At 33.0% G+C, this 72,089-nt stretch overlaps 2 protein-coding genes, 1 non-coding gene and 1 pseudogene across 3 annotated transcripts; 2 read left to right on the plus strand and 2 right to left on the minus strand.

Annotated features, from left to right (window-relative positions):
- Positions 1 to 7,352: 7,352 nt before the first annotated feature.
- On the minus strand, positions 7,353 to 21,535 carry LOC110671462 (N-(5'-phosphoribosyl)anthranilate isomerase 1, chloroplastic-like; annotated as a pseudogene).
- Positions 21,536 to 24,048: 2,513 nt separating this feature from the next.
- On the plus strand, positions 24,049 to 27,262 carry LOC110671455 (inositol-3-phosphate synthase 1). The gene is made up of 10 exons (XM_021833928.2): positions 24,049 to 24,372; positions 24,539 to 24,607; positions 24,768 to 24,903; positions 25,013 to 25,260; positions 25,392 to 25,618; positions 25,729 to 25,844; positions 26,048 to 26,224; positions 26,319 to 26,507; positions 26,594 to 26,656; positions 26,779 to 27,262. Exons 1-10 carry the CDS (start codon positions 24,185 to 24,187, stop codon positions 26,896 to 26,898), a joined length of 1,533 nt encoding a protein of 510 aa, XP_021689620.2. The 5' UTR covers positions 24,049 to 24,184; the 3' UTR covers positions 26,899 to 27,262.
- A 3,877-nt stretch (positions 27,263 to 31,139) lies between these two features.
- On the minus strand, positions 31,140 to 33,872 carry LOC110671450 (uncharacterized). The gene is made up of 2 exons (XM_021833924.2): positions 31,776 to 33,872; positions 31,140 to 31,449 (listed from the first exon to the last, which is right to left on the minus strand). The coding sequence occupies exons 1-2, from the start codon at positions 32,356 to 32,358 to the stop codon at positions 31,436 to 31,438; spliced, it is 597 nt and encodes a 198-aa protein (XP_021689616.2). The 5' UTR covers positions 32,359 to 33,872; the 3' UTR covers positions 31,140 to 31,435.
- Positions 33,873 to 49,032: 15,160 nt separating this feature from the next.
- On the plus strand, positions 49,033 to 49,138 carry LOC131169966 (small nucleolar RNA R71). The gene has a single exon (XR_009140911.1). It is a non-coding gene; the product is annotated as a small nucleolar RNA R71 (small nucleolar RNA).
- Positions 49,139 to 72,089: the final 22,951 nt, after the last annotated feature.

The following is a 72,089-nucleotide window of genomic DNA, read 5'->3' on the forward strand; positions in this document are numbered from 1 at the left end:
ATGCTGACCTAAGTCTAGGCCCATTAACAGTCCCAGATTTGGGTCCTTACATCCATCACCCTAATCACAACCTTTGAAAGATGATAATTATCCCACTTGGAGTCATGCAATTATGACAGATGTTGAAGCAAAGAATAATGTTAGATTCATCAATGGAGACGTTAAGTAACCACCTACAACATCATAACATACACTCATTGGAGTAGTAATAGTATGGTCTTGTCTTGGCTTCTCAATGCCACAACTAGCCAACAGTGTTATTTTTGTGAAAATGCCCATGATGTTAGGACAAATCTTCAAGATTGAGTTTCACAACAAAATGCACCATGCATTTTTGAAATTCAAAGATCCAAAACTAGTCACCAACAATGAAATGATTTTATTGTACTAAAACTAGTCACCAACAATGAAATGATTTTATTATACTATTCTTAAAGGACTATGAGGGAATTAACAATTTATAATTCTTATCCAACGCGTACCTGTGATTCTGTCTAAGAAGTAAATTCGCTTCAATAATGGGATAGAATAATTTAATATTTGATGGGGTTCAATAACTCTTATGCTTCGAATCAAAGCCAAATTCTACTTATAAATCCTCTACCCATTGTTACAAAAGCTTATTCACTATTGTTGCTAAAGGAACGACAATGTAATATTCAACCACTCCATCTATCTTCACATCTTGATCAATCAGCCATGGCTTTCATAAATTCTAGCATTAGCGGTATTTTTTTATCTAATCAATAATAATGTGTGGAGATAGCAAACCATTTATCAGTGTAATTTTTATGTAAGAGATAGGCATTTCAAATCTCCTTTTTGGTAAAAACCAAGAAATCCGAACAACAATCTTAGTTTTCAATTACAACATAATCAATATACCAAGCTAAGACAAGATTAATTGGAGCGACAAAAATGTAAGGCATAATATAATACAAGGTTCTATTAGTACACATGTTCTAGCAACAATTGAACAATGCACATCAAGTTCAGAACAGGGCTTACCTTTCACTCCATAACAAATTTAACAAATCTTAGCCTTAATCCAACTATGTAACTCTAGTCCTTCACTGTTTAGTCAACTTTGTAAGTATTACTTCTTATTCTTCTTCCCATCTGAATTGGGTTATTGATTCTAGATGCACTAACCACATGACTCCAACTTTAGATTTATTGAATCATGTTCGCACACATATAGGATTTCCTATTAAGTTACCCAGTGGTAATCATGTTCCTATCTCTCATATTGGTTCCCTCATTTTTGCCCCTTCTTTGAGTTTAGATCAAAACCTTTGTGTTCCATCCTTTAAATTCAACCTTATGTTAGTTAGAAAAATCACTAAAGCACTACATTTCTCTGTTCAATTTTTTCCTAAAATTTGTTTTTTAGAACCTATGGACGAGGAAGGTGATTGGCTTCCATAGATTACAAAATGGTCTTTATTAGCTTTGATACCAACCCAAATGCACTTGTAGCTATTTCAGTGATATTTATTGGTAATTACTAAATGATTTTAAAATCTGTTAGTAAATAGAGACAGAAAAATTTGGTGTCTAAATTACCAGTGAATTTCAAAATCCATTGGTAATTTTTAAGATATCAAAAAAATTAGGTGTTCAATTTACCAAGGATTTCAAATCCATTGGCAATTTAAAAGACATAAAAAAAATGATTTTTAAATTACCAATATATTTTAAATCCATTGGTAATTTGTGAGACATAAAAAAATTGGGTGTTTAAATTACCCACAAATTTGAAATCCCTTGCTATATTACCAACGGATTTGAAATCTGTTGATAATTTGAAAGACATAAAAAAAATTGTGTTTAAATTACCAATAGAAATCTGTGGGTAAATTTCAAAGGGAAATTTTCCTTTTTTTTTGTCAATTACCAATGAATTGCCAACGGATTTCAAAATCCATTAGTAATTTACCAATAAATATGAAAATTAGTTGGTAATTCCTGGAGGGAAAACAAACCCCGCTTTTTTTTTTTTGAAAAAAATTACTAAATTTATTGCTAAATTACGTGTATATATATATCTACAAACATTATCTTCCCTTTCCTCATTCCATTCATTCAATCATTTTCTTCTCTCTTATTTCAATTTTCTTCTCTTTTCTCTCATTTTCTTTTTCTCTTCTCTCATCATTTTCTTTCCTTTTCTCTTATTTTTCTTCTCTCATCATTTCTTCTATTTTCTCTTATTTTCTTCTCTTTTCTTTGATTTTCTACAATTTCATTTTTTTTTCTCCCTTTTAATTTTTATGATATAATTTCCATTTTCATTAATATAATTTTCCTTCATTTCATTTTCTTATCTTTTCTTTTTTCCTTTTTCAAATACCACTTTTTCCTCTCATTATATTGTATTTCTATTAATTATTCATGATAAAATAAAAACATATTTGTAATAATAAAATATTTCTAAAGAAAAAATTAATCTAAAAAATATTAATAAAATTTATTATTTAAATTGAAAATAATTTTTCTTTTTTTTTTAAATTGCAAACGAATTTTAAATTATTTGGTGAATTTACCAAAGGATTGAAATATTTGAATTTTTTTTTAATTTTTTCTATCGATTTACTAATAGATTTCAAAATCTATTGGTAATTCGTTGATAAATACCAATGGACTTTAATTCGATGGTAAAAGAAAAAAAAAATACCAACAAGGCTTATTTCACCAGACTACGCCTGTTGATAATCCATTGATAATTTCAATGACTAACAGATTTTATAGGATTACCAACGGAAAAATCAATTGGCAATTTGTAAAATCCTTTTAGTGACTTCTCTTTTGGTTAAACATTAAAGGACAAATATTCTTAAGGGGGGTAGGAGAATGTAGTACCCCTTACCCAAGTTAGCTAAAATCTGCACCCTAAGACAAAATATTCCTCCAAGTCTCAAGTGAAGAAGAAGTCGACTTCTCTTTTGGTTAAACATTAAAGGACAAATGTTCTTAAGGGGGGTAGGAGAATGTAGTACCCCTTACCCAAGTTAGCTAAAATCTGCACCCTGAGACAAAATATTGCTCCAAGTCTCAAGTGAAGAAAAGTCTAAGGGAAGTGTGTTTAGGAGAGAGAATAAGTAAAAAAGGAGATTTAATTACAAAAAATCTATCCTGACAACTTCGACCACTAAAGGTTGCAAGTTCGACCGCGAAAGTTGCTCAAACCTAGGTATTAAAACCCGAAAGTTAGGATCTCTTTATAGCCCCTCCCTCACTCTCTCTTTATCTCTCCCTATTTTCTTCCCTCTTCCTTTAGTTTCTCACTCCTTACAACTCAAAACATCTTACCTTAGCTCCCTAATGAAGGAGGTAAGGGTCAAAAACCCTTACCTCTAAGCCTCTAAAAAGGATAAAAACTCCCTTTTCTCTCCCCTCTCTAGTGGATTGGAGAAGAAATTAGCGAATTCATTCCTTTGAAACCCTAGCTAAGTGACATAAGCCCTAATCTCATTCTTTTAGTTTTGTTTAAAGTTTTAAGGTTAGTATTTTATATATGGAAGTGGTTTAGGGTTAATGTAAAAATAATGAAATCTAAAGTTTAAGTTAGAGATCTAGGTTGTTTAAAGTCTAAAATGATGAAGTAGACCTAGAATGAGAACTTTAGGGCTTGATATTAAGATTTAAGGGTTTAAACCCTAAGTTGTGAATTATGAATGAATTATGGGAAACCACAGGTTTGGTAGCCCAAACATGGTTCTTCAGCTACTAAAACATATGAACAGTCAGGTAAATAATGCATGGCCTCTTCAGCAGTTAAAATCCCAAACTTTGGCCATTGAACATGCTTTACTTGAGAATCTTAACTTTAATTCAATCTATTTAAGTCTAAATTAATAACCTTCAAATCCCTTTCCTTGTAAACATGGAGATAAGGTCTAGAGGACCTAAAGTCAAGGAGTCTAAAGACCAATTAGTAGTAGGTGAGATAGTAGAGTCTAATAACCTAAGGAGTGGAACTTACTTAATTTGTTTTAACTAAATATTCAAATTGTTTTATTATGTTTCATGCATATTTATTCATACGACATTTATATAATTATATTATTATTATAATTGCACAATTATTTTATTATGTTAGCATGTATTGCATAATCATGAAGATGTTACATATTTGTTGTGATGTGCCAGTAGTTTATGAATAACCCACTGGTTCTTAATAGGAAAGTAAATGAAATGTAAATAAATGGCATGCATGCAAATAAGCTCATGATCCTGGCGTAGTGATGCCAGGTAAGGCAATTATATGCCTCTGGCATTAATATAATATTATGAATGGTAAGAGAAAGTCCTGAGAAGCTTTATAGAGGGTCAAGCACATTGGATATGATATGATATGATATGACATGGGATGGGGGAACCACTAGTGACATGAACTACGTTAATGTGATTTGTTTCTGCTATGTAAAACCATGCGACTATTGCATTGTCATATGCTTGTTTTAATTTATTTAAATAGGTTTTATCCCTTAAGTAGACTTTTACTCACTAAGCTCAAAGCTTACTCCCCTTTTTCTGTGTCCTTTTAAGGACAAGAGCTAGATATGTAGTTAGCATACCTAAGTTATGAGTCCTAGAGGTTGTTATCTCATTATTTTTTAATAGGTATTAATATAAATTTAGGGAACTCTCTTTTATGACATGTAATTAATGTAAACGTTTACTATACTTGCTAACCCACTTTTTATGATATAAATAAATTATTTTCTTGATTTTATTATTTAAAATATTTTACAACATATATGAGCCCTATGAATGTTGAAGATAGTGAGGTTCAAGCTTGCTATTGGTTCTAGTGACTCCTTGCCTACCTATTTTCTTAGCGGTAATAATGGTCCTAGATTTGTGTCATTATAAGTAAATTCATTAGATTAGAAATAAACATATAAGCCTAAAGGTTGATACATGAAAAATGGGGGCAGTTAAAGGCCTAGCCAACTCAATCTTACAAAAGAATGGCCCAAATGCCTAAAACAATAAAAACCCTAGAGTTAGGGAAGAAGGCAAAAAGAGGGTAGCACCAACAAGAACTCTTGCCATCTTTTCCAGTAGCACCAATAACATTCTTCGGTACTGAAAAGATAGTAGCATTAACAGGAAAAGATAGATTAGCTTTCTGCTCTTTGAAATCTAGTCTTGAATTAAGAATTCCCACTGTAGTCTTAACCTCAGAAGCCCTATAACCCATATCTCGAACCAGCAATCTTTAAAGGGTGGCACACGCATAACTTATGGTGTCTTTCTCTTTTATAGCTTTAGGGGTGAGCTACTAATCGATCAACATGAAGACCCCAGAGGTACCATGCATAAACTATTATAGCACCCTCCACGAAGCCAAACACAAAGTTCGACAACCCAGTTGACTGTTACTTGAGTCAATAAAAACAAAGCAAGTCTATAAATGAACCTTCTCCAAAAAACACTGGACTTACATCTCAAAAACAACACAAGGAAAAAACTATTTATATCAATCCCGAAGGTGAAAAAGGAGAAACTCACACTTTGGTCTAGAGAGAAGTCATCCCTTGTCTTGATGGGGTAAGAAAAGGCCACAAGATAACAAAGCAAAAACAGAAGGGAGTTCTTGAGAAGTCACAAAACTAAGAGAAAAGTTTCTCTCTAGAAGATAGAGAGAGAACATAGCCTTTCAAATAACAACTTGAGATAAAACAAATTAAATTATATACTTTTAATGGCAAAATACATCATCACACACTTGTACTTTTTGGTTTTTACCTATCACGCACCTGTACTATTTCTTGGACCCAATACACACCTAAACTAAAAAAACATTACACTTAAACATAAAATAACACTAGTACTAGAATTTATGATTCACGTGCACTGACGAGTAAAATGACTGCCAAATGGCCAAAGGAAAATTAGAGGTGGCACTGTCTTCGAGAAACTCAACTTTTTTCCTCCCTCAAATGTTATTTTTCACATATGAGAAAAAGAGAGCTCATCTATTTCCTTCTGATTTGGAATCTATTCCTCAAATTGAAATCCAAACACCAGAAATATAATATCTAGGAGTTTAAGCTAAAAATAAGATTTTTATATTATAGGAGAAAGGAGGTGATATATGAGACAATGTCAACTGCAAGAATATTCTCTAGGCTATCAAGAAGGAATTCTGTTGCAATGAAAATGTTGTGCATGACAAAGAACTTAGGGAGGTAATTTAGTAGAAGACTTGCTCTGATGTTTTAATCAATCACATCAAGAGTTAAAATCTTGTAAATAAATGACAAAGCAACCCCAATATATTAGAGCATCAGTTTCATCTAATTGGATCACACCTAGAAATGGTTGGAGAAACACAATAAGATTAATGGTATTCCATGAATGCTACCATGAGAAGATCTATTTCTGCAATGCCTTTAAAGACTAAATCAAAGAGTGTTCTAACTGATCATCACCAAAAATATAATGACCTCCCCATGTTACATTTCTTCTCATGACCGCTAATGCTGTATCTACCTCTGCATTAATCATGGATGCTAAAGTAGCCTTGTTAGAATAGGAAGAGTCATAGTCTTCAGGTTCTTCCTCAATTGCTTTAATTTCTTATTGCACCTTCAAGCAACCCATATCTGTATAAGATTCTTTGTACACAAACCAATTTCTCACAGTGTCTACAAGTTTGCTAAATAGAAGAGGCACAATAACTTGGCTGCAGCACACCCTTCATAGTTGATAAGAACAATCAATACATGTTTATTAGCCATAAGCAAGGAAACAAGTGCAAAACACATCCAAAATGGCCCAAGAAGATGGAATAAGTTTGTCCTGATGCTGCACTATGATATACGTAAGCATGCATATCAAAATGAAACTCTAGCAGCATAAATTATTAAAAAAGCACGTCCAACATTATCATTCTCATGTACTTAGAAAGGGGGAAAATTATATAATGATTATTTCAAACTTAGAATGTAGTTGAAGGATCATTCTTCACTCCGTCTTTGACATTATCATTTCATCTTTAAGACTTACTTCTAGTGTTGGACAGTAGGGTAACTGCTTAAAGCACAAGATATCAGAGGATGCAAAACAACTTCATTTTTAACATGTGAAAAGTAATGAAACCATCTGACCCTATTGAAATAATGGCAGATCATATTATGCACACCTCTGTTAAATTGAACTACATTCCTTAAAGTGCTAGTAGTTTCTTTTTTTAGTATGAGCGAAAGCCTATGCTACAACCACATTTTTACCCTCAGATAGAAGAAAATTATAAATGAATACATAGTAACAATATAATGTATTGGCCAGGTGGGTTTGTAGTCATGCATTAACAGATCAATTTCCTTGCTCATAACCAATTAATAGCACACATAATGGACTGCATTTATGAAGGAAGATATTTATGATTAGTCCTTCTTGATGCCATCTGAGCCCTAAATGCCACTATTGACATCAACACCATGAGGTTTCAAGGTAGACAATGCTTCACAAATATTATTAGGGTTGATGCCTCCTACCAACAACCACCCATGCTTGCTTCTAGTTGGTGGTAACTTAAACTGGGCCCAGTTAAATCCCTTGCCATTGCTAATTATTGTATTATACACAAGAATCTAGTAAACCATTAAACAATCTTCATCTGAAATTTGATTTAGAAGGCCTGCATCTGCATTTACATTTAGAACATATACTATTTGTTATTCTTTAGCTAAATCTAAAAAAGCTATCGTGAACCATTTCCATGAAGCTAAACAAATTTAAGATCACAAGTGTCTGCTACTCTCAATATTCTGTCTGCATCATCATCCACAAACACCTTAATAGGTTTTGCTCCATGCGACTTTGCATCTTTTGAAATTTCCTTTCCTACTGAAATTGGAATGGAGCATTTTGAGTTGGGTTAAAGAATCACCCAAAAAAAAATTAGCACCAGCTTATGCTCTCAAATCAGCAAGGGATCTTGTCCAAATCTCTAACGTTATTATTGGAGTTTTTTATTATAAGATTTTGCTCGGTAATTAATATTACCATATGGACTAAAATCAATTCCTTTAATGTGGCACGATATTAATTGATATTTACTTTAATTATTACAAATCTTAAGTATACAAGGATTACTTTAATTAAAGTAAATCATAATTCTAATTATATAAGAATACTTGATGGATGTATCAGATTAAATCTTGGATATATATATATATATATATATATATATAAGCTGGTCCTCTCTCTACCCATAAGGTCACACACATTCTCTTTCATAAAGTTAGAGATATTATGGTCATATCGAGAAAGTCTTCTATCACTAAAGTTTTGTGTGTGAATCAAGAAGGGTCAAAAGGGAGAAATCATTTTATCGAATCAAAGGGTCTCTCTCAATTATTACCATGGCTTAATTAAAACTCTATATTAGGTATGCTTTCTAGATCTGTGAGAATTTATTTTTTCAAGATCCATTATTAGGGCGATAGTTGAATCTTACGTTTATGATTCACATTATGTTTATGATTCTTATGATTTATTAAAGAATTTTTACATGTGATATCAGAGCCCTAGGTTTTGAACAATTAAATTTTTCCATTAAATTTATGATAATGAACATAATATTTAAGATCTTACTTGTTATTAGATATGGGAAGAATTAAAGTGTAGATCGTGAAAGTTTTATGATTAATGTTAATAATTAAAATAATTATAATAATATTATTAAAATGTGACCCAATTAAGTTTTGGGCATGAGGATTATTAACAAGACAAAAAATCGTGCTAGAAAAATATTTAAGTTTGAGATCATATTTTCTCAAAAAAAAAAAGAAATTAAAAGAAACAATATATATATATATATATATATATATATATATATATATATATATATATATATATATATATCAAAGTGACTTAATTGTTTTGGCCATGAATTTCAAACTATGTGAAAACATGTTTATGATGGAATTAATTAATTAATTACTAAATTAAAGTTTTAGCCCAAATTTAATTAGGTGATGAAAGTTCAACATGATGAAGAAAACTTATTGGAAAGAATAATTCTTTTGCAAACATGTTCTCCCAAAAGTAAGAAAAGCGAAAAAAAAAATTATGTTTTCCACCGAATCTAATTAAGATTTGTAATTAAACCTAATGAATGAACAAATATTAGGTTTATTAAAATACATAATTTATATGCATGCCTTATGATATTTGTTTTAGTTTGTTAGTTACCAAAGTGGCCAAACTAAAATAAAATAAAATTAATAGTTTGTTAGTCGCTAAATTGGCCGAACTATGAATGATGTTTGCATGCATATAAAAATTATCAATTATCCATACTAATAGATGCTTATGATGAAAAATGGATTAATTGATATCCACTAATAATCAGAACTTAAGGATTTTACCCAAAGGTAAATCAATTATTCTATGATAGTGAGAATTATGAGGACAATAATATTTTATCAAATATATATTGGATGTCCAAAGACAACATGTATATTTGATGTACGTTAATTATTATTCAATCAAGTTTAAAGGCATTTAATTTAAGATAGTATATTATAGTAGCTACCCAAAGAAGAACTATAGTATACTCTAATTGTTAAAGTTATCTGAATCTATTTTGAGCATATAAATATAATATTGCAGCTCTTTCTCTTCATTCGCAAGCTTAATCTGTTATTGTTTTAATGGGTTGAAGTTCTTTGAATGGTGTGAGCAAGTCAAGTTCCATTTAGGTGTCTTGGACCTTGACTTTGCATTATTGGAAGGCTAACTCACTACTATTATGGATACAAGTAGTGAGGAAGAGAAGTTATACCATAAGCATTAAGAATTGGCAAACAAATTGAGTCTTATGTTCTTGCGAATGACTATTGCTAATAACATTAAAACTATAATTCCACAAATTGAAAATGCAAAAGAATACCTTAAACTTATGAAAGATATGTTATATTCTAAAGCTAAGTCACTCATTAGTACTCTAATGACATAACTCACGACCGTGAAGGATGATGGATCAAAGAGTATGCAAGAGCACATTATTGAAATAAGTGATATTGCAGTAAAACTAGAAACTTTAAGGATGACGGCTGATGATTCCTTCTTAATGTAGTTCATTATGAACTCATTACCTCTTGAATATAGGCTATTTCAAATTAACTATAACACTATTGAGGATAAGTGAAATGGTAATGAATTAGCCAATAAGCTAGTTTAGGAGGAAATAAGCCTAAAAAATCAAGGGACTTATTCCGCCAACATTATGGGTCAAGAAGCTAATAAAGGACGTAAAGTTAAAGCCTACAAGTTTACGAAGAAAAAGCAAGGATCTTCAAATATTACTCAAGCCGAGTAAAATGAATAAATGGTAGATGAGTGTCGCTTCTGTACGAAAGTTAGACACTATCAGAAAGATTGCCTGAAAAATAAAGCTTGATTTGAAAAGAAAGGTAATCTTTATGCTTATGTATGTTTCAAATCAAACTTATTTGAAGTTCCTAATAATACTTGGTGGCTTGATTTTGGTGCTACTATTTATGTCTCCAATGTGATAAAAGGATTTCTTGTCGTCTAAACCGAAAACTCAACTAAGACTTCCTATTTATTGGAAACTATATGAAGGCTCCAATTGAAGGCATAGAGACTTAGTGTTGGTCTAAGATAATGACTATCAACTATACCTATTAAAAACCTTCTATGTGCTTTCAATTTCTAGGAATGTCATATCTAAAACCTTCTATGTTAGATATTATTGATCTTGATGTGTGTGGATTGCATTAAGAGAAAGCAAACCAAACACAATAAGAAAGAAGCCACAAGAAGCAATAAGCTTCTTGAAATTATACACACTGATATATGTAGGCCTTTTAATATCCTATCTTTTAGTGGAGAAAAGTACTTTATTACCTTTATTGATGATTTTTCACGTTATGAACAAATTTATTTGCTTAATGAAAAATCTCAATCAATAAATGCACTTGAAGTGCATATAAATGAGGTTGAGAGGTAATTAGATAGAAAAGTAAAAATAGTAAGGTCAAATAGAGGTGGTGAATACTATAGGAAACACACTGAAATGGGATAATGTCTCAGTCCATTTGTAAAGTTCTTAGAAAGTTATGGCATATGTGCACAATATACTATGCTAAGTACTCCTCAATAAAATGAGGTGGCAGAAAGGCGAAATCGGACTTTAATGGATATGGTTAGGAGTTTGAAAAGTAACTCTTCTTTACCTATATCTTTGTGGATATATGCACTTAAAACAGCTATATACTTATTAAACAGGTTTTCTAGTAAGGCTGTCTCAAAAATACCTTGTGAATTGTGGACTGGAAGGAAACCTAGTTTAAGACACCTGCATGTTTGGAGTTACCGAGTGAAAGCAAGAATTTATAATCTACATGAAAAGATATTAGATTCTCGAATGACAAGTAGATACTTTACTGGTCATCCAGAGAAATCTAAAGGGTATAGGTTTTATATTCCAAACCATAGTCTAAAAATTATGAAAACTAGTAATGTTAAATTCCTTGAAAAATGATGAAGTTAGTGGAAGTGTTGAAAGACAGGATGTGGATATACAGGAAATTAAAGTTGATTTTCTTATGCCTATTAATGTTTCTATATTCACCCCTACTCCAGATGTTATTCTAACAGTTGTTGAATGTTTACACAACATGATGATGAAACACATCGTTGAGAAGCTAACCTATGAAGAACTAACAAATGTGAACCACAAAAAAAAGTCCATTAAGAAGATCTCAAAGAGAAAAGAGATTAGCAATTGCTAATCATTATGTGGTTTACTTGGGATAGTTAGATTTTGATATAAGAAATCAATAAAGATTCAGTTTCATTTTCATAAGCCATAGGAAAGCACTAAGTCTAACAAGTGGTTAGAGGCCATGAAAGATGAGTTAAAATCCATGGAACAGAATAAAGTATAGGATTTCATCGAATTGCCTAAAGGATTTAAACGAGTTGGGTGTAAATGGGTTTTTAAGACCAAGCGCGACTTGAATGGTAAAGTTGAATGATATAAAATAAGACTTATTACCAAAGGTTATACTCAAAATATGGTGTTAACTATAAGGAAATTTTCTCACCAGTTTTAAAAAATTATACTCATAAAGAATTATTATGACATTGGTAACTCATTATGATTTAGAGTTACACCAATTTGATGTGAAAACAACATTTCTAAATGTAGAACTTAAAGAGGAAGTTTATATAGACTAACCTAATTGTTTAAAAAGGCCATATGGTGTGTAAACTTAAGAAATCAATATACAAACTTAAGTACTCTTTCCACCAGTGGTATATCAAGCTCAATGATACCATAGAGTCTTTTGGTTTAAAGAAAAAGTCATTGATTGATATATATATATATATATATATATATATATATATATATATATATATATATATATATATATGTTAAGATCAGTGGGAGTATGTTTATTTTCTTAATTCTGTATGTTAATGATATCTTACATGCTGCAAATGATTTGGGCATATTATATGATACTAAAGATTTTCTCTCAAAGAATTTTGAAATAAAAAATATAGAAGAGGCATCCTTTGTGATTAAAATAGAAATTTTCCATGATAGATCACAAGAACTATTAGGATTATCTCAGAAAGTCTATATTGATAGAATTCTAGAGAGATCTAATATGCATAAATATTCAGCAGGAATTGTTTCTATAAAGAAATGGAACAAATTTAGTCCCAATCAAAGTCCAAAGAATCATATGGAATGTAAAGAAATAGAATCAATTTCTTATGCTTCAGTTGTGGGCAATTTGATGTATGTTTAAACCTGTGCAATTCTTTATCCTGGAATTGATCACTAGAAAGCTACAAAGAAGGTTTTATAGTACCTGTAATGAACTAAAGATTTCATGCTCACTTATAGGATATCTAATCATTTAGAAGTAGTTGGATATTCATATTCAGATTTTATTGGATGTGTTGACTATAAAAGTCTATTTTGGCTACTTATTCCTATTAACTAAAGAAATAGTATTATGGAAAAATGCCAAAAATAGTCTGTCATTGTTTCATCCATTATGAAAGCAAAATTTATAGCATGTTTTCAAGTTATAATTCATACATTATGGATGCAGAATTTTATCTCAGGAATAGTATTTTCTCCATAAATGACAAATATGCCAAAGGTACCAAGCATATGGAATTAAAATATTTTGTCATTAAGGAGAAAGTTAAAAAATGAAGAGTGTTTATTAAGCATAATAGTATTGATCTCATGATAGCAGATCCGTTAATTAAGGGTTCACAACCTAAGACATTTAAAAAATATTTTCTTATAATGGGTCCTGGTTGTATTAATGTATAATGTATTGGTTTTGACACTCTGAGCTCATTGATGTATTTCTGATATAAATTAAAGCATTTTTTGTTTCTCATTATTGTATACCCATAATATTTTGAGTGAATGATAATAGAAAAAGTCTTTTAAGATATTATTGTGGACCATGATGTGATAAACATATATCTATTATGAATCCACTATGGTAAATTACTAATGTTATGGTATGTGAAAGCAATTATGTGATTGAACAATATACAACCGCCATAACCGACATTTAATAATTTATTATAGAAAGGTAATTATGAAGTATATTATGAAAAAAGATTTGTTTATTTCATGCGCGCCTAATGTTTATGTTATTAAAGTTTATATCACTTAATTATCATACAAAGTGAGAGAATATAAGATTTTGCCTGGTAATTAATATTACCATATGGGCTAAAATTAATTCCTTTAATGTGGTCCGATATTAATTGATATTTACTTTAATTAATACAAATGTTAATTATACAAGGATTACTCTAATTAAAGTAAATCCTATTACTAATTGTATAAGGATACTTGATGGACGTATCAGATTAATTAAGTCTTGAATATATATATATATATAAGCTAATCCTCTCTCTACCCATAAGTCACACACATTCTCTTTCATAAAGTTAGAGATATTATGGTATCTCAAGAAAGTCTTTCATCACTAAAGTTTTGTGTGTGAATCAAGAAGGGTCAAGAGGGAGAAATCAATTTATTGAATCAAAGAATCTCTCTCAATTATCATCATGACTCAATTAAAACTCCACATCAATTATGCTTTTTAAATCTGAAAAAATTTATTTGTTCAAGATTCATTATTAGGATGATAGTTGAATTTTATGTTTATAATTTATATTTTATTTATGATTATTATGATTTATCAAAAAATTTTTACATATGGTATTAGATCCTGTAGGAGCATGGCTCCTTGGATGCCAAATTTGGTTGATGGCGTTGGTCCGCGAACATGGAAGCAAAGAATCATGCATGCAAGAAGAATGAGTGCCTCTCAGACAACTCTATAGTAGTTCACTTGCTCATTCTCCTGTGACAGCACACTCCCTGCTAATTGTACAAATTTATATTAAGTGTAGCTTTTTTTTAGATTTAGGTAGGGGTGTGCAAACGTCGGTTCGGTTTTGAACCGAACCGAACCGATAAAATTGAAAATCAAAAATTAAAAATTTTAAAAATCGAACCGAACTGATTGATAAGAGAAAATTGAACCGAATCGAACCAATAAATATCGGTTCGGTTCGGTTCGGTTTTAAACCGATCAAACCGAAATTTATAAAATTTCATATTTTTAACATTAAATCTAAATAATAAAAACATAAAAACAAAAAAAATTAGAAATCAAAACTCAAAAATCTTAAGGTTCGGTTTGGTTTTCTTTGATTTCGGTTCGGTTCGATTCGGTTCGATTCAATTTGATTCGATTTTTTTTATTTCCTATATATATTAATAATTTCGGTTCGGTTCGATTTTTTTTATTTTTTTATGAAAATAACCGAACCAAATCGATTAATTTGAAATTATCAAAATTATAAACCGAACCGAACTGATTAAATTTTAAAACCGAATTGATTGAACTGAATTAATCGGTTCGATTCAATTTTTCAATTTAAACCAAAAACTGCACACCACTAGATTTAGGTGGGTATTACGTGTAAAAAATAATACAGGCGTATAATAGGTAAAACACGAAAAGTATAAAAGTGTAATTATATATTTGACTTATTTTTAAATCTTTATTATGCGTATAAAAGAAGTGTAAAGGGCAACAAAGCACTGCAAAAAAATCAAATATTCTGGACTCTTTATTATTATTTTTTTGAAATAGAATATTCTGGACTCCTATGGGGTGGAAAATAAAAATGAAGGAAAAAAATGAATGATGAAGCAAAAGAAAGAAAAAAAAAATCAAGAATATACGAAACAAAAGTGAGAAAGTACATTTCTAGGAAAGTGAAAACTGCAGAAACTATCACGTGATAATGGTCCTTTTACATTGTTCTTTTAACAACGGTGTGGAGGTGGACCCTGCCAAAATGAAAAGTGATGTTAGCATGGACCACTAGAATTTTCTTTCCATGCGAAGAATTTAGAAAAGAAGCAAAAGCCTAGTGAAATACTCTTTAGGTCTGCTGTTGCCCCTTACTTCCACAGGAAACAAGGATGGTTGTGGGTGGTGTGGGGCTCACAGAGCAGACATGGGCCCCAGAGAGGCTGCTTTTTTTAATTTCTTTTGTACGCATGTATGTATTATATTTAACTTTATAATATGCAATAGCTCTTGGCTCATATCAACCACAAATCAATTCTGTGGCCATTTAGTGCTCAAGGAGGGTGTTATTGTCCTTGGGAATTGGGATCATCACATGGCTCTGGTCGTTTTTCAGTGCATGAAATCGTAGCTACTAGCTAGCCTTCAATTTCAGGTTCTCTATAAAATAATCAATGCCCCCTTCAGATCACGTACCATGATTTGCATTCTCATATTTTTTTATCCTTTGTTTTGTTCATAGTGGGTTAATTTAATTTTACACCCGCATAAATTTTTTATTTCTAATTTCTCCTAAATAATTTATACTTAGCCGATTCTAAATTCGAATAAAAGATGAGAGTTACAGTAGGTGACAATCAGCATAAAAATTTCGTCACATCTCATGATATGAATTCAAATAATATAAATATTGAGGCGTCCTCTATTTACGACACGCTACATTGGAGCCCTGGTATAATGAGAAATATACAAAGGTGTAGGGCATTCAACTAAAGCGACACACCATACCGGTGCCCAGGTATGGTGTTAAATGAGTAATGATTCCCACATCAAGGACGGGTGTGGGTAAAGAAGTTAGTCCATATGACAGATAGTAGAATAGATAATAGAACAGAACACAAAATAGACATAGAGAGCAATAGAAGATATCATAAAAGGAGATCAATTAGGATGTAACAGGATAGTAAGAGAATCAGAGTTGGTACTTGGAATGTTGGATCACTTACAGGAAAATTAATGGAGCTTGTGGATACCTTGGAAAGGAGAAGGGTGAATATTGCTTGCATTCATGAGACTAAATGAGTATGAGAGAAAAGCAAGGAAGTTGGTAACTCAGGGTATAAACTGTGGTTTACCGAAAAGGATAGGAACAAGAACGGAATGGGCATAATCATAGATAAGACATTGAAAGATGTTATAATAGTTGTGAAAAGAGTAGGAGATAGAATTATACTAGTAAAGCTAGTATTAGAAGAAGAAACAATAAATGTAATTAGTGCTTATACTCTACAAATAAGACTAAATAGTGAGAGTAAACAAAGGTTTTGGAAAGATATGGATAATCTAATACAAAGCATACCGAATGAAGAGAATGTTTTCATTGGTGGAGATTTGAATGGATATATAGGAAGTGATAAGCAATGTTATAAGAATGTTCATGGAGGTTTTGGTTTTGGTAGCCAAAATGAGGAGAGAAAAAACATCATGGATTTTGCTATGGTATACGACCTAATACTAGCAAATACCTACTTTATAAAAAGAGAATCACATTTAGTAACTTTCAAAAGTGGGTAATATAGAAGCCAAATTGACTTCCTGTTAACCAGGAAGTCAAAAAAAGCTCTATGCAAGGATTGTAAGGTCATTGCGGGAGAGACTTTAATAAGTTAGTATCGGTTGGTGGTCTTGGATGTCAAGTTTAAGAACAATTCGAGTAAGATTAGAAGAAATAGTGTAACTCAAACAAAGTGGTGGGAATTCAAAGGAGTAAAGCAAGTGAAATTCAAAAATGAGCTTCTCGAGTCTGAAGCATGGAAGCTGGATGTGGATGCTAATAGTATATGGATACATATGGCATCAAATATTAGAGAAGCAGCCAGAAAAGTACTTGGAGAGTCTAGAGGACATGGAGAGTCTAGAGGACATGGACCACCCTCAAAAAAGAGATGGTGGTGGAATGAGGAAGTACAAAATGTAGTAAAGAAAAAGAGAGAATGGTATAAGAAATTACCTAAGTGTGATAATAATGAGACATATGAACAGTACAAGATAGCAAAGAAAGAGACAAAAAAGACAGTTAGTCAAGCAAGAGCACAAGCCTTTGAAAAGTTATATGAGAAACTTAGAACTAAAGAAGGGGAGAAAGATATTTATAGATTAGTAAGGAGGAGAAAAAAGAAATGTCAAGATCTCAATTAAGTTAGGTGCATTAAGGATAAAGAAGAAAAAGTGTTGGTGAAAGATGGAGAAATTATTTTGATGATCTCTTTAATGATAGTCAAAGTGCTAATGGCAGGAATATAGACTACATAGCAATAGAAAAGAAATTGAATTATACTAGAAGGATTAAATCTTTAGAAATAAAGGAAGCACTTAAAAGAATGATAGTAGGTAAAGCCTGCAGATCTGATGGAATATCAATTGAAGTGTAGAAGTGTTTGGGAGATGTAGAAGCGACATGGTTAATTAAATTATTTAATAAAATTCTAAAGTCAAAGAAAATGCATGATGAATGGAGGAGAAGTATTTTAGTACCTATTTTTAAAAATAAAGGAGATATACAGAGTTGCTCAGACTATAGCGGAATTAAACTCATGAGCCATACTATGAAGTTATGGGAGAGAGTTGTGGAATATAGACTACGTCATGACACTTCTATCTCTCCCAATCAATTTGGCTTCATGCCCGGTCGTTCAACTATGGAAGTGATCTTTCTCATTAGAAGCTTGATGGAGAAATATAGAGATGTGAAGAAAGAAAGTAGGTAAAGCCTGTGGACCTGATGGAATACCAATTGAAGTGTGGAAGTGTTTGGGAGATGTGGGAGTGATATGGTTAATTAAATTGTTTAATAAAATTCTAAACTCAAAGAAAATACATGATGAATGGAGGAGGAGTATTTTAGTACCTATTTTTAAAAATAAAGGAGATATACAGAGTTGCTCAAACTATAGCAGAATTAAACTCATTAGCCATACTATGAAGTTGTGGGAGAGAGTTGTGGAACATAGACTACGTCATGACACTTCTATCTCTCCCAATCAATTTGGCTTCATGCCCGGTCGTTCAACTATGAAAGTGATCTTTCTCATTAGAAGCTTGATAGAGAAATATAGAGATGTGAAGAAAGATCTACACATGGTTTTTATCGATTTGGAGAAGGCTTATGATAGTGTTCCAGGAGATATCTTATGGAGAGTGTTAGAACAAAAGATGGTATCTATTAGATACATACAAGTGTTGAAGAATATGTATGAAGGAGCAACTACTATTGTGCATACAGTAGGAGGGGACACAAGAGATTTTCCTATCTCAGTTGAATTATACCAAGGTTCAGCTGTAAGCCCTTACCTTTTTATATTAATTTTAGATGAATTGACGAAACATATACAAGAGAGTATTCCTTAGTACTTGAAGTTTGCGGATGATATATTTTTGATAGATGAGATACGAGAAGGAGTCAATAGAAAGCTAAAGCTTTGGAGAAGCACTCTAGAGTCAAAGGACTTTAAGTTAAGTAGAACGAAAACAGAATACATGCATTGCAAGTTTTGTGAAAGCCGAACTGGTGATAGGGAAGGAGTTAGTTTGGATGAAGTAGTATTGCCCCAAAGTAATCACTTTAAATATTTCGGCTCAATCCTTTAAGTAGATAGAGGATGTGAGAAGGATTTTAGTTATAGGATTAAAGCCGGATGGTTGAAGTGGAGACGTGCCACGAGAGTTTATGTGATCGCAAAATTCCTAATAAATTGAAAGGAAAATTTTACCGTACAGTCATACGACCGGCTATGTTATATGGTAGTGAGTGTTGGGCACTGAAGGAGTCGTATGTGTCTAAGATAATAGTTACAGAAATGAGAATGTTAAGGTGGATGAGTGACCATACTATACTAGATAAAGTCCGTAATGAGAGTATTAGAGAAAATGTATGAGTAGTGTTAATTGAGGATAAGTTGACAGAAGGGTGATTGAGGTGGTTTGGTCATGTGATGCGTAGACATACAGAGGCTCCAATTAGACAAGTAGAGCACATTAGGTTAGAAGATAGAAAGAAAAATAGAGGTAGACCTAAACTGACTTGGATAAGAGTAATACAATATAATTTAGAAGCATTACACATTTTCAAGTACTTAACCCAAAATCATTTAGAGTGGAGAAAGAGAATCCATATAGCCGACTCTAAATTTTTGGGATAAAGACTTAGTTAAGTTGAGTTTAGTTTATAAACTTCTTTATTTCTGAATGCAAGTTCACCAAATTAGAAAAAGAACTAAATTTATTACATGGTCTTTAAAAAAAAAAACTAAGTTTAATACATTGTATAATAATAATAATGATACAGGATGCAAAAATTAACCTCATTTTTATAAAAAAAAATCTAATGATATTCTCAATTTTAAAAAGTCTCATCTCATTCTGAATTTTTATAAATTAATAATTTTAAAAATATTAAATTCATAAATTAATTCCTAATTTTTATAAAAAAGCTGAATGACACATTCAACTAATTTAATTTCTCTTTTAATTTATTACTAATTATGATAATAAAGTTTACTCAATTTAGAAGAAGCACATTTTTTTTTATTTTAATGGAAAAGTAGGACATTTTTAAATATCAAGGTAACATTAGATTTTTCGAATAAAATGAATAATTAAATTATGCTTCCTCCAGCAGCAGCAATAATAATAATAATAATAATAATAATAATAATAATAATAATAATGGAGTTCGTACATTTTTCTATTTAAATAATAATAATAATAATAATAATAATAATAATATATGTCTTTGTAGTAGGAATTCAGTTTTTATATTTCATTGATAGAAATTGTCAGTTATATATATAGAAATAGTGAATCAGAAAAAAAACTATTTTTAAATATAAAAAATGCATTTCACATAAGTATATACATAAAAAAATATATGCGTTATATCAAAAAATTTTTAAATTATCTATAGATTTTAAAGTCAATATATACATGCATCAAATATAATATATTAAAAATATTATTTTTAAATAAAATAAACCATAATTAATAAAAAATTATTTTTTCTATAATTTTCTAATTTGTGATAATTATAAACTTAACCTTATAAAAAATGAATTAAAAATTATAAAAACAAAAATTAACAAAATACATAAATTAGTCTTAAACTTTATATAAAAGTCTAATGACACTTTCAACTTTAAAAAGTCTCATTTCACCATAATTTAATAAATTTAAAAACATCTAATACATAAATTAACCCTTAATATTTATTAAAAAAATTCTAGTGATGGTCTCACTTACTTCATCAAATTTGATACTCATTAAAATTGCCAGTTCACTTAATTCCACGTTTTAAGAGTTAAGGAGTGAGGTGAAATGTTTTTAAAGATTACAATGCCATTATATTTTTTAGGTAAAAATTAGAGGTTAAAAATATGCTTTTGGATTTAAATACTACATTTATATTCATATCCTTCTTATATACATTTTAATTAATTTGTATAAATTTTAATATAAATTTTAATTTAATAATTATTAAAATTATTTTTATATGAAATTAAAATTATATTAGATATATAATTTTTTTAATACTTTAAACTTTTGTATTAAGTTGTATGAGTAATTATCATTTGAGATCACTCAACTGTAAGAATTATTTCATAAAAATTATTCAATTTTTTTTTATTTGAAATTTATTCAGATTTAATTTGAAAAACATCAAAGTCAATATGATCAGAAATTGCAGGTTTTTAAATTAACCAACTGACGTAGCCTCATTTTATAAATAAATTACTTAACTTTCTTTTTCTTGGTTCGCCAAAAACTGAAAACTTATAAAAAGAACCGAATTTCTTTTCTATAAAAAAAAGAAATTAAAATTTAAGAGATACTCAAAATAAAACAAAAATGCACACTAAAAAATATAAAACATATTCAAGTATCAAAACCCATCAATTGAAACTTTAAATGCAAAAATTCAATATCCTAAATCAATAAATAAATATTCAACAAATACAAAATCAAATATTAACAATTAAAACCTAGAATTCAACAAAAATTAGTGAACTTGGAAACCCAAAATTGATGCCATATCCACGAAAGTGAAGGAACTGTCCTGCTTCCAAACCAATTTTTGCCCACCTCTGCCACCACCATGTCCATCTCCGCAACCCCGTCATTTACTCGTTAAGGAATTTGACCCAGTTTTTGGTTTTCAATCAACATTTAGGATTTTCACTTCTCTTCGAGAAGTTTATCGCTAGTCAACGCCTACCTCAGTTTCCATTATTACTACGGCAATAACCCAAGCCAATGGCCACCACTCTCCTTATAAGCCTCCTTCTTTCTCTTTGAGTTTCACCAAATTTAACTATGCACTCACTGTCGGTCTTCTAAAGTTGATGTCACCATGTCTAATAAACCTTGATCTAGTCTGATGCTTTTTGAGATGATGGTAAGTTCCAAAGATGGAATTATTGTGTTAATGAGTGTACACAAGCAAATATGTTATCCCATAACAAATTTTTCATTGTGAAATTGTCGAATCAATGGACCAAGAAGCAACGTTCATCAGGACCATTGTGGTGAAGATTGTCTAATTGCAATGATGTCGAAGTCTGTATTGAGACTTAGAGGTTAATATACTGCAAGGATCTAAGGAGAAAGCTAATGAAAGATTAGCGTTGTGTGGGAGGGCGCGGATAAAGTGGTGGTGGGTGGTCAATGACGGAGTATTTTAACTAAAGGGAGCTCAATTAAAGTATATAATTTATTAATAAATTATTTATATAGGTGTTAATTGAATGAATTGACCAATTAACGATGATAATTGTTTTATAATTATAAAATAAAAATATTTAATAAATATAATAATAAAAATAAACACTTTATTTCTTTTTTAAAGTTAATTCGCTAAAAATTAAATAAAATTACTATCAATTTAAAAATAAAATGAATGATTAATATTGTGAATTATTAAAATTAAAATATATTGATGGCCTAATATTAAAAAATCTATCCAATTTATCTAAAATATATTTCTTTAAAAAATTATGAAAAATAAATTCAATTAAAATTATAAATTCAATTAAAATTATAAATTAAATAAAATAAAAAAATTATGAAAAACAAATTCAATTAAAATTATAAATTAAATAAAATAAATAACACGGTTTAACTTCTAATATTATGAAAGAGATTTTTTTTCTAACTTGAGTATGAAGACATTTTAGCAATAAAAAAAATTCAAAATAGTAATGAGATTACAAAAAGAAAGCTATTAATGTGTTAAATTAATAAAAAAAATATGAGAAAATTATGTTAGACTTTTCTTTAATGATATTATCGAATAATTTAAATTTTAAAGAATAAAAATTGGTAATTGTAGATTTATTAGATGAAAAAATAATAAAATAAAATTGATGAAAAATATAAAGTCAAGAAATAATAACGATTTGAATTTTTTTTAATACGATGACTTGTATTTTATTGTATCATTATTTTAATAAAAAATTTATAATTTTTTTTATATAAAATTATTATTAAACTCATTTAAAACTCTCAAGTTCCTATACTCATTAAAAATTAATATAAAAATTAAAAATTTTTTTTTAAAAAAATTACTATTAAATCCTTGAAAATTTTTAAAATTTCAAGGGGCTCAATGTCTCCCCTTATCTCCACATGGCTCTGTTTGTGTGGGTGGTGATGACGTAAAAGAGAAAAAGAGAAAGAAGAAGACTATTTCAGCGGCATTGAATATAACAAAAGGAAAAGAATAAATTAGACGAGAATAATTAAGTAATTTTCTTTATAAATTGATGTCGAATAATAATAGAACTAACAATTATTGTTAGGGGCCAATATAAAAATTAATTTATATTTATATACATATATTTATAAATTTTTTATAGATATATGTTTTTTTCTTCATCAAGTCACCGAGCATAGTATTCAATCTGTTAATTTTGCAAGTGATGCTCAGCAAGTTAGCTTGAAAATTTGTAATATTAACCGATATTGATGTTAATATTCTTCAAATTGAAATTAATGATTTAAAAAAAAATAAATTTAGTTATTTTTATAAAATAACTTATAAAAGTTAGTGTCCAAATTATTAGAATGTAATAGCCAATGGGAGCACACAATGCGAAAGCAACAAAACAAAATAAATATGGCAGTGCAATTCAATAGTTAAAAAAAAAATAAAATAAAATAAAACAAAATAAAATAAAACGGTGGCAGTTGAGAAAACTTTATTTTCACGCTTTCAAATAGGGCGATCATCACGCTATTCTTCAGAATAAAAATTATGGTCCCACCGCAAACAGTTACTCGGTCAATCCATCCACTATCTTCAAAATTTCACCGGTCACCGTCATTAGCAATTTCCAGTACCTTCTTTGATTTTGGACCCCACCACATATCTAAAAAAGTTAAAAATAAATAATTAAAATTTTAAAAAATATTATATGGCATCACTCTCAGGATCATGCCACGCGTAAAGTGCCACCACTTGTCGTTCATTAAGTTCGCACGTGTCTTCAGCACATGCGATTCTATGGACTATCCCTACACAATGTTTGCATGGCCAAGCTTCCCCCAATAATGCTGACTACGGAGGGTCACATCCATTCACTATCTGCCACGTGTCTTGCAAGGGCCACATTTCTTTTATTTATACACCGCTTGGGTGGCACTCGTGAGAGCACCGAGCGCAAGGGTTGAGATTGTTAGCCAATTTTCTCTTCTTCTCCTTCATTTTCTCGCTTGCAATCTCAGACTCTTGTTTGGTTCATTTTTTTTCTCTCATTTTTGTTCAATAGAAAATGTTTATTGAGAAGTTTAAGGTAGAGAGCCCTAATGTTAAGTATACAGAGGATGAGATTCGCTCTGTGTACAACTATGAAACCACTGAGCTTGTTCATGAGAACAGGAATGGTACTTATCAATGGATTGTGAAGCCCAAAACTGTTAAATACGAATTCAAGACAGATACCCACGTCCCTAAACTAGGGTTTGCGCCCTTCCCCACTTTCTTTTTTTTTTTTCTTTTTTTTTCTTTTTTTTTTTTTTAATTTGCTTGTTTGCCTAACTATGAATCTGTGTGTATATCGATGGATCCGATGATTATTTTTGCGGGTCATTCTTAAAATTCCATAATGTGCTAATTTGTTTCATAGGGTAATGCTTGTGGGGTGGGGAGGAAACAACGGTTCTACCCTCACCGGTGCGGTTATAGCCAACAAACAGTGAGTTCTTTTTTATTTTCATTTATGTTTATTTATTTATTTTTATCTACAGATTGTTTTAATTAAACTCATAAAAATTGGGATTTTGATTTTTATGGAAACTTGTTTGTATTCGAATTTTTAATTAATTGAACGATGTGGGTCATGGTTCTACTTTCAGAGGAATCTCTTGGGCAACCAAGGACAAGGTTCAACAGGCAAATTACTTTGGTTCCCTCACCCAAGCATCATCAATCCGAGTTGGGTCTTTCAATGGAGAGGAGATATATGCTCCGTTCAAGAGCCTCCTCCCCATGGTATTTTATCTACTACTTTTTATCATGATTGAAAGAGGAAAAAAAAAGTTCTAATTTTGAACTAAGCAGCTTTTTGCAGTGAAGTCTGTTAAATATAATTTTTATACAGGTGAACCCAGATGACATTGTGTTTGGTGGTTGGGACATAAGTGACATGAACTTGGCAGATGCCATGGCCAGGGCCAAGGTCTTCGATATTGATCTCCAGAAGCAACTGAGGCCCTACATGGAATCTATGGTTCCACTCTCTGGAATCTATGACCCTGATTTCATTGCTGCCAATCAAGGCTCACGTGCCAACAACGTGATCAAAGGGACTAAGAAAGAGCAGGTCCAGCAAATTGTTAATGACATTAGGTGATAATTACCTTTCAGCTGTGTTTTAAGTATATATGTCTTCAAGTATTAAAGACCCTTTTGTTCCTTTTTACGGAAAAAAAGTAACTAATATGATGCTTTGTAATATGTGGTGTAATAATTATATCCAGGGAGTTTAAGGAGAAAAACAAGGTGAACAAGGTGGTTGTGCTGTGGACTGCCAACACTGAGAGGTACAGTAATGTTGTTGTGGGCCTAAATGACACCATGGAGAACCTCTTGGCTGCTTTGGAGAAAAATGAAGCTGAAATATCTCCATCAACCTTGTATGCTCTGGCTTGTGTTTTTGAAGAAGTTCCTTTCATTAATGGAAGCCCACAGAACACTTTTGTTCCAGGTATTCAATTCGTTTCTTTACTTTGTTTGAAGCTGCAATTACCTTTCCTTTCACAGCCAAATGGAATTTTTTTTAGGTCAATAATTCTGAGTGTTTGATGATATCTGCAGGCCTTATTGATTTGGCCATTAAGAGAAACAGTTTGATTGGTGGAGATGACTTCAAGAGTGGTCAGACCAAGATGAAATCTGTGCTTGTTGATTTCCTTGTTGGTGCCGGTATTAAGGTATAAAATTTCCAAACTGTACCAATTTGGATATGATTTTTGGTTAAGCATAATCAATTTTATCATTACGTTTCTTGTGGATTTGCAAGACAATTTCGTTAAATGGCCTGATTTGTCGTTTTAAACAGTTTCTGGTTTTGTTAATACTATGCTGTCAATAATTGAGATGATATTGATGGGTACTTGTAATGGTGGTGATGCAGCCAACATCAATAGTGAGTTACAATCACCTGGGAAACAATGACGGGATGAACCTCTCCGCACCTCAAACTTTCCGTTCCAAGGAAATCTCCAAAAGCAATGTTGTTGATGACATGGTCGCTAGCAATGGCATCCTATATGAACCTGGGGAACACCCTGACCATGTTGTGGTCATCAAGGTAAATTTACCCTCTTCATTCTCTGTATATGTCTCTGATTTTTATTTTAATTAAGGTTGAATAATAATTGTGTGATTTTGTTTGGGCCTTGTAGTATGTGCCATATGTGGGAGATAGCAAGAGGGCTATGGATGAGTACACTTCAGAGATTTTCATGGGTGGCAAAAACACCATAGTCCTGCACAACACCTGCGAGGACTCCCTCTTGGCTGCACCCATCATCCTGGATTTGGTCCTTCTTGCTGAGCTCAGCACCAGGATCCAGCTTAAAGCTGAAGGGGAGGTGTGTTTTCAATTTCTTTATTGCTGTCCTCACTTCATAAATTCTTTTCTATTTAACTTACTATTTTTTAATTTACTTTTCTGCAGGGTAAGTTCCACTCCTTCCACCCCGTGGCTACCATTCTCAGTTACCTCACCAAGGCTCCTCTTGTAAGTTCCACCCCTGGATTGTTCTTTTGTATCTGATAGTTGATATATTGTGTGCTTAGTTGCGTTTAATTATTAGGACTTCTCTCACTAATTGGCATAAAATGGTTTGGTGGTGAAAACAGGTTCCACCAGGCACACCAGTGGTGAATGCACTGTCAAAGCAGCGCGCAATGCTTGAGAACATATTGAGAGCTTGTGTTGGCTTGGCTCCTGAGAATAATATGATCTTGGAATACAAGTGAAGCAATACTAGGGGAAGAAAATAGCGGAAGAAGATTAGTCCAGGAACTAAAAGAACCATTTCCCGTGTCTCTTTCACTGATTTTGTGGCTAATTTCCTTCATAAATGTAATATTTGTGTGATTGTATGGATTTTTTTGCATTTCTTTTTAGATTTAAACGGTGCTAATGTACCCGTTTGCTTTGGCTTACTTCATTGGCCAGGCACCTTGTTTTGTCTTGGAAGTAGATTGTATGTATGATCAAGTAGTTGATAAAAATCTGTCATTGCTTCTCCCCTGCTTTCGCATATTCACCACCTCTTCCTCCTTGGATACTTTTACCTTTGCAAGGATTATGAATTATGATATGTCCTTTTTCAATTCAGGGATGGTTCCATTCAATTATTGATTCTTTAGTTAATGCTTTATTATTCATCCATCGGCTAATGCATTATTTGATGCGCTTTGTCAATTGCCATGAAAAGGGGAAAACAGAAATATTTGAATGGTCCCAGCTCTCCATTGCTCCAGTACCATACATGTGTAATGCATATTAATGCTGGGACATGGGCATAATTCGAAAGGGCCACATCCAAGGACCTAAGGAAATTGTAACATGATCATGAATCAATTCCAGGACGGTTAATTGCTGTTGGTGCATGTGTATGTGTTGGTGGTCCTGTCCCTGGGCACTTAGCCTTGTAAATTAATCCTCCAGGCTCCAATACTTTGTTAACGATACAACTATATGTGGAATGTTTATTGGAAGAGCAAATTGTGGCGTCTTGTGGAATCTGTGGAGAAAATAATTTTAACATGTTTAAAGTGGTACAAAGTTAACGTAGGTCGAATTTGATAGCTCGTGGGCTTTTTAGTTGCTAGTTTGAAAGGAACAGTGGATTTTTTTTTTTTAATCTGCAAAGCCAAATGGGCAAACGAGTACAGAACAAATGGAAAGGTTAAAGGCCCATAATCCAGTCTCTTACAAATATTTCCAAATCAAGAAATCACCTTCAAAGAAACCTTGGAAACCAAAACATTGGAAAACAAAACCACCAAAAAGCCCATTGCGGCACCGCTGGACATCCAAAGCCGGAACCAGAGCAACAACTAGAGAGAAGATACTAGAAGCGTTAACAGCGATAAAGCACCTACATGCATCCAAACATCGACACAAAAGCCTTCATGCTTGTGAAAACGTAACAGAAAATAGAAATTGTGAGATAATGCGGATCCCATTTCATTGATCAATAACTGTTTATATACAGGTGGGAAGAGTATCTTGAAATTTCTACAAGCTTCTAAAAGAAAGAAAAAATGAAAATAGCTTAGCACTTGCTATCGATTGCCAGCTATGTCCAACAATTCTAAAAAACTTTCAATAGATGCAGGAATTTTTTTCCCTGCTTTGTATTTTTTTCTTTTTTAAACCTGTTTCTGTAACTTGCTGTTGCACATCGTTTTGGACGCTGCTTTCTTTCTTCCCTTTACTAGTACTGGTCAAAATGCTCCGTTTACATAATTCTTCATCCCCCCCGCAAGATGGAGACGGGTCAAAATCATGAAGTCCCATCTTGGCTAACAAAATTGCAAAAGCAGAGGCGCCTAAAGCTTTGGTAAACAAATCAGCAAGCTGTAAACGAGAAGGAATGTGTATGGTTTGAATGAAGCCTTGCTTAGCTTGCTCTCTTACCACATGACAATCAATGTCAAGGTGTTTAGTGCGTTCATGGAAAATTGGGTTTGCAGCTATATGTTGAGCTGCCTTATTATCACAGTGAAGCAAAATTGGAAGAAATGGTTGAATGCGAAATTCGTGGAGTATATAAGTAATCCACTAAAGTTCACAAACCGTTGAAGCCATGCTACGGTATTCAGCCTCAGCAGTAGAACGACTAACAGTATTCTGTTTCTTTGCCTTCCATGAAATGAGAGATGGACCAAGAAAAATACAGAACCCAGTGAGAGATTTGCGAGACATGGAGCACGATGCCCAGTCGGCATCACAGAAAGCTTGTAGCTTGAAATCATTGTTAGTTGGAAAAAAAATTCCTTTTGCTGGACATCCTTTGAGGTAGCGAAGGACATGGAGTGCTGTGTTCCAGTGGGACTCTCGTGGATGCTGCATGAATTGGCTCAATTGTTGAGTAGAATATGTAATATCAGGTCGTGTAAGACTGAGATACAATAATCGCCCAACCAAGCGCCTGTATTTTTCAGGATCTGGAAGTAATGGGCTATCTTCATTGTTCAATTTGAGTCCCTTTGGGAATGGAAATGGTGTGGACTTTGCCTCTGTAAATCCAGCATCCTTGATGATATCTAGCACATACTTTCGTTGATTCAAAAACATGCCTTGTTCAGATCGAGCCACTTCAATTCCTAAAAAATATTTGACATAGCCCAAGTCTTTGATAGTGAATTGCTGATCCAGGAATTTCTTAACAGCAATGATGTCAGCTTCACTTGTCCCAGTAATAAGAACATCATCAACGTACACAATTAGAGCAAGAAAATTTGTTGCAGACCCTTTGGTGAATAAACAATGATCAAAAGCAGATTGAGTGAAGCCATATAACTTCAAGTGATGGGTCAACTCCTTGTTCCATTGCCTACCTGCCTGTTTCAGACCATATAAGCTCTTCACCAATTTACAGACTTCACCTGGTTTTGCCTTAGAGTACCCTTGAGGTGGAAGCATAGACAAATCTTCATCAACATAACCATGTAAGTAGGCATTATTAATATCAAGCTGATGGATAGGCCATTTAGAAGCAGTGGCAATAGCTAGAACTATCCTCACTGTTACTAACTTGGCAACTGGGGAAAAAATTTCATGATAATCCACACCAGGAAGCTGATTGAAACCTTTGGCTACTAATCTAGCCTTGTATCTGTCTATGGTTCCATCAGGTCTATACTTAATACGGTATAGCCACTTGGAGGCTATGGCTTTTTTCCCTTCAGGCAACTTGGTGAGGTACCGACTATTGTTTAATTCAAGAGCATCTAATTCAGATTGCATTGCCCTTTCCCAATTACTATCCTCTTTGGCCTGTTGATAAGATTTAGGTTCCACAGAAGCAGATACATGTGCTACAAAACTAATGTAATCATGATGAAATGTAGGTGGTGACAGAAAAGAAGGTATAGTAGGGAAAGCAAATATACCTGCAGAGTGAATGTTGTCTTCGGTATGACTACTAGGAGCTGCAATAGGAAAATCAATAGAAGCAACAAAATCAGTTAGCCATTTTGGTTTAGAAGTGATTCGTGTGCTTTTCCTTGTGATAGGTATCAAAGTTTGTGGTAATGAAGTCTATGAAAATGAAGGTTGTGGTGACTGAGGAGTGGAAGAAGCAGTTGGTAACATGTGGGATTGTGGTGTAGATGAAGTGAGTGAGTTATGTAAACTGGAAGTAGAGGAATTACTAGGAGCAGAAGTAGGACTAGTGTGAGGTGTTGTGAAAATTGACAAAAAATTGAATTGAGAGTCTAGAAAGGTAAAGGAATTGTGCTGTCACCAGATTTGTGAAGTTGTGACTTTTGAAATGGAAAATAATGCTCATGAAAAACATCTCTTGATATGCAAATGCATTTGTCAACTAAGTTGTACAATTTGTAGGCTTTAAATCCAGGTGCATATCCAATGAAAATACATTTAAAAGTTCTTGGTGAAAACTTATCCTTGTTGGGTGTAAGATTTGTAGCAAAACACATGCAGCCAAATACTTTTAATTTGTTGTAATCTGGTTTTTGACCAAAAAGTACTTCATGTGGTGTTTGCCAATTTAACACAGCACTAGGAAGCCTATTAATAATGTGAGTAGCAGTTAAAATAGACTCACCCCAGAAATGTTTGGGAAGGTTGGATTGAAACATTAAAGCCCTTGCTACCAGCAAGAGGTGCTTATGTTTCCTTTCCACCACCCCATGCTGTTGTGGGGAATAAGGACATGATCTTTGGTGCAAAATACCCTTTGATTTAAAAAGGTTTTGACAAGTATTGTTGACAAATTCAGTGCCATTATCCGATCTTATAAATTTGACACATTTTCCAAATTGTGTAGAAATCATATTCAAGAAATCACATAGAGTGCTGGAGACCTTGGTTTTGTCATGTAGTAAAAATGTCCTTGTTGCCCTAGAGAAATCATCTACAATTGTCAAAAAATACTTTGCTCCAGTAATTGCTGGTAGAGAATATGGTCCCCACAGATCAAGATGAATTAAATCAAAAATAGTAGTGGAAGAAATAGTACTTTTTGGGAAAGAAAGTCTTTGTTGCTTTGCAAGAGGACAAACTTCACAAATTTGGTCACTAATATCCTTTACATTGATAGCTGAAATATGTGAAAGTTTGTTTTTAGATGGATGACCTAATCTGAGATGCCATATGCTACTGTTTACAGTATCAGAATGTTGACAAGCTTTGACAGAATGAGTACATATAGGTTTTGGTATAAAACTAGGTGGAACAGAGGTTTTATTATGGCTAAATGATGCCTTATTCAACTTGTATAATCCACCTTGCAACTTCCCAGTAGCCAATACCTCATTAGACACTTGGTCCTGCAAGATACAACAATCGTGAAAGAATTTAACTATAATTTTTGAAGTTTGGGTTAACTTGCTTACAGACAAGAGGTTGTATTTGAATTTTGGTATATGTAAAACATCAAGTAAATGCAATTTAGGGTGCAGATTAACAGTTCCAACATGCAGGACTGGTGTGCAATTTCCATCAGGGAAAGTAACAGTACTGTTGTGAGTTAATTTGGTTGGATTCAAAAAAAATTATAGATCATGACACATATGTGGTGTAGCACCTGTATCTACAATCTATGTGCCTTTATCTTTCTCAAGTAAGCCTTTAGAATAGTAACTAGAGGAAATACCTGCAAAATCACTGAATGTGATGCAAACTGCTTCATTCACAGTAGAAGACTGACCTTGTGACTTCATATACTTTTGTATCTCCTGCTGAACCCTATTGGACCAACTTGCATTCCAGTCATCAAGATGAATCAGTTTGTCAGACTCTTTGTCTAAAGGAGTCTCTGCAGATTGAATAGCAGCTGCAACATTCCTTTTTCCCTTATTCTTCTTCTGTTTATACTCATGAAACCAGTCAGGATATCCATTGAGTTTAAAGCAGGTTTCTCTATTATGTCCACTAGAGTTGCAATAGGAACACATTCTGTCATCCTTTTTACCAGTAAACCTTTTCTTGCCTTGAGATTGCCCTCCCCCTGCTTCATATGAGATTCTTGGTGCATTTGCAATTAGTGCAGTATTAAGATCATCAGTTGCTACATGATGCACCTCCTTTTGCTTCTCAATACTCAAAATCATTGAATATGCCTTATTCACATTAGGAACGGGATCCATAATCAGTATTTGATTTCGACTATGATCATATCCCTCATTTAACCCCATTAAATATTGCATCAATTTATCTGCCTCATCAATGTTACTCATATTTTTTGCAGCACCACAATTACAAGAGGGTAAAGGTTTCAAACAGTTCAACTCATCCCACAATTTCTTAAGCTTTGTAAAATATGCCACAATAGGTAAGTTTGATTGGGTTAGGGTACTTATCTCTCTGTTGAGCTGGTAGAGTAATGGACCATTACTTTCCCCAAACCGTTGCTTGACTTCATCCCACAACTCTTTGGCAGATTTCACATACAAGAAAGCTTCAACAAACTCTTTTGATAATGAATTCAGTAACTAAGACATCACCATGCTATCCACCCTTTGCCATTTTTCAAAATTGGCAGATTCAAAATCTGGCATCTCATACTTGCCATTGATAAATCCAATTTTGTCTTTGGCCTTCAAAGCAATAACCATGGATCTACTCCATGTTAGGTAGTTGGATCCAGTCAATGGCGCACTAACACCATCCCTGGATGATCAGAGTTTTGCAAGCTGAACATTCCTTCTTCTGCCTTATTACTAGCATTGAGAACAGAATCATGAGCAATTTCTTCAGCCATTGTAGTGACTTTTGACTAAGAGACAATCAGGATTAGAGAGAAACTGAGCTAATAGATCTCAGATCTGAATAAAGAAAAAAAACAGTTATGGTAACAAAGACAAAAGCTCTGATACCATGTGAAAACGTAACAGAAAATAGAAATTGTGAGAAAATGCGGATCCCATTTCATTGATCAATAACTGTTTATATATAGGTGGGAGGAGTATCTTGAAATTTCTACAAGCTTCTAAAAGAAAGAAAAAATAAAAATAGCTTAGCACTTGCTACCGATTGCCTGCAATGTCCAGCTATTCTAACAAACTTTCAACAGACGCGGGAAATTTTTTTTCCCTGCTTCGTATTTTTTTCTTTTTTAAACCTGTTTCTGTAACTTTCTGTTGCACATCGTTTTCCACTCTGCTTTCTTCCTTCCCTTTACTAGTACTGGTCAAAATGCTCCGTTTAAATAATTCTTCAATGCTCCAAACATGTTATGGATCAGACCATCCAATATGCTGCTAGACCTCTAAGCCAAGAGCAAACCAGCTAATTGGCATCCACTAGAAGGGAAAGTAGGCAGAACTCAATAGAGGTCCAAGGTGTTTCAGTCTTCAATAGGCCTGGGTTAGCTAATGCATACAAACCGACAGACTCCTTAGTGCACTGCACCCTCCCACCACACCAGACACGTCCAACTAGCCATCTTTCTTTCATCCATCAAAGGTTATCAATTTGCTATCACTAGATTCTTCAAACCTACAAACAACACAACCCAAAACTTATTTTTACACCCACAACTTGGCTGGGAGATAGCTGCCTCCACCAGGCTAGGGAAAACAAAACCAGCCTTTTACCCTACTCCAAAGGGCGGGGGAAGCAAACGGAAAACAAGTCTCGGCTTCCTTGAGGAAAAAAAAAAAAACTAGAACTGCTATAGTACAAGAAAATTCTTCTCTTACGATACAATCCAGTGGAAATTTATGGACCACTGAAATTGAGTAACTATAATATAGCTGCGGATTAGAATATAACATTTTGCATTTATAAAAAAATATTTAGGCTCGATTTGTTTGCACATTAAAATTGAAATTAATATTAAAATTGGAAACAAAATGGTGTTGCAGAATCTAAATCAGAATTTTATTTTCAATGTGTTTGGTTTGTATAAATTAGAATAAATTTATTTAGTTATTTTATATTTGTATGAAAATAATATAAAATTATTTTTTTAATATATTTTTCATATTTTTGCTTTTGTAATTTTAATTATTTATAATATTTTTATATTTTCTGATTAATTTATTTATAATTATAAATTTAAATTTAATTAAAAACACTAAAAAATAAAATTTTTGATATTTTTAATTATAACTAATTCTATATTATTTTTAATTTTAAACAATAATATTAAATATATATTTTTTTAATTTTTAATGTAAATAACTAAAATTATTTATAAACTTATGATTATAATTTTTAATTTTAATTATTTATATGAAATAGAAAATAATAGTTTTAATTCTTATTTATAATTATTTTTCATCTTAATTTTATTTTTTATTTTAAATTAATGATACGAAATATAAAAATATTATTTTCTTTTTTTATTATAATTATTTTATTTTTAATTAATTATATAAAAGTATAATAATATTATTTTAATTAATAAGTATGAAAACATAAAAAATTAAAACATCTCCATAAGTGAAATTGAGTATTTTAAATTTTAACAAAATAATTATTTCTGTTTTTATATTTTTTAATTTCTTAATTAAAAATAAAAATGAGAATAAAAATAAATAAATTTCCAAATACTTAAGGTATCTAAAAAATTATGGGTCAATTCTTATATATTTTAACATTGTATCTGAAGTTTCATTTTGTTAATTTGAATAATTATTTAATATATATCTTTATTAAAAAATATAATATAAATATTTATTAAAAATATTTATAAATATAAAATAAAGAATTTAATTATAATTTAAATATATTTATATATAAAAAAATAAAATAAAATGACAAAATTTTGAAAATATTTGCAAATTAAAAAAAATGACTTTAATCATATGTACTTATCTGCTCACAAATTAAGTGGGCCTTACCGCATGGAGCCCACCTATTTCAAGAGTTTAATAGGCCTACGTAGTAATCCACTTTCTGTTTGAAGTGTGGGGTCCATAATTCTTTGATTTAACATTAGGCTTGTTTATTTCCACTTTTTGATTCCGCTTAAGTAGTTTGTGCTTAGCCGGTCCCAAGACCGAATAAAGAAGGAGGGTTACGGTAGGTGATAACCAGCGTCAAAATTTCGTCACACCTCATGATATGGATTCTTACGATATAAACGTTGGGTTGTCCTCTACTTACGACGCGCTGCATTGGAGCTCAGGTGTAGTGAGAAATATGCAAAGGTATAGAGCATTCACTGAAAGTGACGCGCTATGCCAGCGCTCGAGTGTGGTGTTAAATGAGCAAGGGTTCCCACATCATGGACTGGTATAAGTAAAGAAGTTAGTCCATAGAACAGATAGTGGAACAGAACATAAGATAGACATAGAAAATGATAGAAGATATCATAGAAAGAGATCAATTAGGAAAGAATAGGATAGGAGAAGAATCAGGGTTGGTGCTCAGAATGTTGGATCACTTACAGGAAAATTGATGGAGCTTGTGGATACCTTGGAAAGGAGAAGGGTGAATATTGCTTGTATTCAAGAGACTAAATGGGTAGGAGAGAAAAGCAAGAAAGTGGACAATTCAGGATACAAACTTCGGAAAGGAGAGGAATAAGAACGGAGTGGGCATGATTATAGACAGGATATTGAAAGATGTCGTAATAGCTGTGAAAAGAGTGGTAGATAGAATTATACTAGTAAAGCTAATACTAGAAGGAGAAATAATAAATGTAGTTAGTGCTTATGCCCCACAAATAGAATTAGATAGTGAGAGTAAACAAAAGTTTTGGAAAGATATGGATGATCCAATGCAAAGCATACAGAATGAAGAGAATGTTCTCATTGGTGAAGATTTGAATGGACATGTAGGAAGTAATAGGCAAGGTTATGATAATATTCATGGAGGTCTTGGTTTTGGTAGTCAAAATAAGAAGGGGAAAAACATCCTGGATTTTGCCATGGCATACGACCTAATACTAGCAAACACCTCGTATTTAGTAACTTTTAAAAGTGGACAACATAGAAGCCAAATTGACTTTCTCTTAACCAGGAAGACAAATAGAGCTCTATGCAAGGATTGAATGGTTATTCTGGGAGAGGCTTTAATAAGTCAACATCGGTTAGTGGTCTTAGATGTCAAATTTAGGAACAATTCAAGTAGGCTAGAAGAAATATTGTAGCTCGAACAAAGTGATGGGAGTTCAAAGGAGTAAAGCAAGTGAAGTTCAAAAATAAGCTTCTCGAGTCCGAAGCATGGAAGCTGGATGTGGAGGCTAATGGTATGTGGATACAGATGGCATCAAAGATTAGAGAAGTAGCTAGAAAAGTACTTGGAGAGTCTAAAAGACATGAATCACCCTCAAAAGAAAGATAGTTGTGGAATGAGGAAGTAAAAAAGGCAGTGAAGAGAAAGAGGAAATGCTATAAGAAATTACCTAAGTGTGATAATAATGAGGCTAATGAACAGTGCAAGATAGTAAAGATAGAGGCAAAAAAGGTGGTTAGTCAAGCAAAAACGCAGACCTTTGAAAAGTTATATGAGAAACTTGAAACTAAAGAAGGTGAGAAAGATATTTATAGACTAGCAAGGAGGAGAGAAAAGAAATGTCAAGATCTCAATCAAGTCAGGTGCATTAAGGATAAAGAAGGAAAAGTGTTGGTGAAAGATGAGGACATTAAAGAAAGATGGAAAAATTATTTTGATGATCTCTGTAATAATAGTCAAAGTGGTAATAGCGTAAATATAGACTACATAACAATAGAAAAGAATGTGAATTACACTAGAAGGATTAGATCTTTAGAAGTAAAGGAAACATTTTAGAGAATGAAAGTGGATAAAGCCTGGGGATCCGATAGAATACCAATTGAAATGTGAAAGTGTTTAGGAGATGTGGGAGTAGCATGATTAACTAAATTGTTTAATAAGATTCTAAACTCAAAGAAAATGCCTAATGAATAGAGGAGGAATATTTTAGTACCTATTTTTAAAAATAAGGGCGACATACAGAGTTGCTCAAACTATAGAGGAATCAAACTCATGAGCCATACTATGAAGTTAGAAGAGAGAGTTGTGAAACATTGACTATGTCACGACACTTCTATCTCTCTATATCAATTTGGCTTCATGCCCAGTTGTTCAACTATGGAGGTGATCATTCTTATTGGAAGCTTGTTGGAGAAATATAAAGATGTGAAGAAAGATCTACATATGGTTTTTATCGATTTGGAGAAGGCTTATGATAGTGTTCCAAGAGATGACTTATGAAAAGTGTCAAAACAAAAGAGGATATCTATTAGGTATATACAAGTGTTGAAAGATATGCATGAAAGAGCAACTACTATTATCCGCACAGTGGGAGGGGACACAAGAGGTTTTCCTATCTCAGTTAGATTACACCAAAGTTCAGCTGTGAGCCCTTTCCTTTTTACATTAGTTCTAGATGAATTGACGAAACATATATAAGAGAGTATCCATTGGTGCATGATATTTACGGATGATATAGTTCTAATAGATGAGATACGAGAAGAAGTCAATAGAAAGCTAGAGCTTTGGAGAAGTACACTAAGTTAAAGGGCTTTAAGTTAAGTAGAACGAAGATAGAATACATGCATTACAAGTTCAGTGAAGGCCGAACTGGTGATAGGGAAGGAGTTAGTTTGAATGGAGTGATATTGCCCCAAAGTAATCACTTTAAATATCTTGGCTCAATCCTTCAAGTAGATGGGGGATGTGAGAATGATGTTAGTCATAAGATTAAAGCCGGATAATTAAAGTAGAGACGTACCACGAGAGTTGATGTTAGCTGTGAAATAGCTTCCACAAGTGCACGGGTCACAGTAGTATAATTTTAAAAATAATATCGTTCCCACAGGGAATTATGCTTAAATTGAAAATAATAGAATAAGCTAATTAGAATGCTGAAATTTAAAGATATTGGTAATAAAATTTAAAATTAAAATTGGTATTCGAGAAATTTTAGTCAAATCAAACAATTAATTAAACTAATTAAACTAGATGACTAAAATTTAAATTGAAATCACTAATTATAAATTTGGGAGCAATTAAATCTAATTTCAATAAAAATTAAAGTGATTATAGAGATAATGTTTTCAATATTGTTTGCATGTGGTTTATCTCCAATTTAGCCAAACACATGAGAATTGCAATTTTGAGGAAAATTAATTCTTAGTTCTTTGAAACCTTTTTCAAACATTTCAAAGTTGGTATTCATCAAATCAAACTCTGTTTTCACGGTATTTCAAACCTGAAAAAAAACCCAATTAAAGCTCTAATTGATTTTGAAAGTCCCCTTAATCCTCTTAGCTTATCTCTAACACTAAGAAAACTAAGTCTATTGCAAGATTATCTATCCCAAACATTCACTTTTTAGTCCATCTGTCAAGGATTAAAACTTAACTTAATGAGGGCCCATTCATCAAGCAAGGCAACAAGCTCACAAGCAATAAATCAAAATACATCAAATCTCATTTAAATGACTAAATCAATTCAAAAAACCATAATACAAAGCAATATTTATAAATCCATCTCTAGAATCTCAAAGATCTACTCACAAATCATGGTTTCAAGACAAACCCAAGTATAGAAATAAAGAAATAATGAAAATCTAAGCTAAGGGACAGAAAAACCCAGTAAAATTATGAAGAATCTGCTGCTGGAGTGTTGCAGAAAACGTCCTCTGCTGCTGCTGTAAAACGATCTTATGTGCTCCTCTTCCTCTCTCTCTCTCTCTCTTGCAAAAATCTCTTTCTTTTTCTCCTTGTAGAAAGAAAGAGAAAAAGAAGTTTTTATATGGTTCAGAGGTCTTCCCTAGAATGGGTAAAAAGGCAGAAGATTCTGAAGAAAGTGATGTATTAAATCAGAGGGACGAAAGTGCCATATCAGCCATTTTCATTAAAACGACACAAGCTGAATTGGTTGTGTTGTGCCTTGTGTCGCAAGTTGTGTAACTTTCTGCTGGAGAAAAACTTCATATCTGACAACGACACAACTTGTGACACAAGCTGTGTCATAGGTTGTGCAACTTTTTGTTTCTTTAACTCAACTTCAAAATTTTGTAATTCAACTCTAATTTCTTCCAAACGGCTGCTCTGATCAAAATACACCAAAATTCTCCAAATTTAACCTACAAAACAAATTAATTCCAAAAATTAAACTAAGAAGTGTAAAAAGGCAAAATTGACTAAATATATGCTAATATCTATAGTAATAGCTATAAACAAGAGTAAATTACGTGCAAAAATTATACCTAAATGATGATATAAAATGCATACATCAAATTCCCCCATACTCAAACTCTTGCTTGTCCCCAAGCAAAATTTCATTAAAACTCATTTGGAAGGGAATAGAATAAGTATTTGAAAACACAAAAATCACTAATCCAAATCACCAACTTACCTCTAGCCACCAACATTCCAAATTCCCACCAGCAAAGCACAAAAAATGAAGCAATCACTCTCAACAATTACAGAATAGCTAAGAATTAACCAATCAACCCAAGCAACAAATACCAACCAGCTATAAGAGTCAATTGTGCCTAAACAAACCTAAATAAAATAGATAGCCAATGTGTCTCAAATAGATGGTGAGTAATGTATGGAGGATTATATTGGCAAACCCATATGCAAGCATAAAAGATCTAACTCCACTAATGTAACAAGCATTTTTCAAAGAATCATTAGGTCTTTTTAAGGGTTGTAATAGGGTCAAATAGGGTAAAATTGCAGTTAACAAAGAAAGGGAATAAGGAAAACAAAATATGAGAATACTACTAATCATGAAACTTAAAATGCATCCAATATTCTCTCTCTCTCTCTCTTTTTTTTTTTTTAACTCAAGAGAAAAGAAATTCATAATGAATCTCAAGTGCTATCACAATGATTATATAAAGGGACTACTTTTTATACTCTTTTGATTTTGTACTTGTCCCTATTTCATGTCACACCCAAAATTACCTTTGGGATATTTTGGTGACTTTCTTTTTTTTTTTTTTTTTTTTTTAGCTTTTCACAATTACTCTAGCACTTTTCAAGATGTTTCAATCCTCCAAGTTTTTTTTTTTAATGTGCACTTAATTGCTAAAATATTATTCTCATAAATAGGTGGTAGTGTTTAGGTTTTATGGCTAGGTAAATGATTTGGGTTCTAAAGAAATTAGGGAATTAAGGTTCAAGGGGTTTTGCAAGGGTTGAGATGAAATTAAGGTAGGTTAAGGCTAAATATGAGGTTTAAAATATGAAGGAATGCCTAAATCATATTCTTATTAAATGCAAGTTAAAAATTTCGCTTTGAAAGATCTAAGATGTTTGTTCTAGGAATGGTGAGACGACAATGACCATTTTCTTCCTTAAAGGCATATTCAGACACTTAAAAACTCAAAATAACTAATCAAAATCTGCATACCTAGATGAATATATTAATTTTCAGCTATTAAGAGAAAGAATAATGCTTAAGACTTTGTACCCAGTTGGAAACTTTCATTCCACTAACCATCTAGAGGCAAGTTAGATTGCTTGAATAAGCAACTTCTGGGATTCAAAGACTGGTTTAAAAATCCAAAAATTTTAAATGAATAAATGAAATGCCTTAATGTATAAATGTATAATGAACCTATATGTAACTAAGTATGCATAACTAAGTATATGGGGCTATATGCAGTGTATATATGTGAATATGTACAAGTATGAATTAATGAATGAGTATGTCACTATATGCAAATGGAAAAGAAAAACATTTTTTACAAAAAATTTACCCTCTCCCCCATACTCAGATTGGACATTATCCTCAATGTTAAAAGAATGCAAGGAATGGGATAATTTGCCTATAAATTCAATGGGCTCACTCAAACACTGTGCAAAAAGTATGTGGCTAATTTGTGCATAAATAATGGATATGTAAACCTAAAGTGGATAAGGGGTACCCTATTTCATAAGTGGTAGCGCAACTTGTGCTGAAAATAACACAAGCTGAAATAAGAATTGTTACCTCATTGAAGGTGCAGCCAATTTAATTAAATAAAATTTGGACAGCTCCTGCACTCATTGCAAAAGAAACAGTGGAATGGAATCCATTAAAGAAATTAAACTCAAAAAGTTGAAATAGGGATTAAGCTCAAAAAATATAACCATGAGATATCCACTCATCAAGTGAAATTCCGAAGTAGCATATCAAAAGCAAGTGAGCAAAGTACTAAAATTCAAAAGAAAAATGTACTTATGAGTAACTAAAAAAAATATTGAATAAGCAAATGTTTCAAATAAAAGAAAAGCAACACAAGAAAAATATTAACTAAACAAGTCGCTAATAACACTAATTAATTAAGCAACTAAAATAAAGACATGAAATATGTAAACTGAAACTAAAAGCTGGTCAGTCACGAATGATAACTCCTTTGCCCTTGCCATCTGGTGGAGGTGGTGGTGCTTTTGGTGGTTGCTGTGGAGAAATGATCCTCAAAATGAGTGCCTGGTTAGTTTCTATCTGCTCTAGCTTAGCTCGCATGGCTTTCAACTCATCTTGCATTTCAGCACTCCTATCCAAATATATATCAGCTAAATCCCTTAATATCTGAAAAGAGACATCTGTTATCTGGCGAAAGGAGTAGATCTCATCACTGAGATTCTCCATGAATGTCAGGAGGGTTGCCATGGAGGGTCCAAAAACTGTTGATGAAGTAGGTTGTGCAGCTGGTGGAGCTTGACATGGAGCTTGTGTAGAGGGTTGCTTAGTAGGTTGCTCAGATGGTGAAGAGGAGCTCATTGTAGTAGGGGAGCCTAGGGGTGTTACTGCTAGTGCTGGAATCTCATAAAGCTGTGTAGCCTCATTTTTAACTCATAAATTTTGGTTGGCCAAATGAGGTCCATCCAAATACAGCAAGCCAGTTGTGATGGCAGCACACCTATGAACTTGAGGGTCAAAAACAAAATAGTGTGCAATGGGTGTGACCAAACCTCCAAGCACAATCTTACCAGTACCCCTAGTAGCTTGGTGTAGCACATGGCGGAAAAAATAATAACCAGGTGAAACCTTTTTACCAGTTTTGGCACACCACATAAAAAATAGGTCATACTGAGACATTATGCCAACACTTGCTCCCCTTCCTAAAATTGTATTTGCAATTAACCTTTGAAGCAACTGCAAAGAGTGACTCTCAATTTTAGAGGCCTTACTGTGCTCAGGTTTGAAAACACCTGCTAAGGGTGCTATTTACTGCCAGAATTCATGCCCATTATATTCCTTTCTACTAGCAGGCATTTTAATTAAACCATCAGTGGGGAACCCAAATATAATGAAAGTCATCCATGGACAGTACCCTATATTGACCCAAGCATCTAAAGTTCATTGTCAAGTTATGATCCAATTCTTATTTATGCTCATTAGTGGACAGGGAAGCCATAAATTCCTGCACTGAAGTGGGGTAAACCAATTCCTGTTTATGAACAAATCTCACTCAACCCAAAGCATCCAACAGATTCTGCATTTCACCATATATATTCAAAGACTTAAGTGTAAACACATCCAAATACCGAGTCTGAACAATTTCTCTAGTTTCAATTCTTTTCTTATTTTTCTTCATTTTGGCAGTAGGCAACACCCATTGTCTGACAGTAGGTACAAATGAAGGAATAGTGGGGTTACCTGAAGATTTCCCTAGGCATTTTATCGCTGATCTCGGAATTCTAATGCGAGCACCAGGTACGACAGAAGTAGGTGGCTAGACTAGTTAAGGCTGGGTGGGCTATTTGGGTTTCTTTCTCTTTGTGCCGCTTGTGGTTTTGTGTGGTTTAATACTTTTGGCTTTCTTCTTTTTGTATGTAGCAATAGGAGCATCACCAGAATGGGCTACCGGCGAGTTAGTATCCATGGGGTGGATGGGTGGAGGTTGCGGCATAGGGTGTGAGGAATGGGGAGGAGAGTTTTCGAAGGAAAGAGAGGAATTGGTCATGGCAAAAATGGAAGAGAGGGAGTAGAATAAAAAACGAGGAAGGAGTAGAAAAAGAAGAATGTGGTCATGGATCGTGGGTTATGACGAGGATTGTGGCGTGAGGGAAGGAAAGAGAGCGGCGTGGGTTGTGTCGGGGGTTATGGCGAGAGAAAGAAGGAGGTAGTGGGGATTATGGGTGTCGGGTATGGGTTCGAGTTAGGGATTATAAGTGAGAGGTTTTGGATATGGGTTATGGGCTTTGGGCTTTGTTAATTAGGTGTGGGCTTTTTGGTAAAAAGGAAATGATAATGGGCTTTTGGGCATGGGTTGGTTAAATGGGCTGCGGGCCATGGGTTTGGTTTAGTTAGTTAGTGGGTTTTTTTTTGAAATAAAAATGGGTTAGTGGGCTTTTGGGCATGGGTTTGGTCGCGAGCCCATTCTGGTGAATTGGGTTGTCAACTTACAAAACCAAATAAACGACACAAGTTAGAACACAGGGATGTAAGTTGTGTCGAAAGTTATGCAACTTTCTGTCGAAATTGCGCCCAGTGAACACAAGCTACGACACAAGCCAAAATTGATTGTGCCACAGGTTGTGGAACTTTTTGTCCAAATTGCGCCAAGTGAATACAAGTTACGACACAACCAAAATTGATTGTGCCGCAGGTTGTGGAACTTTCTGCCCAAATTTGACAAAATTACACAGCACCTGAAAAATTGAAACAAATTAGATTTTAAGTGATCAGACCTTCATAACATGAATTCTAATTGCTCAACCTGCTGTGTTCGTCAAACACTCATTAAAAATTTTAAAAGCACCAATTCACACATCCACATTCAAATAATTTTCTTTTTAAACCAAGATGACAAAGTTTAGAAAAACTTCCTCTTAAAATTAACAAAAAGAGCAATGAGTCCTGCAAAATTTACCAGCAAATATTCAACTATAGAAAGATGAAAAGTACAAGGGAACAAATTTAAAACTAAAATTTAAAGTGGAAATTTAAAACTAGAACTAAAACAGAATGACTAATACTCATTTGCTTGCAATGAATTGTATTCCATCTGCACAAAAAAATTAGAACAATGTTAAACTCTGAATAAAGAGTATAGAAAAATTTAAAATAAATATATGAAAGAAATAAAGAATAAAAAAAAAACTGTAGGTTATGTTCAGAAATGCTAAGTTTAGGTCTTTAGCTTGACCTTACTCAACGAAAATTTTATGGAGAATGAGAGAGATAGCAGGTTGTTAATTTCTCAATTGGCTCACCAACTGAATAATGCCTCAACCTTTGCCCATTTACCTTGAAATTACCAGATTTTTTACCAAAAATTTCCACAGCACCATAAGGGAAAATTTTCACAACTTTAAATGGTCCTGACCACCTTGATTTTAATTTTCTTGGAAAAAATTTCAACCTTGAACTGAATAAGAGCACCAAATCTCCTTCTTTAAAGTCTTTTTTCTTGATATGCTTATCATGCCATTTTTTAGTTCTTTCTTTATAGATCCTAGCATTTTCATAAGCATCAAGTCTCAATTCTTCTAACTCATCAAGTTGCAAAAATCTTTTTTGTCCAGCAGCTTGTAAATCAAAATTGATTGCTCTTATGGCCCAATAAGCTTTATGTTCTAACTCTACGGGCAAATGGCATAATTTCCCAAAAACGAACCTATAAGGTGTAGTTCCTAAGGGGGTTTTTAAAGGCTGTTTTATATGCCTAAAGAGTGTCATCTAGCTTAAGGGACCAATCTTTTCTAGACTTACTAACAGTTTTCTCCAAGATTTGCTTAAGTTCTCTATTTGTGATTTATACTTGGCTATTTGTTTGAGGGTGATATGGTGTGGCAATCCTATGCTTTACCTCATACTTTCTCATTAATTTTTCAAATTGGTGATTGCAAAAATGGCTACCACCATCACTAATTATGGCACGTGGGGCACCAAATCTGGTCAAAACAAATTTTTTCATAAATTTCATCACAACTTTTGCATCATTGGTAGGTGTAGCAATAGCTTCTACCCATTTAGATACGTAGTGCACCCCTACCAAGATATATTTATTCCCATATGAGGATGAAAATGGCCCCATGAAATCAATTCCCCACACATCAAACAATTCAATTTTTAATATGGACTGTTGGGGCATCTCATCTCTCTTGGAAATATTGCCTACCCTTTGACACCTATCACACTTGCTTACAAAGTCTCTCACATGTTTAAATATATTAGGCCAATAGAAACCTGATGTCAAGACTTTTCAACAATTTTTGAGACACTACAATGACCACCATATTCAGAGGAATGGCAATGGTAAATAACATCATTTATTTCTTCTTTTGGTATACATCTCCTAATTATTCTATCATTACATCTTCTAAATAAAAGAGGCTATTCCCAAGAATAAAATTTAACATCATGTAAAAATCTTTTCTTTTATTGTCAAGATAAATCAGGTGGCGAGACACCACAAGACACATAATTCACAATATCAGCGAACCATGGAAGTGCAGATTTCAACACATACAGCTGCTCATTCATAAAAAACTCATCAATTGGTACAATTTCATCATCTTTATTTTCAGTTTTTATCCTAGAAAGGTGATCAGCTACGACATTCTCAACACCTTTTTTATTTCTTATTTCTAAATCAAAGTCTTAAAGTAACAAAATCCATCTAATCAACCTAGATTTAGCTTCTTTCTTGCTCATTAAATACTTTATTGCTGCATGATCAGTGAAAACAATTACCTTTAAGTTGACCAAACAAGAATGGAACTTATTGAGTGCAAATACTATTGCAAGGAACTTCTTTTCAGTTGTAGCATAATTAACTTGAGCTTCATCAAGGGTTCGGCTTGCATAGTAAATGGCATAAGGTTTTCTATCTTTTTGCTGGCCAAGGACAGCTCCAACAGAAACTCGCTTGCATCACACATGATTTCGAATGGCAAAGTCCAATCCGGGGCTTGCATAATATGAGTTTTTGTTAATGCCGTCTTTAACATGCAAAAAGAAACCATACAATCTTGATTAAAATCAAATTTAGCATCATGATTCAAAAGGTTTGTTAAGGGTTTAGCAATTTTAGAAAAATCCTGAATAAATCGCTGGTAAAATCCAGCATGTCCAAGAAAACTCTGCACTCCTTTGACAGTGGTTGGAGGGGGCATTTTTTCAATAATTTCTATTTTGGCTCTATCTACTTCTATTCTCCCGTTTGAGATCAAATGCCCTAAAACGATCCCCTCTTGGACCATAAAGTGGCATTTCTCCCAATTTAACACTAGATCATTATCAGCACACCTCTGCAAGATTTTAGACAAATTAGTTAAGCATGAATCAAAGTTAGTTCCATATACTGAAAAGTCATCCATGAAGACCTCCATAATTTCTTTAATAAAATAAAAAAAAATGGCCATCATGCACCTTTGAAAGGTGGCAGGCGCATTACACAATCTAAATGGTATCTTCGATAGGCAAAGGTGCCATAGGGACAGGTAAAGGTAGTTTTTTCTTGGTCATCATGATGGATTGGAATTTGAAAGAAATCAAAATATCCATCTAAGTAACAAAAGTAAGAATGCTTGGCTAATCTCTCTAACATTTGATCCATAAAAGGAAGGGGAAAATTGTCTTTTCTTGTAGCATTGTTCAACTTCCTATAGTCTATGCACATTCTCCAGCCTGTAACAGTTCTATAGGTATCAATTCATTATTCTCATTTTTAACAACTGTCACCCCACCTTTTTTTGGTACAACATGTACAGAATAACCCACTCACTGTAAGAAATGGGGTAAATAATTCCAGCAGCTAGTAATTTCAGGATTTTCTTTTCCACAACATCCTTCATTGTAGGATTCAATCTTCTTTGGTGTTCAATAGAAGGTTTGGCTATAGGGCTATAGGAAAATCCTATGCATACAGACTGTTAGACTAATTCCCTTTATATCATCAATTGCATAACCCAAAACTCCCCTATATTCTTTTAAAACTCTCAACAATTTGTCAATCTCAATATCAGTTAAAGATGCATTAATTATAACAGGATATGTTTCATTGGGTCCAAGAAAAGCATACCTGAGGTTGGAAAGAAGAGGTTTAAGATCTGCCTTTGGGGCATCCTCTACCTTTAATGATGGTGATTTAATCTCCAAAGTTTGCACTTCTTCAAGCTGAAAAATTGTGGCTTCAGGATGTAGTGGAGAGCTCTCCAAGTGTTGTGCAAAAGCAGCTATATGAGGATTGTCATCATTAATGCTCCCACCATGGACTAAGCAATTTTCAAGAGGGTCTTGTGGATAGCTTTTTCTGAAATGTTCTTGAACAATCTCATCTATGATGTCTACCCGCAAACAAGACTCAACTTCTTCATGTTTCCTTTTCATGGCTGGATTGATGTTGAGTATCATTTGATCATCTCGCACTCTAAGTGTCAATTTCTCACCCTTTACATCAATTAAGGCACCAATTGTTGCCAAAAAGGGTCTTCCCAAAAAGATAGGAATTTTTGTGTCTTCTTCCATATCTAAAATGACAAAATCCACTAGAATATAGAATTTTCCAACCTTGATAGGTACATTTTCTAGAATGCCTTCTCGATATTTAATTGAACGGTCAGCCAATTAAAGATACATGTTGGTGGGCTTTAACTCTCCCATATTCAACTTCTCATATATTGAAAGAGGCATTAGGCTGACGCTAGCTCTAAGGTCATATAAGGCATTTACCACACAATTATCACCTATATGACAAGGAATGGAAAACACACCCAGATCTTTGAGTTTGGGAGGTAATTTCTTCTGAATTATAGTGCTGCATTACTCTCCCAAGTTGAAGGTATCATAATCCTCTAGCCTTCTCTCGTTAGTAAGAATCTTCTTTAAAAACTTGGCATAACTTGGCATTTGGGATAGTGCCTCAGTGAATGGCACATTGATATACAACTTCTTTATCACTTCAAGGAATTTACCAAGTTGTTTGTCTAGTTTATGCTTGATGAATCTTTGAGGGTAGGGAAGGGTGGGCTTATAAGGCTCAGGTGGGATGTATGGTTTCTCTCCCTCATTTTGCTCACTTTTGCTTTATTCTTCTTTTTCATTTCTTGCTCTCAACTGAATTTTCTTCTTTTGTGCTCTCTTTTTCTTCTTTCTTGTTTTCACACTCTTGACCAACTTTCTTACCACTTCTCAAGGTCACAACCTTACATTGTTCATGAGGGTTTTGTGGTTGGCTAGGTAGTTTGCCATAGGATTTGCTTCCCGATGAGCTTGCTTATTGAGCTAATTGAGTCTCCAACATACGGTTGTGGGCTCGTATTTGATCCATGGTTTATCTCATGTGTTGCATTTCTTCCTCCAATTTGCTTTTCATTTTGCTTTGTTCAACAAAAAATTTCTCCATCATGCTTTCCAAGGTTGGCTTTGGTTCATGAGGTGGAAGGGGTTGTTGTGCTCTTGATTGATATCAAGGTTGTGGCTGCCTTGTGGGCTGAAATTGAGGCTAAAAATGAGGCCTATTCCGTTGCATATACTACTGGTTATGAGCATAGTTTGAGCTTAGATCTTGTTGAGCAAAAGTTGCTTGTGGTCTCCATATTGAGTTGTTGACATTAGAGTAAGAATTTTCCATAGGTTTTTATTGATAACGTCCTGCATAAGCAGCTTGTTCTTGCAAATAATCATCACCATAAGAAGAGTAATCAACTCCACAACTTTGGGTTCCATCTATGTAGGCAACTTGTTGCATAGTTGTAGGAGTTGAGGTTGTTGCCTTTGTGCAAAAATCACTAAGTAGCTGAGTCAACTGATTAAATCTTGCATTCATGTAGCTAACTGAGTCAAGTTCATAAATCCCAGCCTTCTTTGGCTTAAGTGCTCTAGGATTTCCCCACAAATGGGTATTATGAGCAATTTTCTCTAATAGATCATAGCATTCTTCACTTGTCATTCTCATGAAATCTCCTCCTGCTTGTGAATCAATTGTATTTCTTATGGCTGGAGTAACTCTGGTGTAGAAATTCTGAACAATCATCCATTTGGGTATTTCATGATGAGGACATTGCCTTTCAAGCTCCTTAAATCTCATCCAAGATTCATATAAAGTTTCATCATCCCTTGGTTTAAAAGCCACCATCAAATTCCTTAAATGAGTAGTCTTCCCCGGTGGGAAAAACTAAGATAGAAAAGCTTAAGATAGCTGCTTCCAAATAGCTATAGCAGCTTGTGGAAGTGAGTCATACCACTTTAATGCTGAATCCTGAAGAGAGAATGGGAATAAGGTCAATTTAATCACTTCATCTGAAACTCCAGGCTATCTTTGAGTACTACATATCATCAAAAATTTCTTCAAATGAGAATGAGGATTTTCAAGTGGACTACCTCCAAATTGTGAATTCTAAACCATTTGAATGAGACCAATCTTTAACTCAAATTGATTAGCTCCAATGATAGGTTTGTTATCTCTCACATCTGCACATTTAGGAAAAGCATAATCTAACTTGGATCTTCTCTGAGGATCATTTTGATTAACAACTTCATTATGCCTATTTTGCTCATTTCCTCTATTATTTTCACCAATAGCTCTATTTTGATTCTCCATATTTTCAATTTTCTCCTCTTGGTCAAACCTTTTTCCTCTTGGTCAAACCTTTGCTGTTCTTCTTTTTCTGTTTCCTTTCTCCTCTTAGATTCCTTTTTGTTGGCTCAACAGAATTTTTCAATATCAGGGTTGAACAATAATTGAGTATCACTTGTGCTTTTCAATCGTCTCATAAACAAGAAAAGTACCTGAAAAACACAAGGAACAACAATTAAAATAAAAGAAAATAAAAATTCTAATTAGCTTTAAACAATTAAAATCCAACTTAAAAACAAACAATTCTCCAATAATGGCTCCAAAAACTTGATGTTAGCTGTGAAATAGCTTCCTCAAGTGCACGGTTACAGTAGTATAGTTTTAAAAATAATATCATTCTCACAGAGAATTGTGATTAAATTGGAAATAAAAGGATAAACTAATTAGAATGCTGAAATTTAAAGATATTGGTAATGAAATTTAAAATTAAAATTGGTATTTGAGAAATTTTAGTAAAATCAAACAATTAATTAAACTAATTAAACTATATGACTAAAATTCAAATTGAAATCACTAATTATAAATTTGGGAGGAATTAAATCTAACTTCAATAAAAATTAAAGTGATTCTAGAGATAAGGTTTTCAATATTGTTTGCATGTGGTTTATCCCCAATTTAGCCAAACACATGAGAATTGCAATTTTGAGGGAAATCAATTCTTAGTTCTTTGAAACCTTTTTCAAGCATTTCAAAGTTGGTATTCATCAAATCAAACCCTATTTTCATGGTATTTCAAACCTAACAAAAAACTTAATTAAAGCTCTAATTGATTTTGAAAGTCCCCTTAATCCTCTTAGCTTATCTCTAACACCAAGAAAACTAGGTTTATTACAAGATTATCTATCCCAAACATTCACTTTTCAATCCATCTGTCAAGAATTAAAACTTAACTTAATAAGGGCCCATTCATCAAGCAAGGCAACAAGCTCACAAGCAATAAATCAAAATGCAGTAAATCTCATTTAAATGACTAATTCAGTTCAAAAAATCACAATACAAAGCAATATTTACAAACTCATCTCTAGAATCTCAAAGATCTACTCACAAATGATGGTTTCAAGACAAACCCAAGTATAGAAATGAAGAAATAATGAAAATCTAAGCTAAGGGATAGAAAAACCAAGTAAAATGATGAAGAATCTGCTGCTGAAGTGTTGTAGAAAACGTCCTCTGCTGCTGCTGCAAAACGATCTTACGTGCTCCTCCTCCTCCTCTCTCTCTCTCTTATAAAAATCTCCTTCTTTTTTTCCTTGTAGAAAGAAAGAGAAAAAGAAGTTTTTATATGGTTCAGAGGTTTGCCCTAGAATGGGTAAAAAAGCAGAAGATTCTGGAGAAAGTGATGTATTAAATCAGAGGGACAAAAGTGACACATCAGCCATTTTCATCAAAATGACACAAGCTGAATCGGTTGTATTGCGCATTGTGTCGCAAGTTGTGTAACTTTCTGCCCGAGAAAAACTTCATATCTGACAACGACACAACCTGTGACACAAGCTGTGTCATAGGTTGTGCAACTTTCTGTTTCTTTAACTCAACTTCAAAATTTTACAATTCAACTCTAATTTCTTCCAAATGGCTGCTCTGATCAAAATATATTAAAATTCTCCAAATTTAACCTACAAAACAAATAAATTCCAAAAATTAAACTAAGAAGTGTAAAAAGGCAAAATTGACTAAATATATGCTAATATCTATAGTAATAGCTATAAACAAGGGTAAATTATGTGCAAAAATTATACCTAAATGATGATATAAAATGCATGCATCAAGAGTTTTATGTGATTATAAGATTCCTAATAAGTTGAAAGAAAATTTTACCGTACAGCTTTACGACTAATCATGTTATATGGTAGTGAGTATTAGGCAATGAAGGAGCTGTATGTGTCTAAGATGAGAGTTGCGAAGATGAAAATGTTAAGGTGGATGAGTGGCCATACTAGACTAGGTAAAGTCCGTAATGAGAGTATTAGAGAAAAGGCAGGAGTAGTGCCAATTAAGGATAAGTTGAGAGAAGAGAGATTGATGTTGTTTGGTCATATGATGCGTAGACATATGGAGGCTCCAGTTAGGTAAGTAGAGCACATTGGGTTAGAGGATAGAAAGAAAAGAAGGGATAGACCTAAACTGACTTTGGAGGAGAGTAGTATAACATTACCTAGAAGCATTACATATTTCCTAGGATTTAACCCAAAATTATTTAGAATAGAGAAAGAAAATCCATATAGCCGAACCTAATAAATTTTTGAAATAAAGTCTTAGTTGAGTTGAGTTATTTATTTCCACTTTTTATTGTTTTGGGCTAAAGGTTTGTATCGACCTAATGGGCTTTTATGTACTTAGATTTAATCATTATGAATAACACATAAACACATGAGTTTCATTTATTTTTTATGTGAATTTCATTACATGCGTTACATGAGTATTTTCCTTTTAATAAACACAATCGAAAAATACATATTAATCAATTAAAAAAACATAATTACTATAAAATAAGCTCACACGATATAAAATCATTATTTTCCCATTATATATATATATATATATATATATATATATATATATATATATATAATTAAGAGAAAAATATTTATATTGAAAACGTATCAACTTTGTTTTATAATAATAAAAAAATAATACTTTCATCTTATAAATAAAATTATTATTTATCAATAATTATTAAAATTATTTAATTAATTCAGTTAAAATAAAATTTCAATTGTACACTATATTACGTATTAGTTATGTGAATATAGCTGAGTTCAAGACCAACTAATATTAAAGATATTATATTTATTTTTTACTTATTATAATAACTAGGTTTTTTCAAAGCATGTATATATATATATATATATATATATATATATATATATATATATATATATATATATATATATATATATATATATATATATAATTAAGAGAAAAATATTTATATTGAAAACATATCAACTTTGTTTTATAATAATAAAAAGAATAATACTTTCATCTTATAAATAAAATTATTATTTATCAATAATTATTAAAATTATTTAATTAATTCAGTTAAAATAAAATTGTAACACCCCTAATTTTTAAATTTATTATTTTTGGGTAAATATTGATATTTTATTTTAGTTAAATTTTGGGAAATTATTTGAGATTTTTCGAGTTTTAGAAATCGAGTTCGATTTTCCGAAAATATAAAACTTTGATGATTTTTAAAAATTAATTTAAAGACCACGTAGCAAAACTAAAAATATATTTGGAGTCTACGAATTTTTCTAAGTTTTCTAGAATTTTTTCAGAATTTTTGGGCTTCATTTTCGGTCCCAAGGTAGAGTAAAAATTCAAAATTTTGTATCCTAAATCAAACCGGCCGAATCGAACCGGACCTGATCAGACCGGCCTAATCGGGCCGGCTCCTTCTCCTTCTTCTTTTTCTTCTCGCGTCGCGTTGCCTCTCTCTCTTTCTCTCCCGTTTTCTCTCTCCTCTCACCTCCCCTCGCCGGTGGTAGCCTCCCACCTCGCGGCATGCCACCCGACCTCTTCCCATCACTGCCACCGCTTTGAACGCAGGAAACGTCGCGTGCGACACGACATGCAGCATGCCGCTTTGTCTTTCGGGCCAAAATTCGGCCAATCTAGCCACCAATTGGGCCGGGTCTTGTATCTAAACCCATCTACACCTCGAGAACTTTCCATAGACACCAAGAACACCAAAATCCATCGAGCGGTTTGTCCAATTTTTGTTCGAAAAATTTTAGCCCATTTTGACTTTTGGGCTAGATTTATCACAAACCGTGAACTCCACGAGAAAACCGAGAGTACCAGAGTGCTCCACTCGTCGAGAGCTTTGCGGCAATATAAATTTCAAATTTTTTCTACACCTTTTTTCGGTGGGTCCCACGAAACTTCGTAGTGTTTTTTCGAGCATTAAATGAGCTTAGAAAATTTCCGTAAAAATTTTATACTAATCCCTGTGTTATGGGCTTCGTGTAGGTATCTTCAATTCGCGGGAATTCGACAGTTGTCTGGGTCTGTGAAATTCTGGCCAGATCTCTCAGTTATCGGAAAAGTCTTGGAATTTGATCGGGATTTTGGCTACCCCATCGTTATCAGACGTTCCGAGCGCATCCTCGAAGTTGGAATCTGCATAGGTAAACCCGAACCTTGCTTTTTCATAATTTTCTAGTGCTTAAATGGGATTAAAAATCCATAAAATATTCGTGATAGCTCAGAAAACTATGATTCTTTTTGCATTAGCCTATTAATATTTCTAAGGACCATGGGCCAAAGTTTTAGAATTTTTAGAGTTCATTTGGGTAGTTTTTGCAAAAAGAGTCAATTATAAGGACTAAACTGTAATTTTACATATTGTGATTGATGACTGTTTGGATGGGCCCAGGAGGGGCTGTATGACATGATTGAGTTATGGATATATGGGTTGTGAATATAGAAGTGTGTTTTAAGCTTTTTTGCAGGTTGGGTAGGTCCTAGGTATAGGGGAGACTCTACCGGATTTTGGGCACGACTTATGACGTATTTGGTCTTTTTCTTAGTTTGTATTGAGTTAAATTTATTAAATGATTGTAATAAAATTATCAAGTGAGCCAGGACAGCCTTCTTCCTCCACCCAGCCACTACAATGACTTCGATTGAGTATGTGAGTAAAATATTAATTTTAATTGTAATTTCACTATTATTATATGTTCAAGCATGCCCATGCATCACTTATATGTATATATCTATGTAGTTAAACTCTAAGCACATTTTATATTGCATTCACAACTGTTAAAGTGCCATGGATATTGTTGTGGTAATTTGGAGCAGTGTGCATGCGTTAGCGTGCGTGTGATGTGGTGTTGGCTATAGATAGGACGGGTAGACACGGCTTGAGATCTTCACCGGGACCCAGTCCTTCAGGGTAGACACGGCTTGAGTTCTTCGCTAGGACCCCGATTTGGTTATTAAGTGGAAGTCCGAGCTAAGTTCTTCGTTGGCACAGGTTGGATTAAGAGAGCTGTATATGGGATCAGCTCCCATATATGTATTGTTTGACATTATCGGGTGTGTGAGTGCTCCAAATTACCTTTTTGCTGTTATGATGTGAAAATATTGCTGATGTTGCATTTCACTCTACAGGGTGCATTAGTTTTAGATAGTTATAGAGATTATGGTTAAAATTGATATTTTACTCTCTGAGTCGAACGCTCATTCCTGTTCAATATTTTTCCAGGCCACAGGAGGATATTTTTGAGGTTAACCTGCTTTTCTCCCTCGCAGGTCGTTTATTAATGTTTGTATAAACCTGTTAACTCTAGAATTTCCGCATGTGTTAGAAGTATTTATTTGATTTGGGTCTATAATATAAATTGTTATTTTGGACCTGTAAACTTATTATTTTATGCATGTTGATGGACTGGATGAGGGAGCTGAGCTCCCATTTATTTTTATGACATTTGAGTATGTGGAGGGTGAGCTGAGCTCCCCAATTGATTACATATTGTGTTTATAGCTCGAGTGAGTTAAAAACTCTCTGTTGAAAGGTCCATTTTATGGCTGGACTCTGTCCTGTTGAATTCTTGAAATTGGGCCCAAATGGGCCTTAGAGTTGGGTTAAGGAATAGTTAGGCTTACTACGGGCCTCGGGGGCTTTAGGCTGGCCCAGGTCCTAGTGCCGGTCCGGCCTATAGGTTTGGTCGTGACAAATGTGGTATCAGAGCTTAGGCTCCAGATTCATAGGGAATAATTGTCTAAAGTGTTGGGAAGAGTCTACTAGGAGTCACATGTGAAAAATAGGGTCCACATTCGTCTTGTATTGTCATCTTTGCTTGTAGTTTCTGCTTCATATAATTGTGTGTAATATGAGTCTATAGAGCTATGTAACTTGCTGTTTTGAATATTGTGGGCTAATGCTGCTGAATTTCAGGAAAATACGTAGAAGCAGGAGAGCTGCCACTGCACCAGAACCAGATGTGCCTGAGGAGGTGTCAGCACAGGATGAGGCGCCTGCCCCGAGGAGGCGGGGTAGGAGGCCTAGAGTTGCTCAAGTAGAAGAGCACCGCCACCGATTCGAGATCAGTCTTTTATGGCACAGGGTCCCATGGACCCAATGGCAGCTACTCTAACTGGTTTGCAGAGAACCATCGATATGATGGCACAGTATATGGTCCACCCTCCCTAGCAGTAGCAGTCTACTGCATCAAGAGAGGAACCTTACAAACAGATAATCAATTTCAAGAAGTTGGTGCCTGGTACTTATGATGTGTTAGATGATGCATATCGGTTTTTGGATTCCTACAGACAAGCAGGAATAGAATTGCAGTTGATTGATAGAAGACTTATAGAGTGTATGTAGCATGTCATGGGGCCTATGCCTAGACAATGGATGAATGACTACATATTACCTCAGATGGAGGGTTTGTCGTGGACTCAGTTTGTGGAATTGTTCATCAACCAGTTTGTACCAGAAAATTTCAGAGATCAAAAGCAATGGGCCTTTAAGGCCTTAAGGCAGAATGGCAGGTCTATAGATGAGTATGCTACAGAATTTCTGAAACTGAGCAGGTATGCCCCTACAGCAGTAGCTACAGAAACTATAAAGGTGAAGAGATTCCTAAAGGGGCTTGAAAGGAGATATGAAAACCTGGCCATGATGTCTGATCAGTCTTTTGATGTGGTAGTTGATTGAGCCAGACAGATTGAGATTAGCTATGCGGTGGATGACAGTGGAAGGGCAAAAAAAAATAGAGCAGAGGGTTCTTCAGCTGTTCCCCACATGGGTACTACAGATAGTGGTGGCCAAACTAATTACAGAGGAAGAAGCAGGAATAAGAGGAGTGGATTTAGACACAAATCTCGAGGATCTGCACTGGTACGGATCCAGCGGTGGTCACGATTCGAGATACTGATAATGCAGGTGCAGTTGGGGTCCTCCTTGGCACCTTGCGCACAGTGTGGAAGGGGACATTCAGGACCTTGTCTGATAGGTTCAGGAGTATGCTTCAGGTGTGGCCAACCAGGTCACTTTGCTAAGGAATGCCCCATGTTTAGCGAGCCACAGATGGGGTCACAGGGTTCTATTACAAATGTTCCTCGTCAGTTGTGTCCTGGTGCTTCCAGCATGGCAGGCAGTAAGTTCAGTGGCCAATAGGGTCGAGGACGAGGGGGACGTGGATTTGGAGGCAGATCAGGAGGTGGAAGTCAGTATCAGGGTTCTGCCACCTAAGGTAGGGGTCAAGCTGGGGTTTTCACCCTGACCCACCAGGATGCTCAGGCTTCCAATGCAGTTGTGGCAGGTATTCTTCTAGTTTATTCCTATGAGGCTTATGTTTTAATAGATCCGAGTGCTACGCACTCATTTGTCTCCCCTGTGTTTGCCATGAGATTGGGTAGAAACCCTACAACTTTAGAATGCCCTTTGTCTGTAGCTACCCCACTTAGTGACAACATAGATGTAGATATGGTTTTTCCGGGTAGCCCAGTAGTAGTAGATGGAAAGATCCTCCCAGCAGACTTGGTTCCTTTACCAGTAATGGATTTCGATGTAATTCTGGGAATGGATTGGTTGGCAACTCATTATGGCACTTTAGACTGCAGGAATAAAAAGGTGTATTTCCACATACCTGGTGTGGAAGAGTTTAGCTTTGATGGTGACAGGAGCGTGGCTCCATATAATTTGGTGTTAGCAATTAGTGCTAGAAAAATGTTTAGGTGTGGATGTCAAGGGTATTTGGCATTGGTGAGAGATAGATCTGTAGAAGGTATCAACATGGAAAATTTTCCTGTTGTTAGAGAATTCATGGATGTCTTCTCTGAGGAGCTTCCAGGGTTGCCACCAGAAAGGGAAATAGAGTTCTGCATTGATGTTGTTCGTGGTACAAACCCCATATCAATGCCGCCTTACAGAATGGCACCAGCAGAATTGAAAGAGCTAAAGGAGCAACTATAGGAGCTTTTGGACAAGGGTTTTATACGTCCGAGCACTTCACCCTGGGGTGCTCCTATTCTATTCGTGAGAAAGAAAGATGGGTCCTTGAGGTTGTGTATTGATTATAGATAGCTGAATAGGGTGACAGTGAAAAACAAGTACCCACTTCTTCGAATCGATGATCTGTTTGATCAGCTCCAAGAAGCTAGATTCTTTTCCAAGATAGACCTGTGATCAGGCTACCATCAGTTGAGAATCAGGAATGAAGATGTGTCCAAAACAGCATTTAGGACAAGATATGGTCATTATGAGTTCTTGGTGATGTCTTTTGGACTCACTAATGCACCAACAGCCTTCATGGACTTGATAAACAGGGTGTTCAGGCCATTCTTGGACCGTTTTGTCATCGTATTCATAGATGACATTTTAGTATACTCTCGGACCGAGGAAGAACACGTGTGGCACTTGAGGATGGTGTTGCAAACTTTGAGGGAGCACCAGTTGTATGCCAAATTTTCAAAATGTGAATTTTGGCTAGCAAGCATCTCATTCTTGGGACACGTGGTTTCTAGTGAAGGCATTCAAGTGGATCCTAAGAAAATTGAAGCTGTAACTGATTGGCTTAGGCCTACAACAGTCACTGAGGTGCGAAGTTTTTTGGGTCTAGCTGGCTACTATAGGCGTTTTGTGCAAGATTTTTCCAGGATAGCGGCTCCCCTAACTAAGTTAACTCGGAAAAATATTCCATTCATTTGGACAGATGATTGTGAGAAGAGTTTCCAGAAGCTTAAGGAGTGTCTAACCACAGTCCCGGTGTTGACACTACCGATGAGTGGTGAAGGATATACCGTGTACTGTGATGCCTCCAGAGTTGGCTTAGGGTGTGTTTTGATGCAGAATGGATAAGTAGTGGCTTATGCTTCAAGGAAGCTGAAGAGGCATGAGCAGAACTACCCCACTCATGATTTGGAAATGGTGGCTGTAGTCTTTGCACTAAAAATCTGGAGACACTACCTGTATGGTGAAGTGTGCGAGATATACACCGACCATAAGAGTTTGAAGTACATCTTTCAACAGAGGGATTTAAACTTGAGAAAGAAGAGATGGATGGAGCTTCTGAAGGACTATGATTGTACCATCCAGTACCACCTTGGGAAGGCCAATGTAGTAGCAGATGCTTTGAACAGAAAATTTTCTAGCAGTTTGGTGCACATTTCAGCAGAGAAAAGGCCATTGATTCAAGAAGTACATGAATTGATGGATCAAGGTTTAATCCTAGATCTTTCAGATGAGGGGGTATTGTTGGCTCATTTTTCAGTGAGGCCAGACTTGCGAGACAGAGTTAGAGTTTCCCAGTATAGAGACCAATAATTAATGAAGATCATAGAAAGAGTATAGCAAGGTGAAGGTGGTGAGTTTGGATTTGCCAATGATGGCGCCCTTATGCAAGGTTCTAGGATACGTGTGCCCGATGTAGACAATCTCAGAAACGAAATCATGCAAGAGGCACACTATACACTGTACAATGTCCACCCAGGCTCCACCAAGATGTACCATGATGTGAAAGATAGCTATTGGTGGAATGGCATGAAGAGAGACATAGCAGACTTTGTGTCCAAGTGCTTGACTTGTCAGAAGGTAAAGTTTGAATACCAGAGGTCGTCAGGGAAGCTGCAAGAGCTCCTTATCCCAGAATGGAAGTGGGAAATGATTACTATGGATTTTGTGACTGGGTTGCCTCGTACCACATGAGGATATGATTCGATATGGGTAATTGTAGATCGTCTGACTAAATCAGCTCACTTCTTGCCTGTGAAGACCACATATTCTATTGCACAGTACGTCCGGATCTACATTCGAGAAATAGTCAAATTGCATGGAGTTCCTACTTCCATAATATCTGACAGAGGGCCCTAGTTCACTTCTCGATTTTGGAGGAAGTTACAGGTGTAACACCCTAGGCAAATCCCACATCGACAAAACACGGGAGAGATGCTGGGTTTATAAGTTGATGGTTCGTAACCCCTAGTGACGCGTTTTAAAACCGTGAGGGCTTCGGCCCAGAGCGAACAATATCACTAGTGGGCCGGGCCGTTACATTTGTGGTATCAGAGCTGGACTCCCTCTAGTACGGTGTGTGGTGCGAGGACGCACCAGGCGAAAGCTGGTGGGCTTATCACGACCCAGGGATGGGGTTGGGACGTGCTTGTTCAACCAGCTACGCACTGGGGTGGAAATTTCGTGTCCCACATCGGAAACGGGAAGAAAAGATTTGGGCCATATATGTGGGAGCCTTCCTCACCTGGTCAGCGCGCTTTTGGGAATGAAACCTCCCAAGAGACAAATCCGTGAGGCCCATAGGCCAAAGAGGACAATACTAACTGGAGAAGGATCGGGCTGTTATAATAATGTAACGGCCCGGCCCACTAGTGATATTGTCCGCTCTGGGCCGAAGCCCTCACGGTTTTAAAACGCGTCACTAGGGGTTACGAACCATCAACTTATAAACCCAGCATCTCTCCCTTGTTTTGTCGATGTGGGATTTGCCTAGGGTGTTACAATCCACCCCCCTTATGGGACTCAGCGTCCTCGCTGAGGTTTGCCCCACCATCGTTCAAGGTTGCAAGCGGAGCGGCTCTGATACCACAAATGTAACGGCCCGGCCCACTAGTGATATTGTCCGCTCTGGGCCAAAGCGGACAATACTAACTGGAGAAGGATCGGGCTGTTACAATAGGAGGCACTTGGCACACAGTTAAACTTTAGCACTGCTTTCTACCCTCAGACAAATGGACAGTCCGAAAGGACAATCCAAACACTGGAAGACATGCTTCACATTAGTGTTTTGGATTTTGGATGTCAATGGGATGATCAGCTACCTTTGATGGAGTTTTCCTACAACAACAGTTACCATTCCAGCATAAGAATAGCACCCTATGAGGCACTATATAGCAGAAAGTATAGGTCTCCTCTGTGTTGGACGGAAATGGGAGAAGCAAAGGTACATGATGTAGACCTAGTGCAGTACACTTCAGAGATAGTTCCTTTAATCAGGGAACGATTGAAAGCGACTTTCGATGGCGCAGAGTTATGCAGACCCCAGACAGAGGGATGTGGAGTTTGCAGTAGGCGACTACGTATTCCTGAAGGTTTCTCCTATGAAGGGAGTCATGAGGTTTGGAAAGAAGGGCAAGTTGGCACCATGGTATATTGGACCTTTTGAGATTATGGATAGAGTTAGAGCAGTTGCCTACCGGTTGGAGCTATCACCCAACCTTTCTCACGTTCATCCTGTATTTCACATCTCCATGCTCAGGAAATACATTCCTGATCCTTCTCATGTCTACAGTCGGATGTAATAGAGCTGAAAGAAAACTTGACGTTTGAGGAATAACTTGCAGCCATAGTGGACTACCAAGTGAGGCAGTTAAGATCAAAACAGATCCCTATGGTTAAGGTTTTGTGGAGGAGCTAGTCAGTGGAAGAGTGCATCTGGGAGTCAGAGCGGGACATGCGTAGCAATTACCCTTATCTGTTCAATGTGTAATCCTGCACTTTATCCTGCCTTGTGTAAAAATTCGAGGACGAATTTTCTATAACGGGGAAAGAATGTAACACCCCTAATTTTTAAATTTATTATTTTTGGGTAAATATTGATATTTTATTTTAGTTAAATTTTGGGAAATTATTTGAGATTTTTTGGGTTTTAGAAATCAGGTTCGATTTTCTGAAAATATAAAACTTTGATGATTTTTAAAAATTAATTTAAAGACCACATGACAAAACTAAAATATATTTGGAGTCTATGAATTTTTCTGAGTTTTCTAGAATTTTTTTCGGAATTCTTGGGCCTCGTTTTTGGTCCCAAGGCAGAGTAAAAAATTTAAAATTTTGTATCCTGAATCGAACCGGCCAAATCAAACCGAATAAGATCGAACCGACCGAATCGGGCCGGCTCCTTCTCCTTCTTCTTTTTCTTCCAGAGTCGCGTCGCCTCTTTCTCTTTCTCTCCCGTTTTCTCTCTCCTCTTACCTCCTCTCGCCGGCCAGCCGCCTCCCCAGCCTCCCCACCTCGCTGGCGTGCCACCCTAGCCTCCTCCCACCACCGGCCGCCGCCTGGAATTCCAAGAAACGTCGCGCTAAGCGACGCGACGAGCAGCGCTCCGCTTCGTCTTCTCGATCGAAATTCGGCCGATCCGGCCACCGATTGGGCCGGATTTTGTGTCTAAACCCATCTACACCTCGAGAGCTTTCCATAGTCACCAAGAACACCAAAATCCATCGAGTGGTTTGTCCAATTTTTTTTCGGGAAGTTTTTAGCCCATTTTGACTTTTGGGCTAGATTTCTCGCAAACAGTGAACCCCACGAGAAAACCGAAAGTACCAGAGCGCTCCACTCGTCGAGAGCTTCACGGCAATATAAATTTAAATTTTTCCGACACCGTTCTTTGTAGTGTTTTTTCGAGCATTAAACGAGCTTAGAAAATTTTCTTAAAAATTTTATACTAACCCCCGTGTTATGGGCTTCGTGTAGGTATCTTCAATTCACGGGAATTCGACAGTTGTCCGGGTCTGTGAAATTATAGCCAGACAGACCGGTTACCGGAAAAATCTTAGAATTGGATCGGGATTTTGGCTACCCCACCGTTATCAGACGTTTTGAGCACGTCCCTAAAGTCGGAATCTGTATAGGTAAACCCGAACCTTATTTTTTCGTAATTTTCTAGTGCTTAAATGGGATTAAAAATCCATAAAATATTCGTGGTAGCTCAGAAAATTATGATTCTTTTTGCATTAGCCTAGTAATATTGCTAAGGACCGTGGGCAAAGTTTTAGAATTCTTAGAGTTCATTTGGATAGTTTTTGCAAAAAGGGTCAATTATAAGGACTAAACTGTAATTTTACATATTGTGATTGATGACTGTTTGGATGGGCCCAGGAGGCGCTGTGTGACGTGATTGAGTTGTGGATATAAGGGTTGTGAATATAGAAGTGTGTTTTAAGCCTTTTTGCAGGTTGGGTAGGTCCTAGGTATAGGGGAGATTCTGCCGAATTTTCGGCACGACTTAAGATGTATTTGGTCTTTTTCTTAGTTTGTATTGAGTCAAATTTATAAAATGATTGTAATAAAATAATCAGGTGAGCTGGGACAGCCTTCTTCCTCCGCCCTACCGCCACAGTGACTTCGATTGAGTCTGTGAGTAAAATATTAATTTTAATTGTAATTTCACTATTATTATATATTCAAGCATGCCAATGCATCACTTATATGTATATATTTATGTAGTTAAACTCTAGGCACGTTTTATGTTGCATTCACAACTGTTAAAGTGCCATAGATGTTGTTGTGGTAATTTAGAGCAATATGCATGAGTTGGCGTGCGTGTGATGTGATGTTGGCTATGGATAGGACGGGTAGACACGGCTTGAGATCTTCGCTGGGATCCAGTCCTTCGGGGTAGACACGGCTTGAGTTCTTCGCTGGGACCCCGATTTGGTTATTAAGTGGAAGTTCGAGCTGAGTTCTTCGCTGGCACATATTGGATTAAGAGAGCTGTATAGGGGATCAGCTCCCATATATATATTATTTGACATTATCGGGTGTGTGAGTGCTCCAAATTACATTTTTGCTATTATGATGTGAAAATATTGCTGATGTTGTATTTCACTCTACATGGTGCATTAGTTTTAGATAGTTATAGAGATTATGGTTAAAATTGATATTTTACTCTCTGAGTCGAATGCTCACTCCTGTTCAATATTTTTCCAGGCCACAGAAGGATATTTTTGAGGTTAACCTGCTTTTCTCCCTCGTAGGTCGTTTATTAATGTTTGTATAAACCTGTTAACTCTAGAATTTCCGCATGTATTAGAAATATTTATTTGATTTGGGTCTATAATATAAATTGTTATTTTGGACCTGTAAACTTATTATTTTATGCATGTTGATGGACTGGATGAGGGAGCTGAGCTCCCATTTATTTTTATGACATTTGAGTATGTGGAGGGTGAGCTGAGCTCTCCAATTGATTACATATTGTGTTTACAGATCGGATGAGTCAAAAACTCCCCGTTGAAAGGTTCATTTTATTGCCGGACTCTGTCTGGTTGAATTCTTGAAATTGGGCTCAAATGGGCCTTAGAGTTGGGTTAAGGAATAGTTAAGCTTACTACGGGCCTCGGGGGCTTTAGGCTGGCCCAGGTCCTAGTGCCGATTCGGCCCATAGGTTGGGTCGTGACAAAAATTTTAATTATACACTATATTACGTATTAGTTATGTGAATATAGCTGAGTTCAAGACCAACTAATATTAAAAATATTATATTTATTTATTTTTTACTTATTATAACTAGGTTTTTTCAAAGCATGTATTGCACGCTTTCTACGCTCATTATATATATTCGTAATTTAATATTTTTATATATAACTCTTTATTAATTTTTTAGTAATATAATATTGTTATAATACATTGATTACCATTATTATGATAATATAATAATTTTTTTTTTGTTTTTCATGACATATATATTATATGTGCACTTCTAATTTTTAGATTAAATTAATACAGATGAAAGAATATCAATGCAATAAAAAATTATAAAAGTGATTTATTATAAAAATTTATTATTGTAATATAATTTTATAATTAATATTTTATAATATATAAATTTAACCATTTGTTATTTTTTTGGTTCATATATTTTCGTGTAAAATTTATTCAATAATAAAGTTTTGAGTTTATCGTTGGTAATTAGCTTTTAGCATTTTATAATTTTTATAAAACATACTTTTTTTCAACCTATTTCAGAGTATATATATTTCATTTGGTATAATTTTATATAATATTATTTTTTTACTCAATTTTAAATTTTATTTGCTAAAATTAATTGTGAACACTCATACCAATAAGTACCAATATTATAATTTTTATTTTATATATAACATTTTTATAATTTCATATTTTTTTATGATATGAAGAAAAATTTTAAAATAAGATTGATAAATATATTAACACTAATAAATTATTTATAAATAATAAATTAATAACTAAAATTTTCTTTTTATATAAAAAATAAAAAAATTATGATAATGGAATAAAATAACATTGATGTTAGTATGTTATTATTTTTTAATTGAAATGATTATAGTAAAAATTTATAAATAATTATTTAGTTTATAGTAAAACACTTTCTCAAACTAACTTATAACATATTTTTAAATTAAATTTTTTATAATTATTTTTTTGAAAGTAAACGTTAAAATTTAGTAAACAAAATTGTTAAATCCAAAAAAATAAAAATTCTATTAAATGTTATAATTCTTGTATTCATATATAAATTCAACTTTTTTATATCAAATATCAATTTGTGTTTATATTTAAATATAAATTTATTAAATTAAAATCACAATTCTATATTCAAAGTATGATTTATAATTCTTTTTATAAATACTTACTATTTGCCAAGTTAGGATAAGATTATAGTATTAAGAAAATAAAAAAATTATTATATTTTTTTTATATTTACACACATTAATATTTTTAAACTTTTAATAATATACCATTTTAAAATAAAAAAAATATTAGTATTATAAGTTTTAATCATCCTATTAATTATGTTAATTTTATAATTAAATTCAAGCTAAATAAACTATGTTAATTATTAATATTTTAAATATTATATGTTTATATATTTAAATATTATATATATATAATTTATTTATATGCATAATTATGTATTACTTACAAATTATATATATATATAATGTACTAAATGTAATAATTAAGAATTTTGGAAATATATTGGTAATTAAAAATGAAATATTTTTTAATGAACTTATAAGAAATTAATTTTTAAAAAAATAAAAAAAAGAACTCATATATTGGACTAATAAAAATTAATTTTTTTTTTTACTTAAATTTAAATATTATTGTATTAACAATATTTTTGCATAAATAATTATATTAAGATAGAGATAAAAATATATTAGGATTCATTAAAAAAATTATTCATATAAATAAAATACTTTCTATTTTTGTAAATAATATAAATTATGAAAGTATTTTTATAAAATTTTATTTTAAATTATATTATAATAAAATTTTAATTAAGTAAATTTAAATACAAGTAGGATTATGAATTTTAGATTTATAAAAACTCTAAAATTATATAGATGATTAAATTTTAAGTTATAAGAATTTTATATTTATATAAACTCTAAAATTAAAATAAATAATAAATAATATAATTATAAATACTATAAGTAATGAAGGGCAATTTGGATAAAACTAATGTTTCCCATCTCCCTTCATACATTTATATTTTATATAGATACATTGAATAAAATATAATTTGATAATAAAAAATATTTAATTATAGAGTCCAATTATAAGAAAAATAATAGTAATACAGATTAAAGAAAAAAGTAAATTAATTAACCTATTTCAAAAAAAAGGCCTAACATTATTACTATAGTAATAGGTTTAGTAAATAAAAATAATCTATAGGCACTTTATTTTAAAATATTGTTTAATTGTTAAAAAATAATTAAATATTTAGTAAATTACGTCAAAATTTAAAAGCAAAGCAAATTTAATTATTTGTTATTTACAAATTAAATTTGTACGTTTAATATACTAATAACACTAAGTATATATTATTAAAAAAATTCTATAAATGTAGATGTTCCTAAAAATAAGACAAGAGATTGACGGATTATTAACCAACATGAGCGACAAAATGTAAAATTAGTCACTCTTATTTAATTAAATTATTATTATTATTATTATTATTATTATTATTATTATTATTATTATTATTATTATTATTATACATGTCATTTTATTGTATATAAAAAATAATAATGTATCAATAAGTTTTCAGTCGTACTAGAATTGTCTCTGAGGCTTAAAATCTTGAGTTTGAGGTGTAATCAAAATTAATTATTAAAAAAAAAAATGAATTGTTTTACCTATATATATAAAATTAGCATAATTAAAAAAATAGTTTTTTTTTTTTTTTTTATATTGGTCTTTGAAATACACAATAATGACCATAAAGTGATTTTAATATTATAATTTCACATGACATTCTTCTTATACATGTGAAATTTAAAAAAAAAAAAACTAACTTTAAAATAAAAAGGAATAAAAAAGAAGGGAGAGTATTTAATTAGTAAAATAAACATACCTATGTAATAGAAGAAAACAAAACTTGAGAAATAGGTTCAATCTAGCCATGTGAAATTCAAACAAAAATTTTCATTTGGATGACAAATATGGATGGAGGATGAAAATTGCTTTTTAAGAAAATACATATTTTAAATATTATTGAAAAAAATAGTTTATAATAAAATAGTTTTATTATTTTAATATTTTTATAATAAAAAAATTTTTAAATTTATTTTTAAATTATTTTTTAATATTTTCTATATATATATATATATATTTTTTTTTAACAGTAACTTCAATAATAATGTATGAATTATATTTTAAATTTTTTAATTAATTAATTATTTCTATTCAATGATATATTTTTTAAATTTTCGATTTTAATATTTCAAAATATATATTATTAGATTTTAAATGTAATTTATTAATTTTAGAGTCAATAAAAATAATTAAAAATTAAAAAAAAAAATATATATATAAAATAATTTTTTTTTAATGAAGTTTAGGGGGTTAAGGCTCTCTCTTATCCTCTCCCTCCGCCACGGAATAATGATAACAATAATAACTAAAGCTTGGCCGATATGATAATTATTAGCAGAGGAAAATTTTGTTTGCATTATTGGGCATGCTGTGGACCAACTTGAGTGGCATTGACCTGTTAATAAAAAAAAAAATTGAGAAGAAATCTGATCTGCTTTGTTGTGGAAGATTTAGCCACATTTTACTATTAGCCAAAAGAGAAATCTGGTATGAGAATTGAAATGGGGACAAATATCATAGCCATTGATCATTAATTATGAGACAATTAGAACTTCAATGGAAATTGAATATATGGGTCCATTAATTGGGTTTTCGAAAAAATAAAAGAAATTTTTCTCTTATGGTTGGTTGTTTTATGTTATTAGCTTCTCTCTATAGTAGAGGGTAATATTCTCAAGGAAAAAAAAAACTAATTATATATGTAATGGACCATATATTTAATAGACACTGAAATCGGATTTGAGATGTCTTCTTTAAAGCCGAACTTTGAGAAAGGTTTCTGACAATGTTAAGCGGTAATATTTGTGTGTTGTTACGTATAGACTGGGATTTTTTTTACATTGGAAGATAGGGCTTAGACGATTCATTAAAAAAGGGATTGAATAGTCCAATATATAAAGAGTTCCATGGCCTAAGATACATGAAACCTAGCTACCAATACCAACCCCAGTCCACAAAAAGTCCAAAGCCCACAACAAATAAAACACTAACAAGGCTAGTAGTTTGCTTAGATCTAGGAACTTGTAAATAGAGGGAGTGTAGCACCACTTGTCATAGAATAGATGTCCACTGGGGGACCATGTACATGGCTAAATCACCTACACAAAGAATCCCCAAGCATAACCATATCTAAAGAAATCGAGCAAAACAAGTTAAGAACTAAAACAACACCAACGTGAAGCTTAGAGGCCATGGAAGCCACAATAACAGGGAAGGCGCAGCCATAGCTCTTGGCATCTCACTCTTATCTAGCCATTAAGGGACGAAAAACCAAAAGAGGGTGCTAAGAGTCCTTAAGATACTGGCCTCCACCAACAGATCAGAGGAAAAAACCCTAATAGCACCAAGAAGGTTGCGTGAAAATCCCTAAAAAAAGGCTCAGACCTGTGTTCAAAAAGGACCATACAACACTATTTACAAACCCTGCCTGATGGTAGGGAGAGAGAACCTACACTCCAGACTAAGGACAAAAGGTCACCCATTGCCCAAAAGGGGCAAGAGGCAACTGAGGATTGGCAGAATACGAGAACCTTGTTGTAAGAAAAAACAAAAGAAAATGATAGATATTTTCTCTCTCTAACTACTTAGAGAGAGGTTTGCTTTTTAATGCTGTGTGGAATGGGATTTAATCACAAGTGCAAAAACTAGACTTATGAATTTATATATCCAACACTAGAGCTTTGGTCTTTGTAAATTTCACAACTCAATTTTATGGACTGGCCGACAATAGAAATTGAAAATGTATAAGGCTTTTAATATCTGTATTAAGTCTCATTATTTTTATATTTATAATCAAGCCCAAACTAAAAGGCCCAATAAAAAATAAAATATCATAAAACAATTTGAGAAATCTAACCCAACCTAATATATGTTACAGCATCCATGGAAGTTTAACTTAACCTTGATATCTATCAATACATAAATAATTGGAGAAACCCAACTCAACCCATATAAAATACCCTTTTGTCATTATCAGTTAATTCAAATATTCATTAGTGTCACAAGAGAGGTTTAAGAATGGAATAAATAAACCAAAAAATAAATAAAAACTATTAAATAAACAATATAATACCCTATGGGAAAATGCATATTAGACTCTAAAAGAAAATGTTTCTCTTGCAACCTAGAAAAAAAATATTAAATAAAATGATCATTCGACTAAAAAAGTTTAGATATTAATTATAAATACAATTTGTATAACTACTTAAAACTAGTATAATCTTAAAATGAAATGTAAATCCGACACATATTTCAAATAAATCAAACAATATTTCACACAAGAAGATAATTTGTAGTTACACATGCACCCAACACAATATATTCATATATAGGTATGGAGCCAATTGCCTATGATAGCTCTCTTAATTCGAATCTTGCCAACGAGTTAAACTCAAGCCACTTTCTTTTAAATCCATTTGTGGAGATTATGGAGATCAACTCAAAATCATGCCTACTTGCCATTCCATATCCACAAGGACCGAGTCTAATATATTTATAAGCTTCTGTTTGTTTGAAAGAAAATGTTTGTCTAAAAAACATTTTCTTTTTTTTCAATATTTGGGGTATTTAAGAAATTTGGTAAAACAAAATGTTGTTAATAAGAGGAAAATAACATTAAAATAAGAGAAAATGACTTCTATTCTTAAAACTAGTCGTCATTTTCCTAATATCACTTTTACAACTTTCACAATACTTGACTTTGGTAATTTTTGAAAATAATGATATCAAATATTAAGCATATGTCAAATAATAGAAAATATTTTTATAAATTTTTTTTAAAAAAAATAATTTTCATAAAAAATATTTTCCACGTACAAATTATCTTATCTGAAATAAACATAATTTAAATTTAAGATTTTATTTATAAATTTTTTCCACGTACTTTGATTTTCATAAATATAAATATACTTAATATAATCAAAAGATTACATGAATTTTTTAAAATGAATTGGTAGATTATAAAAAAAATTAAAATAAAATGAAATTTGATTGGGAGAATCCTATAGCAACAATTTTTAAAAATATTTCTTAAATATTCTCTAATAATTAGTCCATATTCTCCTACTCTCACATGTAAAGTTATTAATTTAAATTTTGTTTTAATTTAGTTACATGAATTAATTATAAAAAATAAAAAAAAGTCCCCAAAGAGTTATTAATATTTCTCAATTTGACTTAATAGCAATTTTACTTAAAATTTAATTAAAAAAAGGTAAATGAATGAAAAATAAATATATAAATGAAGTAAGTGGGTGGTCCCTTACGGTGAATTGGCTAGGGACCAAATCGTATCAATCGATCAATCAACAAATGACACTAAATGAATCCGTTTTGATTTTAATTCGACACCTCACCCAGCTGACGGTGCCGCAGATTCTTGGGCTCTCTTTTCCTCTCCTTGGTCATATATATAAATGAAAATATTATTATTTAATTCTTATTTTATCAAAATTAATTAATTATTATTATTTTAAAAATATATTTCCAATATTTTTATCTGTTTGCTCTTCAATCTTCTATTAATTTTAAGTGTTAATTGAAATTTCATTTATTCTCTCTCGTATAAAAAATATAATGATATAATCGTAATAATAATTTTCCTTTTAAATACATTGAAAAAAATTTTAAATAACTAAATGAGTAAAGAAAAAAATAAATGCAATAATAATATAGAGATTAATTAATATATTTTTTAGAATAAAAATATTAAATAATTAATTTCTTTAAAATAAATCAATTAAATAGTTTTCCAATATTTTTTTTCTTTTCTAATCGAACTCTTGAGTAATTTCTTAGTCTAAATCAAATTGTTCAGTCACAGCTTTGTTCCTTTTCAATTTTATATTTTTCTTTTTATAGCTAATCACAAGCACCTTTCACTAGAGGTTTCAACGAAAGTTAATCACTGAAAAAGAATAAATTAAATATTTTAGGGTATCAAATGAGAGGAAAAATAAATTAAAAAAAAAACACCAATTCAACAATATATATATATATATATATATATATATATATATATATATATATATATATATATAGTATTTTTTTATGTATATAATATGATGTATTCAATATAAATAATTATTTGAGACATTTAATTTTTATTTTATATTTTTTTAATTATAATATAATATATGTAAAATAAATTTATAATGTTAAATCACTTTCTTAATTGATTAATAATATATTATTATTATTATTTACATGGAAATTTAAAAAAAAAAAGTTAAAAGAAAGCAGAATTTCCAAGTGTTGATTACATCACCAATTGGAAAAAAATGTGAAAGCATAATTAACAAAGAAAGATGAAGGGAGCAGGGAGGGACCACTGCAATCGTAAATGGCATTTTCATGGCTGAAACAAAGAGTGATGCTACTCCACTAACCAGACATCATCCAAACAAAGTGCCATCGTCTTTGGTTTTGTGACTTTGTGACATGTTCATAAGAAAAAAATGTACAATAAAATTGATTGATGTATGTAAAATGATTTTATTATAATCATTGATAATCATGAATTTAAATTTCATGTGAATCTCGCTATAATTAAAAGTTATAAAAATTTAAATATTGATTTTACTAAATAAAATTTCTTTTGAATGCCTCCTTTCTCCATTCACACCACTTTTTTAACCATAATATTTTCATAAGTTGAATATAAAACATCCTTTTCTAGAATGGATATTATGGGTAAATTTAACAAGTTTGGTGTTTACTTACAATCTTGGATGTATTAAAATACTTGCATATAAACATATAATTTATTTTGGTGGCATATGCCAAAGATCCATATTAATTCTTAATTATTTTATAAATATTTATTAGGCAGGCTTGTGGGGTAAATTTTAACAATTGTCTTTGAACTTATATAATTGTAACACTGCAGTCCTTTAATTTAAAAATGTAACATAAAACTCTCTTAATTTTTAAATTTTACACAGTAAAATCTCTCCAACATTCAATCACTGATTTTTTAGTTAGACATTGTTCTGGACAATTCCAGTATAATACTTAGTCATCATTTCTCTTTCCTCTCTCAAGTCATGTGTAAATTAAGTTTTCTATTCTCTATAGAGAAAATAATTTTCATGTATTGAGACAATAATTTTATACTTTGCATAAAAAAG

This window comes from Hevea brasiliensis, chromosome 10 (assembly GCF_030052815.1).
Source record: "Hevea brasiliensis isolate MT/VB/25A 57/8 chromosome 10, ASM3005281v1, whole genome shotgun sequence".
Lineage (NCBI taxonomy): Eukaryota > Viridiplantae > Streptophyta > Magnoliopsida > Malpighiales > Euphorbiaceae > Hevea > Hevea brasiliensis.

Coding starts and splice junctions, on each gene's coding strand:
- LOC110671450 (XM_021833924.2), bottom strand. CDS start 32,358: ATGAGTAACATTGATGAGGCAGATAAATTGATGCAATATTTAATGGGG.
- LOC110671455 (XM_021833928.2), top strand. CDS start 24,185: ATGTTTATTGAGAAGTTTAAGGTAGAGAGCCCTAATGTTAAGTATACA. Junction 25,261..25,391: donor CAAATTGTTAATGACATTAG/GTGATAATTACC, acceptor AATTATATCCAG/GGAGTTTAAGGAGAAAAACA. Junction 26,657..26,778: donor ACCTCACCAAGGCTCCTCTT/GTAAGTTCCACC, acceptor TGGTGAAAACAG/GTTCCACCAGGCACACCAGT.